Source organism: Bufo bufo, chromosome 3 (genome assembly GCF_905171765.1).
Source record: "Bufo bufo chromosome 3, aBufBuf1.1, whole genome shotgun sequence".
Lineage (NCBI taxonomy): Eukaryota > Metazoa > Chordata > Amphibia > Anura > Bufonidae > Bufo > Bufo bufo.
The window spans coordinates 680,200,761-680,261,708 of NC_053391.1; the positions used below are offsets into that span (position 1 = coordinate 680,200,761).

The 60,948-nt window shown below is 45.6% G+C and overlaps 2 protein-coding genes across 6 annotated transcripts; one reads left to right on the forward strand and one right to left on the reverse strand.

The window, feature by feature from the left end:
- Positions 1–7,002: 7,002 nt before the first annotated feature.
- USP35 (ubiquitin specific peptidase 35) lies at positions 7,003–26,527 on the reverse strand. Of its 2 annotated transcripts, none has more exons than XM_040422648.1 (12): positions 26,490–26,527; positions 25,623–25,687; positions 18,698–19,444; positions 17,474–17,609; positions 17,009–17,138; positions 15,356–15,457; positions 14,530–14,688; positions 13,336–13,529; positions 10,965–11,058; positions 9,409–9,515; positions 7,772–8,972; positions 7,003–7,517 (listed from the first exon to the last, which is right to left on the reverse strand). In XM_040422648.1, the coding sequence occupies exons 3-12, from the start codon at positions 19,377–19,379 to the stop codon at positions 7,350–7,352; spliced, it is 2,973 nt and encodes a 990-aa protein (XP_040278582.1). In that variant the 5' UTR covers positions 19,380–19,444; positions 25,623–25,687; positions 26,490–26,527; the 3' UTR covers positions 7,003–7,349. The 2 variants fall into 2 exon arrangements, with proteins under 2 accessions (XP_040278582.1, XP_040278584.1); XM_040422650.1 differs by lacking the exon at positions 26,490–26,527 and adding an exon at positions 26,420–26,452 and having other exon boundaries at positions 25,623–25,690.
- A 5,756-nt stretch (positions 26,528–32,283) lies between these two features.
- ALG8 (ALG8 alpha-1,3-glucosyltransferase) lies at positions 32,284–60,661 on the forward strand. 4 transcript variants are annotated; one of them, XM_040426406.1, is made up of 15 exons: positions 32,306–32,435; positions 36,612–36,772; positions 36,866–36,944; positions 37,336–37,471; positions 37,818–38,011; positions 40,037–40,146; positions 41,403–41,470; positions 44,065–44,191; positions 44,265–44,368; positions 47,384–47,504; positions 49,909–50,048; positions 50,796–50,935; positions 52,156–52,253; positions 56,589–56,661; positions 60,315–60,661. In XM_040426406.1, exons 3-15 carry the CDS (start codon positions 36,940–36,942, stop codon positions 60,544–60,546), a joined length of 1,548 nt encoding a protein of 515 aa, XP_040282340.1. In that variant the 5' UTR covers positions 32,306–32,435; positions 36,612–36,772; positions 36,866–36,939; the 3' UTR covers positions 60,547–60,661. The 4 variants fall into 4 exon arrangements, with proteins under 4 accessions (XP_040282339.1, XP_040282340.1, XP_040282342.1 ...); XM_040426408.1 differs by lacking the exon at positions 37,336–37,471; XM_040426407.1 differs by lacking the exon at positions 36,612–36,772 and having other exon boundaries at positions 32,373–32,435.
- Positions 60,662–60,948: the final 287 nt, after the last annotated feature.

A 60,948-nucleotide genomic window follows, 5' to 3' on the forward strand; every position in this document is an offset into this window, starting at 1 on the left:
CAAGCGAGTTTTCCGCGCGGGTGCAATGCGCGATGCGAACGCATTGCGCCCGCACAGAATCCGGACCCATTCATTTCAATGGGTCTTTGTACATGAGCGTTGTTTTTCACACATCGCTTGTGCGTTGCTTGAAAATCGTTTCACGCAACGCTGGCCCCATAGAAGTGAACGGGGCTGCGTGAAAAACGCATCGCATCCGCAAGCAAGTGCAGATGTGATGTGTTCTTCACTGATGGTTGCTAAGAGATGTTGTTTGTAAACAGTTTTTTATCACGCGCCTGAAAAACGCATCAATGCGCATTTCACCCACGCGCTAAAGACTGAACCACTGAACGCAGTCGCAGACAAAACTGACTGCAATTGCTTGCAAAATGGTGCGAGTTTTCCTGAACGCGTCCGGATCGTTCGTGTACAAGGGGCTTTAGAGTGCATTTTAGGTTCACCCTGAAATTTCACCCACAAGCCAAATATCCCGAACTTTTTGTGAGTAGCGTATTCCAGTGAGAAGTGCGACCATTTCTGGAGTCTGCTGAATGACGCCGATGGATTGGTGACTTGGCTCAGATACACGCTGTGGTTCGCTGGTACTTTACTAAAGCAAACTCCAGGTTAACTCAATAACAGGCAGCAACCGTCTCTCCGAAATAGCGGCCAATCTAGAAAAACCTGATACGGCATGTAACCCCGCTTACAGGGGCAGTTCTGCTGCTGATGGTGCACTCCTGCACACTGTCTGCACCTCTAATGGTTCCGGTATCTCTCGGGTTGACTTCTCCACTCATACATGCACTACTACATGCTGAACCTTTCACCAGGTCTACCATCCGCTCCTCAAGCTCCCGGGCATTCCATGTGGTCAAGGCCACACACTGGCACACTCCCCTTCCACAGCTCTTTTTATCATCATTGGTCCTACACTGACATCTGGTGGCCACAATTAAGACTGCAGGCGTACAATAGAATCAGTATAGAAGAACAGACCTAGAAAGGGAAGGAGTCCTATATGAGTGGAGTCATAAAATTCTTAAAGGGATAGAATCACCCCTTTAACACAGCCTACATAAAGGTACTAGGATGTACATAATACTTGACTCACCCCCGAGCCAAAACAACATGGAAAGGACAAAGACCATAACTTCCCTAATCAAAGTCAATCTTTTGCTTGGAGTCTACCTGGTTCCCTTCTCAAGCCTCCCCATAAAGCCTCATACACACAACCGTATCCGTTTTGCGGTCTGTTAATCGGAGAGCCGTAAAACACTGATACCAGCCGAGTGCATGCCGCCATTTCTTTCTTATCTTCTGTAGAAATGTCTAGGACAAGTATAGGACATGTTCGATCTCTTTTTGAGGGGCTGCGGAATGGACCTACAAATGCGAACTGTATAATGTGCGCTGTCTGCATCTTTTGAGGCCCCATTGAAATTAATGGATCTGCATCCGATGCGCAAAAAATGTGGCCCAAACATACGGTCATATTCAAACCTAGGACCCCGGTGCTGCCAAGCACCAGTGCTAACCACTGAGCCGCCATGTGCATGAGCCCTAACCCTTGAGAACTGTATAGCCCCAGCAGGAGGTACAGCAGGGCAGTAAGAACTAGATGGCCAAACCCCCCCAGGTCACCATAAGTACAATGCACTGACCAGACACACGTGATACAGTAACTATACTATAGGTGGCACTAGTGAGACTCACTGCAGTCTCGCTATCATTTGCTGGTTCTTCTTTTGGTTCCATTCACACAAGCAGTTTTTGATGCAGTTTATTTTTGAGGGGAGTTATGAACATATATGATTTAATATTGGGTTGGTCCATATCTAGCCGCAGGCTGTCAGCCAGATGTCCCCAATGCTAATGACACTACATGGTGCCCAGTGCTTATAGAACTGGTGCCGGGTGTGGCCCAGATGTACCGGGGGGAAAAAATCTGATAACCAGGGGCTATGGGTAGCTATAGGGAAAGCAGCTGCTTTGGGGCCCAACCTCAGAATGGGCCCACCCAGGAGGACGACTACAAGATTTTATTGTCAGGGCCCCCTCAACAGTATTATACAATGACATTATATACAGTGACTAGGGATTAGCGAATTTCATATTTTGAAGTTCGGGTTGTGGTATAATCTGAATTGCGTTATGGATTCCGTTATCACGGGCCATAACGCAATTCCATGACGGAATGCATATGGAATGCCTTTAGAGGCATTCCGTTATTTATTCCGTCATAATAGAAGTCTATGGCCTGCATAACGGATCTCTCCGGCTTCCGTTATGCAGTAGAGGACTCCAGCATAACGGAAACCGGACGGATCCGTTATGCAGGCCATAGACTTCTATTATGACGGAATAAATAACGGAATTCCTCTAAAGGCATTCCGTCATGGAATTGCGTTAAGGTCGGTGGTAACAGAATCCATAACGCAATTCAGTAAATACCACAACCCGAACCCGAACTTCAAAATATGAAATTCGCTCATCTCTAACAGTGACAGTTGTAAGAAGGTACCTGGAATCATCGTGGATGGAAGGTATGCGTCACCGAGGTTTCTGGCCTCGGTGAAGTAAGAGACTGTATTTTATGTGTCAGTAGCAGCTATTGCTAATTGACACCTAAAGATTTAGCATGGCTGTTATAGCTGATCTGGGACGGCTCTTACTGGGAGTAGTCAAAGTGCTGGGTGGGTGACTACTCCCCATGTTCCAGGCCGGGCTTTGCCAGGCATAAAAACCAGCCAGCACTGCCAGGTGTGGTGGATTTACCTCCCTCTGACAGTGGAGCTCAGGAGTCTGTGTGCTGTGTGCTGTGAACTGAGGGCTGTGCTGGGATTTGAGGTTTGAGCCGAGCTGGAGGACTCAGGCCCCTCTAAAGGCGAACAGGTCGCCTATGGACTTGATGAGGCTGAACGGCTAACAGGGTGTGAATTAACACCCAGGAGAAAAGGTGACTTTTATTGTTTATGGACTTTCCTTGTGTGTGAACAAACACCAAGCCGCCTGCGTTTTGTGATACACCAATGTGTGAATAAACACCGCTGTTTGATTCAAGAGCTGTGTACTTTGCCTCTATACTGCATCCGCTAGTCCTAACTACCAGAGCGAATCCCCACAATTGGTGGAGGATGCAGGCAAGCGCAGTGAGGCTGGCGTGAACGCCAATATATTTTTGGGTTTGCGTTTTTGGGCACAGTTTTATATCGTACATCAAACCAGCTGTATTTCAACCTGTGCCCCACGACAAAATGGAGGCCGTTGTGAAGGCCCTCATGGAGGCTAATTTGCAGCAGCGAGAGACCAACCTGCACCAAAGGGAGGCTAATAAGCAGCAGCAAGAGACCAACCAGTTGCTGCTACAACACGTGATGGCTTTGCAGACACCAGGAGCAACCCCAAGCGTCCACGATGCCCGGAAAGCTGACCGTGCCGCGATTCCTAAGATGACCCCCACAGACGACATCGAAACCTACCTGGCGATGTGCGAGAAAGTGGCCACCAGGGAAAAGCTGCCCCGAGACCAGTGGGCTGAGGTCGTCGCTCCTTTTTTTGCCTTAAGGTCCCAGGGGGTGTATTTCGACTTGCTGGACGATCAAGCGGCCGATTTGTTTGTCCGGGCCCAGCGGGTACATCAGTGAGGGTTTAAGCTGGCTGAGCCAGCGACACCCCAGTATTATGACTTACTCCCCCTTTTTCAAAAGTGGCTACAGACTGATGTGCTGACACCCCCTCTCCAGCACTGGATCAGCCAGGTATCTCCTGGAAATGGTGGACCTGGTGAAACGCTATGAGGCCACCAAGAATCTCAAGGGGTTTTTTTTTGGGAGGAGGGCAGGCAAACTCCAGAATTCCCCACCCCAGGTTCACCGGTATGAGCCAATGAGGTTCCCCCTATGGGCTGGACCCAGTTAATCTGCTGGCGGTGTCTGGCACCTGGCCACACCAGGGGTGAGTGTCCTCATTGGGTTGAGCCCATGGACACTAATTGTGGTTACCACAGGTACCCCAGAGGCTCTAGACCACTTGTGCCAGGTGGAAGTGGAATACACTCAAGCTGAGGCGCTGCTGGACTCAGGGAGCTTGGTGACCCTGGTAAGGACTACCCTGGTGCGGTCCGCTGAGTATACTGGCTGGAAAGTTGGGGTGATGTGCATTCATGGAGATTTGAAAGACTACCCCACCGCGCTGGTGTCTCTAACCACGGTGGCCGTCAGGTAGACCCACGAAGTGGCAGTCGCCACAAATCTCCACTATAAACTCCATAATAGGGAGAGACTTTCCAGGTTTACCTGCCCTATGGCCGGTTGTGAGAGTTAAGGTTACCCCTGAGACAGCAGAAAATCCACAGAAAAAACTAAGATAAAAACATCCTGCACCATATGATATACAAATGTGTGGATGTCCCTGGCCATATTATTGAAGAAAACCACAGAAATAAGATAATAATGCACTTAGTAAAGTAGATGCAAGCATTATATATGGACAAAGTCCTCACTCTGATATGATAATATCTGAGACACTTAGTCAATATATTTTGATCAAAACACATCTAAGCCCGCCTACCAAGCGCCAAGGTGGTCTCAGGTCAGGCGGGTCCTACGCTAAACCTACCTAAGCCATTGGGCTTCTATGTTCAGGAGCGCAGACGCCGCACATATGGTGTGCTGCTCCTAGTCACCTCCATGTGCATGGGTAGGTTTAGCGTAGGACCCGCCTGACCTGAGACCACCTTGGCGCTTGGTAGGCGGGCTTAGATGTGTTTTGATCAAAATATATTGACTAAGTGTCTCAGATATTATCATATCAGAGTAAGGACTTTGTCCATATATAAATGCTTGCATCTACTTTACTAAGTGCATTATTATCTTATTTCTGGTTTACCCCTGAGACAGGAATAAGCCCATGAGATTGGCCTTGTTCAGGGGGACGGCCAGAACCCTGGAAATCTGAGGCAGAAGGGCCAACAGTAGGGGTGACCGCCACTTTGGTGGAAGAGGGGGAGACAACCCCGCGTAGGGTAATGGTGGCAGACGTGCAGGAGTTGCCACCGGGTCCTGGGTTGGAGATACCCAAAGAGGTTCTGACTGACCAGGGGACCCCTTTTATGTCCAAGGTCATGGTCGAACTCTGTAAGTTGCTGAATATCAAACAGATACGGACATCAGTCTATCACCCGCAAACTGACGGCCTAGTAGAAAGGTTTAATCAAATGTTAAAAACTATTAAAACGAGTAGTAGCTAAGGATGGGAAGGACTGGGACCTCCTTCTGCCCTATCTTATGTTCGCAGTGCGAGAAGTGCCCCAGACCTCTACTGGGTTCTCGCCCCTTCGAACTTCTATATGGCAGACACCCTCGTGGTCTGTCCAAATCTGGACAACCTCCTTGTGAGGAGAGCAGCATCCACTGCTGGACACGTGGTGATACATGGTGCCCCTATGGAAAGATATGGAACATATGACTGTGCTGAGTCCTCCTGAGCAGCCAGTCAGTACTTGAAGTGGATATGCTGGATTGACAATGAGATCCAATGACCTGACGACCAAGGTTGGCACCTTGTGATTTGCAGGAGCGGGTACAGAGAGCAGAGGATCCTCGGCTCTCCAGCAGGATATCATGGGGCACCCCTCAATATATATACCCACCAGTAGTGGTCAGCCATGAATTAGCATATAATCTAATAGCTGACAGTCGGAAGGCGTCTTTGAGGTGGTATTGAGCCCCAGGATAGAAGGAACCTTCTTTAATTTGGCAGCATCCCTTATTTTAATAGCTGATGAGGACTGGGTCAGGGTTCCTCTCTTCTACAAAAAGGAGCATAGAAACAAGTGGCAAGTTTTTCTTTTCTGTGGATGTGTGTTGGTGTCCGCCTGCACCAGAAGGGGGTGCCATTTTAATCTTTGCTAGGGGGCCCCCTCACCTCAAACACATGAGCCAGAAGGAGCTGTCACATAACGACCTCCCGCAGACAGAGGCTCTGTTGTTAGCATGATGCAGCGTGAACTTTTTGTGCATTTAGCGAGCAGACGTTCATGAATGCAGAGTGCACCAGTATCATGTGATAGACTGACTGCCTGCAACCACCACTAGGGGGAGCTCCTTGCATTTTTTTTTTTTGGTCGCCCACCAATTAAGTTCATCTAATGTTCATTCTCTCGGTCGCCCTTCGCACCCCTGATAATCTGGGCTATTGTCGGTGTCCCATGACCCACTTCAAATTTTTTCTGCCTACAACTTCCAAACCCCTTGCATGCTCTCTGTGTGGAGATGATTTATCATGGTGCAAATTGCGCCAAATGTCTCAAAATTTGCACCATTTTTTTATTAATTTGGCGCATCTTTACGAATAACACTTTTGCCCTTTTTCGTCACCCTCCAAAACAAATTGAGATTGTGCAATTAAAAAAAAGCAAAAAAAAAGCCATGTTTGATAAATCTGGCGTGCACCTAGTCACCTGATAAACCACTCCCCCTTTCCAAAAGCGCCAAGATCATCATAAAGTCGCCACTTTTTGCACAAAAATAACATACGTCAAAATGTACGACTGATGCCGGTTTTCAGGTGCAAAACAAATGATAAGTTCTCCACCTATATGTCTTTGACTTCGCCAGCTCCACATTACCACCAGTCAGTCTCCCTCTCCCTCTGGCAGCTGAAAATATACTTCCCAGAAAGTTCTCTAGGCAGTCTCCCCTCTCCGTTTAGTAGCCCTACATATCGTCGTCCCCTGTAGTCGGTTCTCAGAAGCTCCAGATCTGCTGTATGCTGCCCGTCTCCTAAGCTTCTTAAGGTGCATCTTCTGTCTTCTACATCAGGTGTCAGCAACTCCAGCTGTGGTGAAACTACAACTCCCAGTATAAACACCTGCTCGGCTGCTCTAGGAACACCAATGGAAGTGAACAAAGGATACTGGGAGTTGTAGTTTCAGGTCAGCTGGACAGCTAGAGGTTGCTGTTCTGTGGCTATAAATAAGAAATGATTAAAGCGGTGGACTTGAAGTTTTTATTGCCGTTGGAGGCTTGTGGATGCGCAAATCATTTACTACCATTTTTTATTTTTATTTTTACAGTTTTTAAGCCACAAAGGGTCTCCCTCCCTCCATACTCGGCATCTAAACTCTGCTTAGATACGCTCAAAGAAAATGTATCTTGTAGACCTTAGATACACAGGCTTATATGGGATATCTGCGGACCATGTAGCTCTACACTTGGCCGATGGATCTGGGTTTGTGGCTGAATAAATCTGCAGAGTACGGTATGTGTTGGATACACTTTGCTGGGGGATCGGGGGGGGGGTCTAACTGCTGCTTTTTTTTTGCATCTCTACAATCAGAAGAGTATCACGTGCATCTGAAGCGTCTAAAACACGAGACCATGAAAGGAACCGGAGGAACCACCAGCGCCGGATCCCAGACCACCCGCAGAACTATCATCATCACTGTCCTTGTCAAAGTCCTGCCACCACAGAGGGGACTTCAGCAGTGGAGAGATATAAGCCGCCGTGTTCCTTGCTTCCTTTTCTTGCTCCTGTTGGAAAAAAGAAAACATATATAATCATAATAAGGCTGGGTGCAGGACAACCATCCTAAGGAGCCACCAGCCCATCATCCCCCACCACATCCTTTCTACTCCATATGTAATCCTTTCTTTTTGGACGCAAACGTGCTTCATTGCATTTACTGTAGGTAGCACTGTATGGCATTAAGGACTCAACACCCCCATCCCCCACCAAATATTCAATCCATTAAACCCACCTTCACATCAATCATTTCTAAACTGACCTGTAGATACTGGATGTTGTCCTTGGAGATGGCTTCCATGAGTTCCTTGCTGAGAGCAGAATCTCCGTGAGACTTCGATGACCATGAATCTAGATCAGAGCCCGTTTGGCCTTGAGTCCGATGTCTGTAGAACAAAACATAGGCCGTATCCTTGGGGAAGAAAGAAGTGATGTTGCTGACAGATTCAAAGGATGAGAAGGAGACTCTGGTGTCGTTAAACAGATACCACTGGATCTCCATGTCTAGATGTTTGTCGCTTGCAAACTTCTTCATCCCAGTAATGGGTGGCTTATGACCATCTCTGTCCATGCAGTCCCTGGAGTAGCAATAATAATGTCCACTTTCTGAGGACAGTCCAGAGTGCACGATGACTGTGCACAAGTCATAGGTGGAGGACTGGCAGACGTCAGCCGAGGTGGATCTACTACTACTACTACTTTCTATACAGCCGTTCTCCGACCGATAAGGATTGATTTGCACTGGTAATTTTAGCATCAAGGGAATGGACACGTTGTCTAAGATCTTCCTCCTTCTCATGGCCTTCAAGTCAAAAGAAAACCTTAGCAAAGTCAAGATCAGGTACTGTGGACCTGTGGTGAGCTCCACCACCTTTTCAGCATCTTGTAAGGAGGAACATGTTTCACATCGATACTGATTATCTTCAGTCAGCATCTCAGGGCATAAGAAATGGTTGATCAAGTCTGATAGGGTAAGGGAACATTTCTTCAACTCTGAAGAAGCGACTGAGTCGTGGCTTCCAGGCAAGGAACAATTGTTCTCATCTTTGTCTTGGGAATGTTCTTTGTCTGATAATTTGACGGGTATTACTTTCCCTTGGTCTTCATTGGCTTTTGGTTTCCATGTTCCATGTTGCGGAGAACTTGTTGGCTGCTGGTCTTGGCCTTCAAGATTTTTGGGCCCTGTATCTCTAAGTGACACACCAGAAGACATGGCAGACTTAGGAAGCTTTGTTTTTGAGTCATCTCGTGGTGGGAAAGCTAGAGATAAGTCAGTGAAAGCCTCCTCTCTGGCTGAGGTACTGTGACACTTCAGGCACCGAATTTTAGTGACTATTCGACCGCCAAACATCTTCTCCACCAACGTTCTGTTGCCCAAGATTGTTTTCTTCACTTGGAAACTGCAGTTGGTCTGGGCGAGAGCTTGGGATATTCTTTTGCCTGTTTTTTCCTCTTCATGAAGCCTTGGGGGAGAAAAATAAAGAAACATCACACCGGAAATTTTCAGAGCTTTAGACAGAGGTCAAAAGTATGTCCAGGCCATTATAACATACATGAGTATACTACAAAAAGAGAGAATGGAGTAATGTAGTAGTAGTAGTAGTAGGCTTGGCTATGTCATCCTCTATGGGCTATCATTACAGCAATCACTATAATTTATAGCTGCTCAGCTTCTGATTAGTGGTGGGGATCTGACACAGCTGGGACCCTCACTCCTCACGAGGGTGGGGGTCCCATTTCCTCCATTTATAAGTGACAGTGGTGGAGCATGCAATCTCTAACGAGAAGAAATAAAACAGCCGCCGAACTCATCTGTCACCACTTATCTTCATGGCAAAAGAAAGCATCAGCATCACAAAAACAGTGAACTACAAACTTGACTTTCAGCAGTTGACTTACCGATCTAGTAGATATTTCAGATACTCTGAGCAGTCCTGCTGCACACCAGGTGTAAACCAAGGAGGCCAAAATGATGCCAGGAAACTTTCAGGTGAGATAGCTGGGCGCTATATGAATAAAACATCAGCCACTTACAAATCACTGACTCTATAAACTTATTAACAATGCTTTAAATTATTTGTCCATGTGATCGTCAGAGTATATAGACATAATAGACAGAGATTCTCCGGCTAGGGACCCTTTTAGGTTAGCCAAAGTGAAGCACACAAGGATTTACTGAACTGATCCTGTATTATACTCCAGAGCTGCACTCACTATTCTGCTGGTGGAGTCACTGTGTACATACATTACATTACCTATCGTAAACTCATCCTGAGTTGCATCCTGTATTATACTCCAGAGCTGCGCTCACTATTCTGCTGGTGCAGTCGCTGTGTACATACATTACATTACTTATCCTGTACTGATCCTGAGTTGCATCCTTTATTATACTCCAGAGCTGCACTCACTATTCTGCTATTGGAGTCACTGTGTACATACATTACATTACTTATCCTGTACTGATCCTGAGTTACATCCTGTATTATACTCCAGAGCTGCACTCACTATTCTGCTGGTGCAGTCACTGTGTACATACATTACATTACTTATTCTGTACTGATCCTGAGTTGCATCCTGTATTATACTCCAGAGCTGCACTCACTATTCTGCTGGTGGAGTCACTGTGTACATACATTACATTACTTATCCTGTACTGATCCTGAGTTACATCCTGTATTATACTCCAGAGCTGCACTCACTATTCTGCTGGTGCAGTCACTGTGTACATACATTACATTACTTATTCTGTACTGATCCTGAGTTACATCCTGTATTATACTCCAGAGCTGCACTCACTATTCTGCTGGTGGAGTCACTGTGTACATACATTACATTACTTATCCTGTACTGATCCTGAGTTGCATCCTGTATTATACTCCAGAGCTGCACTCACTATTCTGCTGGTGGAGTCACTGTGTACATACATTACTTATCCTGTACTGATCCTGAGTTGCATCCTGTATTATACTCCAGAGCTGCACTCACTATTCTGCTGGTGAAGTCACTGTGTACATACATTACTTATCCTGTACTGATCCTGAGTTACATCCTGTATTATACTCTAGAGCTGCACTCACTATTCTGCTGGTGGAGTCACTGTGTACATACATTACTTATCCTGTACTGATCCTGAGTTACATCCTGTATTATACTCCAGAGCTGCACTCACTATTCTGCTGGTGGAGTCACTGTGTACATACATTACTTATCCTGTACTGATCCTGAGTTACATCCTGTATTATACTCCAGAGCTGCACTCACTATTCTGCTGGTGCAGTCACTGTGTACGTACATTACATTACTTATCCTGTACTGATCCTGAGTTACATCCTGTATTATACTCCAGAGCTGCACTCACTATTCTGCTGGTGCAGTCACTGTGTACATACATTACATTACTTATCCTGTTCTGATCCTGAGTTAGATCCTGTATTATACTCCAGAGCTGCACTCACCTGGCTGTGCTCTAGAAAAGCAAACACATGCTGCAGCTTCATCATCAGGGGTTGGTTGCTGCTGTCTCGTAAACAGAGGACCGAGTGCCTGAAACTGAGAAGAGATCCCACTGGAGTCAAACGGGTCTACTCATAAGGCCTCATGCACGCGACCGTGTCCGTTTGCCCTTTCTTCACTCTGTTAGGATAGGTTCAGTTCTGTTAAAACCGCATAATGTGGTTTACAATGCGGCTGCTGTGCAGTCAGTCATATGCGGTCATGATGCGGTTTTAGGCTACTTTCACACTGGCGTTAGCAGGGTCCGGCGGTTTTTATCTGGCCGCCTCTCAGCATGTTTGCCGTGCTGCGGCCGCATCTCCGACCCGTCCCCATTAAAGTGAATAGGGCCGGTGGGGACTTCTTGTGGGACTCGTGGGCTAGCGTTAGCACGGAACAGCCTGCCGGACCCTGCTAACTGCAGCCACTACATATGGACATACCCATGAACTGAACTTCAGATATCCTATTCCATGTAGGCCTTAGGGTCTGTTCACACAATGCGGTTTAGGTGCAGTTCTTATTGCATTTTTACGCAGCGGTTCTTGACCTCAGAGCACTGTGTGAACAGAGCACAATGCAACCTCTGCACCTCTATAGCGCTGGTTCCCAATCCCAATCTGTGCCTCTTCAGCAATCATTAGACTACAACTCCCATCATGTCCTGACAGCCTGTGGCAGTAATATAAGGCAGGGGTACACAGCGATAAGGGGGGCCCAATACCAAACTCCTAGATGTGCTGCATGGGGTGTCAGAAGCTCCAGCATATGACGTGCAAAAACTCTTGGTGCAGGACTTATTGGTAAATCTGCTACCCCTCACCCCGCCATTGACACCGGGAGGGTTAGAAATGGAGGCAAACGCCCAGTTGAAGTCTTTCTTCTAATATCAGGTCACATAACGCCACCATATGGTGCCACAAAAACTGGATTTTCTCTTTAAGACGTTCCCCTAGTCATCTGACTGGCTGTATCCATTGTTATTTTCTGCCACTATGTGGCAGTATTATATGGGCTGTGTAAGGCAGTATTGTAACGGCATTGTATGGAAGTATGATGTGTGCTATATATGGCACTATCATCTCGTCACTATATGACAGTATTATGGAGGCTGTATATTTCAGTATTGCCTTGGAATGATATTATGTGGACTATGTATGGCAATGTTACCTTAGCATCAGATGGCAGTATTACGTTTGTTATATATGGCAGTATATCCTGGTACTATATTGTGGTGTTGTATGTGCGGTATAAGTTAGTATTGTCTTGGTCTATGTAAGCATTACATGGGCTATGTATGGCAATATTATCTTGGCATTATATGGCAGTATATGTTACTATATTGTGGTATTATGTGTGCTGTATACGTTAGTATTGTCAGTATTATGTGGGCTATGTATGGCGGTATTATGAGGGCTGTATATGTCAATATATTACAGTATGTGGGCCATGTGTTGGTGAAAGTTCTCATTCGTCCAGGATTTGGTATATCAGTAATGATAAGGGTAAATTCAGATCTGCGGCAATGGACCTGGAACGCCTGTTGGATTTCGCCGGATCCGGCATTGCAGTATTCTACAGTTCACCGCTTTCCTGCATAAATGCAGACAAGAATCAGATCCAATGTTTTTTTGGCCAGGTGACAGCCAGCATTTGTACCGGATCAGGCATGCCACAGATGTGAACGCTGCATTTTGTCTTGAAGACGTTTCAGGAGTCATCCGAATGGCTTTAACAATTAGAATGATACCGCCATATACAGCCGATATAAGACCACCATACAGTACCTAGATAATATTGCCATATGCAGCCCACATAACACCATCGTCTAGCCCCCAATGATATGCAGTGTCCAGATAGAGCTTACATAATACTGCCATATAACTCCACATAATACTGCAATTCAGTTCCTAAATAATACCACCATATAGTGCTAAAAATACGGGAGGGGGGTAGCTCGCCCCTGGACTTCTTAGGGGCTCTGGGCATTGACCACCCACTAAAACTGGCGCTGATCGGATTCCATGATTATAACTAATTGACAGGAATCAATAATGCCAAGGGTAAGATCACCAATCCAGCTCTGCTACATCTGTAACATGCTGTTGACCTCTTCCCTTCAGGTGAATATCACAGCGCCCCCTCCATGGAAAGCATCAATAACAAGTAATGTGTAGCCTATGGGGGTACTTAAGAGAGGAGCCAGGGTGCCATAATGGGGCAATTGCATGCTGCCTATAGGGTGGAGTCCATCAGTATGGAGAGGAGGCCGTCAGCTGTGGACATCATGGACCTGCTCAGAGAGGAACCTTGTGCCATTGGGGCCACACTTACTCTGAAGCCATAAACAAGGCCTGCAGGATGCTGTTCATGTAGCAGGTGTTCCCCAGGTTCACCAGGCCGATCTTCCCAGTGTCTGACTTGGATACCAGTCTGGGGTAATATGGCGCCAGCTCGTTCTTCTGGGAGGTCCACGCGTTCTGCCCCAGAAGCTGTTTTATTCGATCTTCATTGGGGACTGGTAACTTCTGCCAGAGAGAAGAACATGCAGTCAGAGACCCCCATTACTAGACTGAGACCACCACCCGCAACGTAGAAGCCATTGTAGTAATACTTCCCATGTTGTAAATGCCCCCACCTTCAAGAGATTCAGGGGCATCGCCACCTTCATTTAACCGCTAATGACCGGGCTTCTTGGGGGCATAGGGACAAAATGTACATAACGCATTCCCTAGGACTCGCTGTACGGGGGTTGCCAAGTCCTGAAGGGGAAGGCTCCTTTGATTATGTCATGGTCATTCTTGGATAGGACAATCAAAGGGTTAAACTATCAGGATCAGAGGTTCTAAGGATGTCCTTAGAAACCCGACCACTGCTTTTAGCGGCACAGGACGCAGGGCTTATTCTACAGCGTCATAAAAAGACGTCATTAACGGGGTTGTCCCAAGATATAAATGTAACCTCTCTCCATAGGGGATAAGTGCCTGATCAATGGGGGTCTGACTGCTGGGACCCCCAATGATCATATGAACAGGGGCGTCCTGTGTCCCCTCCTTTAAATGGAGCAGCAGTCTCTATGGGAAGCGCTGTACTCAACCCACTGATATGGAGTGGACATGGGACCCCATTCTATTATCGGTGGGGGTCTCATACCACCGATTTAAACCTTTGATATATCTCTATGACGTATCAAAGGGTTTATTTTAATTACAGGGACTTCTTATTCACGAAAAAAATTTGAATATCCTTTTGTATTCCAATTCCTCACCATTTTCTAGATCACTGCCTGCTGTCAGCCAGTGGAAACTTACTGTCCTGACCACGTCCTACATGCACTGAACAAGCCTGAGCAGGATGATGTGTGTCTATTCACTGACAGAAAGCGGTGAAGAACTGGACCATGAAGTCTATTAGAAAGTTGACATTGATACAAAGCATGAACTAAAAAAAAACGGCGGAAACTTTTTGAACTCCTGGTTCAGGAGGACATGGGCATATCTGCTGCGTGGCATATTTCCCGTCGCCCACCTTTATCGCTTCCATGACTGGTTCATACAGATCTGGATACCCGGAGAAGCGGAAGACCATGCAGTGGACGAGCTCCGCCAACTGCTCCAGGCAGCTGGAGGCCGAATTCGTACCCTCGTTGGAGAGGCAGGAAACCATCTGCGGGATGTGAGGAACGATCTGCAAGACAAGAGGGGTTATTCTAGATCTGTACATCTCTCGCATAGGGGTCTTCTCTTTTTTTTATATTAAATACACTGTATACTTCAATTCTTCACCATTTTCAAGATCTCTGCTTGCTGTCAGTAAATGAGAACATCCTTGTTTCCATTCAGAGGTAGTCAACCTGCACGTAGCTAGTGCTGCTCTTAGCTGTATCCAAACTAGACAATGCTCTGTGAGCCGGACTACAGACTGATACATTGTAACAAACTACCAGAGAGATTTGTGCTGATGTGTTGTCTAGACTGGATACAATTGTATCCACTGAGAGCAGCACTCGCTGTATACAGGGTTACTAACAAGGGTGCTCTCTTTAACTGACAGCAAGCAGGTATCATGAAAATGGTGAAGAACTGAAACATAAAGTCTATTAGAAACTCTAACTGTTCAATTTTAAGGTTACCCACGTGGCATTTAGGTAGGGGAGGTGCCATCAGGACGACCACTCACCATCAGCCCCTATGGTCATCACAGAGGGGCACGCCCTCTATTAGCCCAGGCTTGTTTCAGGACACAGCACGACCATGGAAGCCTGATGGGACCGTCCCTTTAACTAAGGGGGCTAATACTTTTGCACGCGATCAGGAAACTGTGTACGTATTGGCGAAAAGAATCTGACTCTTACCAAATGAAACGCATCGGGCGAGTGCTGAAAACTCAGCAGCATGTACCTGAGGACGGACAGCGCCGCCTCTCGCACCACCGGGTAAAGCAGCTTTGAGAACACCTGAAACGAGAGCCAAATGTTACCTGGATCGGGGGCGTGGAAATCACAGGAAACCTAAAAGCTGCGGACAGGAGCCGCTTCATTCCACGCCAAATATTTTACATATATATTCAGAGGCTGGTAACCCATCTTGACCTAGTCCTGCTCACACAGCCGTACAGCTTGGTGCAGTGCAATCGGTTGGACTTTGACTTAGCTACCACTAGGTGGCACTACAGAGCTCATTTGCATACTTTTTCCCAGGGAGCCTATACTAGCTGAATACTGGGAATGTTTTATTGGAATTTTCTGTGCCACAAAAATGAACACGAAATGGTAACATGAGACACCTACCACACGATCCCCTTAATAATGGCAGCCACAGGGCCCCTAAGATATAGACCTTGAGTACCCCCATAAAAGTGGTTGCCACAGGACTCTCGTAACAGTGGGGGGGACCCATAGAAACTCCCTATGTTGGAACCCCTATAACAATGACACATGACCCCCCCCCCCCCCACATTACAGGACCCCGCCATCTTAGTCATAATAAAAATAAAAAAATTCCTTGATGAATGCTGACCCAGGGTGGGAGAAAATATTCATTGTGCCCAGGGGTGCCCCTAGCCTTTCTGCTGCCTGAAACACGGCCCCCCGCCAATGCCAGTTTTTTAACCTAACCCCTCTGCCACAATGAAAGCGCTCATTGCCTGTGGCCCTTCCGCTGCCCCCTTCTTGCCCCTACCTGGTGCTGCCTGAGGCGATCGCCTCACCTGGCCTCATTGGTGGTGCGCCCCTGTGGTCCTTGCAGTTGCTCTCTTGATGTGCAGTACCACAGAGGGTTAATTTGATGTCACCAAATTGAACCAAATTGTTCAGAGCCACAATCCAGGGTCACAGTGAGACTCCATGTTTTCTGTGACCGCAATACGCGGTGCAAGTCATGCTGCGACCCCATTCATTCTTATGGCTGCCACACTGCGATACTTGGGCGTGACAAGGGCGTGCAACATGTCGTGCCCAAAACCGCTGTGTAGCCCTACCCTAACCAGGGTATGCCCTGAGAGAAGAAAGGGAGAGCCCTCCAGTTACTGCACAGTCCTAGGGAGCGCCAGGGTGGAGCAAGAGAACGTGAACCGTGAGTACTACTATCACCATCTTAGCCACTACCACTCCTCCCATCCTTGCCCCCCCCCCAAGGTCACTGCAGATGTTGCTCACAGCCTCCTATCCGCACCACCCTCCAGTCACCCCATGATGTGGCACATGCCAAAACATGATCACATTTAACACTCCTGGCACACGCAGCGCACCACGGGTTAACACCCCCCCCCCCCCCCCCCGAGACCTAAAACTGGAATTTCCCATTCAAATTTTTGGAAAACGTGTAAATTTGTAAAACAAAAGATCTGCAAAGTGAGCGATATAGAAATGGGGAATTATGCACCTAGTGTCACGTCAGGGGGGGCTCTCTAACCCCCACTAAGACAAACCCCATCATAATAACAACTATGCATGACGAAAACCGCCAGAACCCCCCGAAGATTCACAATATCTGCTGTAGGTTTGGACCTTTTGAATCTTTGACAGGGAAACCTCCGTCAGAATGCTGAACTTCTTCACAGCGGCGAGCCCCTTTAACAAAGCGATAATCCACTTGTCTATGTCCTTGCCAAGCGGCCATGACACCCAGTCGATCATCCTGCAAAGAGAAGATACTGGAAATCTCAAAACTGTAGCGTAACCATCAGATTTTTTACGCCTTTGTCTTCCCTCTGCCTCACCTTTTTCTCCCTCTGAGCCTGCTGAGTGGGTGGAGCCTTCATGGTGGGTGGAGCCTTCCCTCCTTCACTCTCGGGGGGGGGGGGGGGGGGGGGGGGGCCCTTCTGGGACCCGCATCTATCTGACATAGTGATATGCCGCTAATAACTCCGATGAGAATACCCCTTTAAGGAATCTACCTCTGAACCAAAAAATTATGGGTCTCATTCATTCAGCCCTGTGACACGTCTACGCCTCTGGGTGCGTAAATTCTACCTGTTAATGGCGGTCATCATCTGGGCATCGGTCACGCTGTCTGAATTGGCCAAATTTCGTACGATGCCTTCCATGAGCTGCAGGGGGATATACTGCACCACACTGGCCAGGGCACTGGAGGGCGTCTCCATCTCATCTAGAAAACCAAAGAACAGAAATCGAACCATGAGATACAATTGTGTGATTATTTTCCTGGTTCATAGATCACAGTGATCGGTCGCCCACTAAAACCCCTTTTCATACATCCCGAGTTAATATTAGGGGGTCCAATGTTCAGGATCCTCATCTCTTGGCCTGAGTGGAGAGTTACAAAGAGTGTCTCTTGCTCTGGAGGACCCGACCTGTCCTTCATTACTAATTGATATGAATGGAGGCTGTGTAATACTTAACTTCTCCTGCGGTGGCGCTGCAGGGAAACTGAACACTGCTCACAGATTACAGCTGATCACCGGAGGTGCCAGCAGAAGGACCACTTTGTGATCTGATTATTTTAAAGGGACGCCACAAGTAGGCAGTGTCCAAAGCGGAGAACCCTTTTAAGTATCTGCCCGACTGCTGTCTCTCATTAACAACAAGAAATATATGGTCCAATACTTGACATTTTATGCAACTTGCCTTCTAATTTGAGCCCACACCACCACTACAGTTGCTAAGACAAAACTGCCATATACTTTCTGCATAATACCGCTATAGAGTGCCAAGATAATATAGCTACAGCATAAACAGCCCATGTAATACCACCAAATAATGCCAAGATAATATTGCCATATACAGTCCACATAACACCAGCACAAAGTGGCAAGATAATTTTACAAAAAAAATGCCAAATAATGGTGCCATACAGCGCCAAGATAATATTACTATATACAGCGCACATAATACCACCATCTAGCGCCAAATGTTATGCAGCATCTCACCAAAAAAAACACGTAATATTGCAATTCCATTCCTAAACCTTACACCACTATATGTACTGCAGCAGTATTATCTTTGCACTATATGGTGGTACTTATGTTGGCTGTAAATACTATGGCAATATTATCTTGGCACTATATGGCAGCATTAAACAGGCTGTATGTACCGTAGCAATGTTATCTTGGCACTGCATGGCGGCATTACGTCGGCTGTATATACTGTAGCAATATTATCTTGGCACTATATGGCGGCATTATGCCTCGTTGTCGGCATTATTCCTTATATCATGCGGCAGTTTCATGTTCTTACCTGTTAGAGATATAATAGCGAATAGCTCCTTAAGGGATGGAAGGACCAGTGAAGACTGAAGCCTCCAGATACTCTGCAGAAGAGCACTGACTCTGTTCACCTGGTCCAGAAACTGTATGATCCCTTCCTCTCCTTCGGAATGACAGTGGAACTGCCCGATGCACCTCATCATCTGTTGGCAGAACAGGAGCCGGTGGTTTCCTTCCGGGACACATTGAGGGTAGCAGCTCAAGAGTTTGCTGACCCTCACGCAGATTGAAAGACTCGGCCTCTCGCAGACGATGCGGAGAACTTCTATCCTCAACAGCCGGAAGATCTCCTCCGCGGAAGGTTTGTCCGACACAAACTGTAGGCCATGATGGATGTAGTCCAAGATGTAGGCATGTCTCTTCCCGAGAGACCCGTATCCTTCCTGAAGAAGACTCATTATGAACATCTCATTGAAAAATTCCTCAAATTCATCTGGGTGGTACCTGCCGTAGACTTCCAGGACTTCTCTGGCCGTTTCCCTGGCAAAACGGGATTCGCCCAGGAAGAAGAGCTTGGTGGAAAGTTCTAACATGGACCAACATTGCTCAGTGTCAATAGGCTGCTTGGAAGCTTCAATGACACGTCGTGCTAAGCTCTGCTTGACGTACATGGGGTAAGAAGACTGCATGACGGCTTCTAATATCTTATCCATGGCTTCTTCTTCTATCGGGGGGTTTGTAATGTTCCACTTTTATGGAGGGACCATCAACAGAAGAGCTGGAAAGTAAGTAGAGAAAGGTTACATGGACAGAAACACCAAACTTACACTAGTCATGTGCTCACCTCACTGTGGCAGAGCTTTACAGGAGGATGGGGTCACTGATACACGATATTCCATATACACTCATCGACAAGAAAGAAAGATGAGATACAGCCTCTAGCCTGGATACAAGATGAGATACGGCCTCTAGCCTGGATTCAAGTTGAGATACTGCCTCTAGCCTGGATACAAGATGAGATACAGCCTCTAACCTGGATCCAAGATGATATACGGCCTCTAGCCTGGATCCAAGATGAGATACGGCCTCTAGCCTGGATCCAAGATGACATACAGCCTCTAGCCTGGATCCAAGATGATATACGGCCTCTAGCCTGGATCCAAGATGAGATACGGCCTCTAGCCTGGATCCAAGATGAGATACGGCCTCTAGCCTGGTTACAAGATGAGATACGGCCTCTAGCCTGGATCCAAGATGAGATACGGCCTCTAGCCTGGATCCAAGATGAGATACGGCCTCTAGCCTGGATCCAAGATGAGATACGGCCTCTAGCCTGGATCCAAGATGAGATACGGCCTCTAGCCTGGTTACAAGATGAGATACGGCCTCTAGCCTGGATACAAGATGAGATACGGCCTCTAGCCTGGATATAAGATGAGATACGGCCTCTAGCCTGGATACAAGATGAGATACGGCCTCTAGCCTGGATACAAGATGAGATACAGCCTTTAGCCTGCATATAAGATGAGATACGGCCTCTAGCCTGGATACAAGATGAGATACGGCCTCTAGCCTGGATTCAAGATGAGATACGGCCTCTAGCCTGGATACAAGATGAGATACAGCCTTTAGCCTGCATATAAGATGAGATACGGCCTCTAGCCTGGATACAAGATGAGATACGGCCTCTAGCCTGGATACAAGATGAGATACAGCCTCTAGCCTGCATATAAGATGAGATACGGCCTCTAGCCTGGATACAAGATGAGATACGGCCTCTAGCCTGGATACAAGATGAGATACGGCCTCTAGCCTGGATACAAGATGAGATACGGCCTCTAGTCTGGATACAAGATGAGATACGGCCTCTAGTCTGGATACAAGATGAGATACGGCCTCTAGCCTGGATACAAGATGAGATACGGCCTCTAGCCTGGATACAAGATGAGATACGGCCTCTAGCCTGGATAAAAGATGAGATACGGCCTCTAGCCTGGATAAAAGATGAGATACGGCCTCTAGCCTGCATACAAGATGAGATACGGCCTCTAGCCTGCATACAAGATGAGATACGGCCTCTAGCCTGCATACAAGATGAGATACGGCCTCTAGCCTGCATACAAGATGAGATACGGCCTCTAGCCTGGATACAAGATGAGATACGGCCTCTAGCCTGGATACAAGGAGAGATACGGCATCTAGCCTGGATACAAGGAGAGATATGGCCTCTAGCCTGCATGCAAGATGAGATACGGTCTCTAGCCTGGATACAAGATGAGATACGGCCTCTAGCCTGGATACAAGATGAGATATGGCCTCTAGCCTGGATACAAGATGAGATACAGCCTCTAGCCTGGATAAAAGATGAGATACGGCCTCTAGCCTGCATACAAGATGGGATACGGCCTCTAGCCTGGATACAAGATGGGATACGGCCTCTAGCCTGGATACAAGGAGAGATATGGCATCTAGCCTGGATACAAGGAGAGATATGGCCTCTAGCCTGCATGCAAGATGAGATACGGCCTCTAGCCTGGATGCAAGATGAGATACGGCCTCTAGCCTGGATGCAAGATGAGATACGGCCTCTAGCCTGGATGCAAGATGAGATACGGCCTCTAGCCTGGATACAAGATGAGATACGGCCTCTAGCCTGGATACAAGATGAGATACGGCCTCTAGCCTGGATACAAGATGAGATACGGCCTCTAGCCTGGATACAAGATTAAATACATGCTCTAGCCTGGATACATGAGACACAGCCTCTAATCTGCACAAGATGAGATATGGTCTCTAGTCTAGATACAGGATGAGATACGGCCTCTAGCCTGGATACAGGATGAGATACGGCCTCTAGCCTGGATACAAGATGTGATACAGTTGTACATGGAGGCTTATAGGTTCTGTATGGTATCCTGGTTAACATTTGCCCACAGATGCTGAACACTTGTAGGTTGGTGAAGCTGGTGTCCCCGCTGGTCCCATAAATGCTCGATTGGCGATAAATCTGGGGATCGGGCAGCCAAGACAGTGTTGTAATCTGGAGGAGACATTCCTGAGAAACCCTTGCTGTGTGGGGGCGAGCATTATCCTGCTGAAAAACGCCAGTTGGAAGCCCTGCCATGGGAGGACACATTTGGTGGCCTTTTTATGGGGCAGAGAGGGGAGCACTTTTACGCCCTCTTGTGGCAACACCCAGTGTCTAATCAGACCACACCTGTAATCATTTACATATCTGCCTGAGACATAACTACAGGTCGAGTTCTGCAGCAATCTGGGTGCTGTATTTTTTTTTTGCCAACGATTGGGTGTCCCACCTATGAGACTCCCACCTATTGGAAGAACAGAAAGCCCCTGTCTATGGGAGTTACAACAGCCATGCAAGGTGACCCCGATTCTTCTGAAAGGTGGGAGTCTCAGACGTGGGACCTATCTGAAATTCATTTCCACATCATATGCTAGCTGTGTGTTATATTTGGCTGACCGTGTGGTTGACATGTCATTTAATCTCCCACAATGCACAGCAGAATTTTGAATGCAGCTCTGGAGGCGACTAAAGAAATAAAATCAGTAAGTATAGAAAAATCAAAGCATTCTACCCTCATCATGTTATTTCACCTGCCCAGTATTAACATGGACCCCGTGGTCAACAGATACCATATCTGGTCAGTGTAAGTAGTTTGTTGTGCTACATATTTAACAAGTTGCTGTTGACGGATCTGTTATGCTTATCAGGTACTTCTGTTTGTTACTTTCGATGGAGTCTTGCTGTGAATGGGTTGCAGGTTTGATTGGACCAGAGCTGTATTATCTGAAAACCGCTACAAGAGATTAAACAAACCAGCAATTCAAACTATATATATGTGCACGGCTGGACTGACCGTCTGCCAAGACGAGCAAATTACAGACGGTTGGTGCTCGGTTGGTTGGCTGCCAACACAGGCCACATTCAGATGTTGTGGTCAAATTGCGGTTCATTTCTGAGGTTAAAACGCGTCGGTATTTGTTAGATTTGATTTACACAGTAGTACAGACAACTCCCATCATCACTTACCTCTTGATCTCTGAGCGCCACCACACCTGGTCTGGATGCTTTCCACCACTGCATATCAAGACTTGATGCTAGGAGGCATCAAGACCTAGTGGATTGGTGCCTGGAGGTGAAGAGAATGCAACTGGGGACTAGACTGGGGTCTGAATTAATTTCGTGTCTGGTCTGCAGGGTAATTTTGAGGTTTGCTCTAGGGTCTGGATTAATTTTTGTTCTGGTTGGGGGGTTAGTTGAGGTCTCACTTCTGGATTAATTTTAGGGTCTGATCTGCAGATTAATTTTGAGGTTTGGTCTAGGGTCTGGTCAATTTTTTATTTTTTTTTATCTAATCTGGGAGTTAGTTTTGAGGTCTGGTCTGGATTCATTTTCATGTCTGGTCTGGATTAATTTTAGAGTGTGATCTGCAATTAAATTTTGAAGTCTGGTCTGGATTAATTTTATGGTCTAGTTTGGGGGTTAGTTTTGAAGGTTGGTCTGGATTCTGGATTAATTTTAGAGTCTGATCTGGGGTTTAGTTTTGAGGTCTTTTCTGGGGTCTGGATTAATTTTAGGGTCTTATCTGCAGTTGAATTTTGAGGTCTGGTCTGGATTAATTTTAGGGTCTGGTCTGGGGGTTAGTTTTGAGCGTGGGTCTGAATTCTGGATTAATTATAGGGTCTGGTCTGGAGGTTAGTTTTGATGGTTGGTCTGGATTAATTTTAGGGTCTGCTTTGGGATCTGGATTAACTTTAGGGTCTAGTTGGGGGATTAGTTTTGAGATCTGGATTAATTTTAGGGTCTGGTGGTTAGATTTGAGGTCTGGTCTGGATTCATTTTCTTGTTTGGTCTGGGGTCTGGATTAATTTTAGGTTCTGATCTGCAATTTGAAGTCTGGTCTGGATTAATTTTAGGGTCTAGTTTGGGGGCTAGTTTTGAAGGTTGGTCTGGGGTCTGGATTTATTGTAGAGTCTGGTTTGCGGGTTAGTTTTGAGGTCCCTTCTGGGGTCCGGATTTATTCTATGGTCCTCCTGCCTGGATTTAAATTGAAATGTGAAGCCTTTAAGGTAAGAAAACATTTCAAAATAGAATCCAGTCATTCCAGACCACAGGTCCTGTCTGCGTTGAGATTCTTCGCCACGGAGCTCAGTAATTACGATGAATAATAAAGCAGATTCTACGAGGGATCAGATTTCACCTTGATGCATATTTTATCTCTTTATTGCTCTGGATCCCAAAGGATCTGATTTTGCGATTTTGCTGCTATATTCTTAGAGACTCAATACTAAATATTAGGTAATTGCCCCTTCAGCAGTTCTCTAGTATATTCCTAGCTGCCGACTCATCCCCATTAGGCTTCCTTTAGCGCAGGGGTGCACAACGTTTCCTGGTTGGGGGCCACATTGCCAGACTAAACCCATGACGAGGGCCGAAATAAAAATTTAAAGGTGTATTAACAACTGAAATATTGTACTTATGGCATATTGAACACACATTATATACCATTAATGTCTAGTTACACTTCCAGGACTCCCATCTAATGGGAGAAATACATAAAAAATACATGTGAGCAGCCACAAGACATAGGCATACATGTCTGTTACCAGATGGTTGGGGGCCGCACAGAATGGTATCAAGGGCCGCATGTGGCCCCCGGGCCGCAGGTTGTGCACCCCTGCTTTAGCGTGATGTTGCAGATGTTTTGGGGGGTAATCCCTTGTGTTGTTTGCAATATAATTTTATGCAGCCGGATGTTACTTTACTGTCTAAAGTGTATTATAAAATGCAGAACATTTTTGCTTTACGCGTTTACTGTTCTTAGTCTTTTTTTATCCCTTTAAATGCAGCCTGCTCAGGGTATGCATGTTTGTATGCATTTTCTTTCCCATAGGCTTCTCTATTGGACTTGGAAAAAGTACATTAGAAGAAAAAAAAAAGAAAATGAAGGGCAAAAATGCAAAAATCCACAATAAAAAAATAATATGCAAAAAATACAAAGCACGAAAAAAAACTAAAACTGAGCTCCTTCGCAGTTTTGTCCCTGTTAAAAAACAGACCTAAAAAAAGTTCAACAAATCAACAGTCTTTTTTGTAACATTTTTTTAGGCATTTGGCCCATACAGTGTGTTTTAGCACCTGGTATTTTTAGAGGTGTTTTATGTATTCCTGGCATTTTTTAGAGTAAAGCCTGTGCCGCTCTGTTATGTTACTTCCTCTGTAGAGCTGTATGCTAAAAGAGCATCAGTAAAAAACAAACACCATAAAAAAAAAACATCAAGACACACTGCATGTGTTTTTGAAGCAGCCAGAAAAATAAAATGAAAAAAGGCAGCCGCTGACTAGAAAAACCTCAAGAGTGAAAAAAAAACACCGCTACAAAGAGAGTCCTTGCGTCATGCATTTAATATTTCCGATAAACTTACATGCAACATCAAAATATGTCACAAAAACATAAAAAACCCTATGTGTGACATCGGCCTAAAGTTAAAAAAAAAAAAAGAGGCAAGAGTAAAAATTAAAAAAAAAAATCCAGCTGGAGTATGTTTTACATAAAAACATAGCAAAAATGCCAACAAAAACAAAACAAAAACACAATGTCACAAAAACATTAAAAAAAATAAAGTTAGAAAAATTTAAATAAAATCGAAAAACAAATACAAGGGTAAAAAAAAAAAATACATCTGCCTTTTTTTGCCTTAAAACATGGTAAAAACAGCAACAAATAAAGCCACAAAAACATAAAAGTAAAGCCTAAAGTAAAAAATATCTAAATAAAATCTAATAAAAACAACATAAGGGTAAAAAAAAAAAAAAAGAGTCCAAAATGAAAAATATACAAAACTTAAAAAAGGCAAAAATAAATAAATCAAAAATAAAGATTTTTTTTAAAAAACATGCAGGCTTTTTGTGTGTGTGTGCAGTCGCTTACCTCTTTTCTATGTTTACCAGCGGCAGCAACAATTGACTGGTTCCAGAATCGTCCGTGTCACGTTCCTGCTTTAATAACAACCGGACTTGGTGACAACATGAACAAGAAATTCCCAAAATCGCCATGCATGTTCTAAATACGGATGTAGCAGAGCTGAAACTGTCAATAAGTTCACACAGACCACATTGTTTTTCCATTGACATGAGCAGGACCCCGGTGTTGCACACGCACTGGGGATTTTCAGCTACACCATGTGCTATTTGCAGCGCTTTTGGGTTACGACTGCAGCTAAGTGACAAACTCAGCTCTACTACATCAGTACACAGTTAACTAATTCAAAGACAAATTAGAAAACAAGAGGAAATGGACTTGCAACATCTTTGCGGAACTACTGCTCCCAGCACAAAACTTTGGGCAGGATTATACTTCCTTCTAAGCTTCCAAGCAATGTGAATAGTGAATATCTAACAGATATAGCAGAGTCGAATCTGTAATTTCTTTGTAGCTTGTCAATGGATAACAGTGAAAATAATGCAGCCGGTTTACCTGCAGCCCTGTGCAAAATCCCCAATGTCACATGCAGAGCTGTGCCAAATAACAAACTTAGCCCAACTACACCGGTATACTGAACCGAATGGCAAACTCTATGCAAAAGGTTGTCATGCAAATCTGTTTGGAAACTATAATCCCCAGGATTTCTGCTCCCCTGCAGGTTGATGCCATGGGACGTAGCAGAGCTGGAATTGTTTATTTCACTACTAATAAGTCAAAGGGTTAAGATAATGCAGTAGGTTTACCTGCAGCTGATGATAAATTCAGCTCTGCTACATCTTGAGGTTGCATACATGACTGAATGATGTTACTCACCGCTGGATTATGCAAACTGGGATGTTAATGGTCCTGTGCAGAGACGAGTTTGTGGGAGAGCGAGGGAGGTGGTGCTGGTTCCAGGCAGGGGATGGATGCTGGTGCTGGGAGGGGCGCTGCGTCTCATCTATCTGCAGGACAGCTCAGGCTTTTCCAGTGCCCAAACTTCACTCATGTCCCCGCTGGTTGGCAGAGTCCCTGGCACGCTGGCCACACCCTCTGCTATACCGTGCCAAACACACACACCTTGTCACTACACGACCCCCTATAAAACCGTATCCTTCCCATAGGAGTCAATGGAGATCTGTAATACACATTTAGTCATATACTTGTACCTGGAAAAGCTGGGTGACAACCAATATGGCTGCAGGAAAGATTCAACTTTCCAGAATCCTGCATGGTGAATCAGCCTAGTTTGGGTGGATTTGACATTCAGGATCCTAGGAAAGCTGGGTGACAACTAATAAGGGTGCCATGACAGGGGTTGTAACTCTGCTTTCCCAGACGTTGTCATGGAGCAAAGTGTCTGGGTGTACGACTACAGAGACTTAACATTCAGAATCCTAGGAAAGCTGGGTGATCACCCAAGGGAGAAGGAGCCGCGGCTACATGGCGCCATCACCCAGCTTTGCTACCAGCCTGATTGATGGCCGTATTGAAGCAGAGACTCTCATGGAGTAACCAGGCTGGGCTGCCATTCAGGATTCTAGGAAAGCTGAGTCCCCGTGGGAGATGTAACCGTCTCCTTATTGGTTTGCGATCCAGCTTTCCCAGAATCCTGAATGATAAAGCCAAGCCGTCATACAGCATTTCAGACACAGGGATCTATAACTGCATGGGCTGCCATTCAGGATTCTGGGAAAGCTGAGTCACGCCCCTATCGTGGCAGCCATACTGGGTGATCACCCAGCTTTCCCAGAATCCTGAATGATAAAGCCAAGCCGTTATACAGAATTTCAGACATAGGGATCTATAACTGCATGGGCTGCCATTCAGGATTCTGGGAAAGCTGAGTCACTCCCCTATCGTGGCAGCCATACTGGGTGATCACCCAGCTTTCCTAGAATTCTGAATCTTAACGGTCGTACAGAAGCAGGGACCTTTTACTCCATAATGAGGCCAGGCTGTCGTTCAGGATTCTGGGAAAGCTGAGTAACACTCTCTGTCACAGCAGCCATATTAGTTGTCATCCAGCTTTTCTAGGATCCTGAATGATGCATCCACCCAGTTATACAACTGTGCAGAAACAGGGACCGTAACACGGCCGCTATGCCATTCAGGATTCTGGGAAAGCTGAATCACCCGCTGTCGTGGCAGCCATATTGGGTGACCACCCAGCTTTCCTAGCATTCTTAGTGTTAAGTCCGTCTAGTTATACAGTCGTACAGAGGCAGGGACCTTTTAGGCCATGACTAGGCCAGGTTGACATTCAGGATTCTGGGACAGCTGAATTACAAGGTCTGTCATAGCAGTCATATTAGGTGTCACCCAGCTTTCCTAGGATCCCAGACGATAGGTGTCAGCCATAAGGAAACAAAGACCTTTCGTGGCTTAAATATGCTGGACTGCCATTCAGGATTCAGGAAAAGCTGAATCACACCCCCTCGTAGCAGCCATGTTAGTTGTCACCCAGCTTTCCTAGGATCCTGAATCATAAAGCCACGAAGTTATGCCGCCATGTAGACGTAGTTATCTATCACTGCATGGGCTGCCATTCAGGATTCTGGAAAAGCTGAATCATAACCCCACGCAGCAGCCATATTGGGGGTTGTCACTCAGCTTTCCCAGGTGATGAAGAGCGGCCGCTCTTACCTGGATGTCTCCGGCCGTGCGGACGCTGTGGCAGTTTTTCCACAACTGTAATAGGTGGTCCGTTGGAAACTTCAATGTGGCATGCGCTGCAGTTCAGGTGGACTACATGTCCCATCATACCTTTGCTTTCAGTAGCCCCGCCTCCCCCTTTACAAGGAGGCAGCGCGAACTGATATCGCTATTTATTTTTAAAAAAATGTTTTACTCCTGACTAAATATAATCCTGTCCTTATAAATCATTGGTTGTCATTGGCAAACATTAAAGATGGCCGCCATTAAAATTTGAAAAAAAATGGCGCCACTAATTACTTGCCTTTCAGGAATCTAGAAAATCTGTGTGACAACCTCCCGGGGGCAGCCATCTTGATTGTCAAAATTTTGTTGTATGTACAAAATATATTAAGAGTCACGAGGGCCGAGCAGGACAAGCCGCCTATAAATAGATCTATAATTTATATATTAATAAACTACACCGCCATATACCACAAGAGAAAACAGCAGAGGACGTCCATGAAGGTCACTGCACGCCAGGACTGGAGAGGAGACAATCACCTCACCCACAGGAAGAGAATCAATTATTACTGCTCCCGGAAACCTCAGTAATGGCTGCTGGAGCCCACAGCTACACACCGCCATCTCTGCTGAGCACAGCACTACAGACGTGGGGTGTGGAAAGGAGATGCTGCACTGTCCTGCATTATCTGTACACAGAGGGGCGGTATTATAGTAGTTATATTCTTGTACATAGGAGCAGTATTATAGTAGTTATATTATTGTACATAGGAGGCAGTATTATAGTAGTTATATACTTGTACATAGGAACAGTATTATAGTAGTTATATCCTTGTACATAGGAGCAGTATTATAGTAGTTATATCCTTGTACATAGGAGCAGTATTATAGTAGTTATATTCTTGTACATAGGAGGCAGTATTATAGTAGTTATATTCTTGTATATAGGAGGCAGTATTATAGTAGTTATATACTTGTACATAGGAACAGTATTATAGTAGTTATATCCTTGTACATAGGAGCAGTATTATAGTAGTTATATTCTTGTACATAGGAGCAGTATTATAGTAGTTATATTCTTGTACATAGGAGCAGTATTATAGTAGTTATATTCCTGTACATAGGAGGCAGTATTATAGTAGTTATATTCTTGTACATAGGAGCAGTATTATAGTAGTTATATTCTTGTACATAGGAGCAGTATTATAGTAGTTATATTCTTGTACATAGGAGCAGTATTATAGTAGTTATATTCTTGTACATAGGAGCAGTATTATAGTAGTTATATTCTTGTACATAGGAGGCAGTATTATAGTAGTTATATTCTTGTACATAGGAGCAGTATTATAGTAGTTATATTCTAGTACATAGCAGGCAGTATTATAGTAGTTATATTCTTGTACATAGGAGGCAGTATTATAGTAGTTATATTCTTGTACATAGGAGCAGTATTATAGTAGTTATATTCTTGTACATAGGAGGCAGTATTATAGTAGTTATATTCTTGTACATAGGAGGCAGTATTATAGTAGTTATATTCTTGTACATAGGAGGCAGTATTATAGTAGTTATATTCTTGTACATAGGAGGCAGTATTATAGTAGTTATATTCTTGTACATAGGAGCAGTATTATAGTAGTTATATTCTTGTACATAGGAGCAGTATTATAGTAGTTATATTCTTGTACATAGGAGGCAGTATTATAGTAGTTATATTCTTGTACATAGGAGCAGTATTATAGTAGTTATATTCTTGTACATAGGAGGCAGTATTATAGTAGTTATATTCTTGTACATAGGAGCGGTATTATAGTAGTTATATTCTTGTACATAGGAGCGGTATTATAGTAGTTATATTCTTGTACATAGGAGGCAGTATTATAGTAGTTATATTCTTGTACATAGGAGGCAGTATTATAGTAGTTATATTCTTGTACATAGGAGCAGTATTATAGTAGTTATATTCTTGTACATAGGAGCGGTATTATAGTAGTTATATTCTTGTACATAGGAGGCAGTATTATAGTAGTAATATTCTTGTACATAGGAGCAGTAATATAGTAGTTGTATTCTTGTACATAGGAGCAGTATTATAGTAGTTATATTCTTGTACATAGGAGCAGTATTATAGTAGTTCTATTCTTGTACATAGGAGCAGTATTATAGTAGTTATATTCTTGTACATAGGAGCAGTATTATAGTAGTTATATTCTTGTACATAGGAGCAGTATTATAGTAGTTATATTCTTGTACATAGGAGGCAGTATTATAGTAGTTATATTCTTGTACATAGGAGCAGTATTATAGTAGTTATATTCCTGTACATAGGAGGCAGTATTATAGTAGTTATATTCTTGTACATAGGAGCAGTATTATAGTAGTTATATTCTTGTACATAGGAGGCAGTATTATAGAAATATTAGATATTGGTAGGAGCATCAGGTACTCATGCACTTGGCCAGCAGCCGCCCTCCTAAATTCAACTGTATCATATTGAGGACGATATGGTGATATGGCAGTATTTTGTGCTGTATATAATACAGGTAGAGGAAGAAACAAAGTTCGCGGCACTCACCGAAGCTGTGATAATGTTGCGGCTTTATTAGTACTTCAGAGAAGAAAGCGTTACATCGGGTCCAGGGGCAGACACACTGTGGCAGGTAGTAGCGGCTACGGCCGTTTCGCGCGGCAGGCGCGCTTCTTCTGGCCGCTGTCAACGTCATGGCGCAAACTTGCGCTTTATAAAGGGTGGGCTGAATGTGGCCTGTACTATTAGCCACAGCTGTGCGCCGCTGATTAGTGACATTCTAAAAACAAGTGAAGCAGGAGAATGGTTGCTCAAATTACACATCAAGTAAAAAAGGAAAAAAGAAGAAAAAGTTACAATGCAATTATTATAAAGTCAAACATGAAGAGTACTGGAATCATAATAGAGCCCAAAATATGCATATATAGTGTTTAAGCAGTATACATTAGGGGCTAGGTTGAATCAAGTACACAGAAGAATAGCTCAAATGAACACTGACATATCGTTCCTCTCGTTTAACCCTGCAGCTCCCATGGCCTCAGTGAGCATGATCCACCTTGCCTCCCTCTGCAGGAGCAGGCGATGTCGGTCCCCACCCCTTGGGATAGGTCAGACATGTTCTACTCCTGCAAAGGAGAGGCACCGTGGATGGGCATCATGGGCAGTGCGGATATGCTCAATTAAGCGTGGGCAACCTCTGCCTGATCGTATGGAACCCACATGTTCGTTTTGTGCTGTACTACTGTATTGCTGACCCCGCGTCCTTCTGTTGCTCCTTCTCTGTCAACTTGGATTCGTAGGACTTGGGGCCGCTTTAAGTTCTGCCTTTGGCTCAGGGATACCAGGGAGTTCATGGCACACAGCTGGTTTTCCAGAGAAAGGACACACGTGGTACCCGGTCTTACGTGGCCATGAGGGATTACGCTCTACTGGGTCAACAACACATGGACCATAACCCACATATATCACTGTGAGTGACACTATCCCATGGGGTACCAGGTATCCCACTCTAGGAGACGGAGCAGATACAATATCACAGGTTCTCCAGGAGGTGAACTCAATCCTAAGTACGACGTTCCATTGCTCCACCATTCCTGGTGTCACTACAGAGGGATTCGCCTTGTGTTCTCCAGGAAGCGGCCACCCCATGTAGTCACATGCAGCTATCAAACAGGTTTGAAAAGGAATAAAGGCCAAGACTAGCATTCTTGGGAGTTCTGATCAGTAATTTCAAGGGGGTTGTCACAGTGCAGATAACATTAATTTCTTAACTATATAATATCCCACCCCAACCTCCTATCAGCAATATGAGCCTCGGCAGCAAAGAACCGCCACAATATATCCCATTCCCGACTACAGAGCCCGACTACTGGGCCGCGACTGTCCCTGCCTCCTAGACCACGCCCCCGAGACGCATCACAGTGACGTCACCGGCGCAGCAGCTCGTCAGCGTTGTCCGGGTGTACCAAGATGGCGGCCTCCAGAGGAGGGAACGTGGACGGCGGCGGCCGGAGCCGGGAGGCCGGGGACGAGGGATGGTTTGTGACGCTGGCCTTCGGGGTGTCCCTGCTGAAATGTCTCCTCATACCGACCTAGTAAGGAGCGAGCCGGATGACGTCACCTTATGGTGGAGGGGACTACAAATCCCAGCATGCTTTGCTATGAGGGAGGAGGCAGGGATTGGGTTGTGTATTGAGGCCTGATACTGCTCCTGTCATCCGTGTATATAGTGCACCCCCATAGGGATCAGTGCAGATCCTTCTGTGGTGTGTGTATATGTATAGTACCGCCATATAGTGCCCACATATTACTGTCTGAAGGTACGGCCGCGTAATTTATCACAAAGGGTTAAATTTAAGCATAAATTGACACGCGCAGGATTTAAAATCCGTATGAATTGTCACAACTTGCAGATTTTTTGCGGACGTTTTCAGCAGGGGAGAGGTGCATTTTAGTTTTTTTTATTTTTATTTCCGCCTGCATCTCCAGCTCTTGCGCTGTGTGTGGCTGTGCCCATATTATACTGCCATATACTGCTGTAGTCCTACATAAAGGGGTATTCCCGGGGGCAGATCGCTAGGATGTGCTCCCAATGTCAGATAGACCCAGGTCCCACCTCCGGGACCCGCACCTATCTCTAGAACGGAGCCCACATGGTGAAGAAGACCGCACTGCCCATGCGCGGTCTACCTCCATTCATTTCTGTGAGAGATGAAGATAAGCGGGCGCTGGCTCTGCCTCCTGGAAGGGAATGGAGCGGTGGCTGCGCTTGTGCGGTGCACTTCCCATTCATTTCTATGGGACAGCCGAACATAGCAGACAAGGTCTGTAGGGCGGCCGTGCATGCGCTGTGCGCTCTCCTTTCTAGTGATTGGGACCGCACCTATCAGATATTGGGGGCCTGTCCTAACCATATGCCTCCATTGTACAAGATGAGAATACCCCTATAACTCTGCCAAACAGCTTACATAATAGTGGCTTATACGGCTGGAATAATACTTCTCATATAATTCACAAATAATACTACTGTATAGAGACAACATACTTCCTCTATATAATGCCCAAGTAATGTTGCCATGTAGCTCACATTAAAGTACTATATGCAGCCCAGGTTATACTGCCATATAGTGCCCAAGTAATACTTCCTCGCAGCTCATAATACTGCCATATGAAACCCAAATAATACTATTCACATAATACTACCATATAATAGTGCCTTATACAGCCCTAATAAGACTTCTGTATTGTGCCCAATCAATACTGCCATATTCAGCCCAAATAATACTCCCTCGTAACACCATATAGTGTCCAAATAGCACTGCCACATACAGGCCAATTAATAAATATAGTGCTACTGTTCAACTCATATTTTAGTGCCTTATACCACTCGCATAATACTGCTATGTAGTACCCATTTAGTGCCCAAATGATACTCCCATACAACCCACATAAGTCTACCATATAGTGGCCATATAATTTTGCCATACAGCTCACATAATAGTGCCATATACAGTAATAATAGCCACATTATACTGCCAAATAGCGCCTAATGCTGATATACACTGCTCAAAAAAATAAAGGGAACACAAAAAGAACACATCCTAGATCTGAATTAATTAAAGGGATTCTATCACTATGTTGACTAAAGTACCTTATTTTCAGGACTCTTCTTTTTACTTATTTTCGTTTGGTAGTTTTGCATGCGCCGAGCCCAGTGATGTGACCTGAGCGCTGTTGCCCTCAGGACGTTGATGATCGCGCAGGCCGCAGGCGATACTGCGCCTGCGTGAGTTTTCTGGCCGCAAACAGGAAGGAGGACGGGGCATTTCTATAAGGTAGACTATGACGTACGGAGGGGGCGGAACCGTTTGCCGTGCTGTGGGAGGTGTTTTGATGATCAGGAGGCGTCACTGGGCACTGCAGGGGGGCGTCACTGGGCACTGCAGGGGGGCGTCACTGGGCACTGCAGGGGGGCGTCACTGGGCACTGCAGGGGGGCGTCACTGGGCACTGCAGGGGGGCGTCACTGGGCACCGCAGGGGGGCGTCACTGGGCACCGGAGAGGGAAAAAAACGCCCCTCTGGGCACCTTGGACCCTAATTAGCATAACATAAAAATCGCTTTTATAACAAAACTACCAAACGAAAATAAGTAAAAAGAAGACTGCTGGAAATAAGGTACTTTAGTCGACATAGTGATGGTGCCAGCTTAAAATGCTAAAAGGAGGTGACAGAATCCCTTTAAATATTCTTCTGAAATACTTTACATAGTTGAATGTGCTGACAACAAAATCACACAAAAATAAAAAAATGGAAATCAAATTTTTTAACCCATGGAGGTCTGGATTTGGAGTCACACTCAAAATTAAAGTGGAAAAACACACTACAGGCTGATCCAACTTTGATGTAATGTCCTTAAAACAAGTCAAAATGAGGCTCAGTAGTGTGTGTGGCCTCCACGTGCCTGTATGACCTCCCTACAACACCTGTGCATGCTCCTGATGAGGTGGCGGACGGTCTACTGAGGGATCTCCTCCCAGACCTGGACTAAAGCATCTGCCAACTCCTGGACAGTCTGTGGTGCAACGTGACGTTGGTGGATAGAGCGAGACATGATGTCCCAGATGTGCTCAATTGGATTCAGGTCTGGGGAAAGGGCGGGCCAGTCCATAGCATCAATGCCTTCGTCTTGCAGGAACTGCTGACACACTCCAGCCACATGAGGTCTAGCATTGTCTTGCATTAGGAGGAACCCAGGGCCAACCGCACCAGCATATGGTCTCACAAGGGTCTGAGGATCTCATCTCGGTACCTAATGGCAGTCAGGCTACCTCTGGCGAGCACATGGAGGGCTGTGCGGCCCTCCAAAGAAATGCCACCCCACACCATTACTGACCCAATGCCAAACCGGTCATGCTGGAGGATGTTGCAGGCAGCAGAACGTTCTCCACGGCGTCTCCAGACTCTGTCACGTCTGTCACATGTGCTCAGTGTGAACCTGCTTTCATCTGTGAAGAGCACAGGGCGCCAGTGGTGAATTTGCCAATCTTGGTGTTCTCTGGCAAATGCCAAACGTCCTGCACGGTGTTGGGCTGTAAGCACAACCCCCACCTGTGGACGTCGGGCCCTCATATCACCCTCATGGAGTCTGTTTCTGACCGTTTGAGCAGACACATGCACATTTGTGGCCTGCTGGAGGTCATTTTGCAGGGCTCTGGCAGTGCTCCTCCTGTTCCTCCTTGCACAAAGGCGGAGGTAGCGGTCCTGCTGCTGGGTTGTTGCCCTCCTACGGTCTCCTCCACGTCTCCTGATGTACTGGCCTGTCTCCTGGTAGCGCCTCCATGCTCTGGACACTACGCTGACAGACCAGCAAACCTTCTTGCCACAGCTCGCATTGATGTGCCATCCTGGATAAGCTGCACTACCTGAGCCACTTGTGTGGGTTGTAGACTCCGTCTCATGCTACCACTAGAGTGAAAGCACCGCCAGCATTCAAAAGTGACCAAAACATCAGCCAGGAAGCATAGGAACTGAGAAGTGGTCTGTGGTTACCACCTGCAGAACCACTCCTTTATTGGGGGTGTCTTGCTAATTGCCTATAATTTCCACCTGTTGTCTATCCCATTTGCACAACAGCATGTGAAATTGATTGTCACTCAGTGTTGCTTCCTAAGTGGACAGTTTGATTTCACAGAAGTGCGATTGACTTGGAGTTACATTGTGTTGTTTAAGTGTTCCCTTTATTTTTTTGAGCAGTGTATAAAGCCCACATAATACCTCCATATAGTGCTCAAGTAATAGTTCCATACAGCTCCTGTTATGGTGGGATATACAATCCAAATAATGCTGCCATACAGCTCGCATAATACTGTCATGTACCTAAATAATGCTCCCATATAGTGCCCAAGTATTTCTACCATATAGCTCACATAGTATTACCATATTCCTAAATAGTGCCCAGGTGGTATTGCCATACAGCTGACACTATTCTGCTATATACCCTTAGTTCTGTGCTGGGTCTGGTTGTACCCCGCAGATTGCGTCTTTTGTCTGCATTAATGGGACTCCTGGGACCGGCAGAAAAAATCCTCGTCTGTCTCTGGATGCTCTTTCCGTGTCAGTGTTGCCCATAGCAACCACTCAGGTTCTACCTTTCTCGTTTGAATCTGATTGGTTGCTATGGGCAACAATGACATTTCTCATAAGACCCGGATTCCCCCTGTCTTTCAAGTGGACCGCTCCTACATCACCATAGCATCCTATCTTGATCTAGGTTCAGCAACTTGAACTGCGGTTGCGGGGGGGGGGATTTAGGTCTTGTGGCTGTAATACTCATACAGTGCTCATTTCAATCAACTTTATGTATAAAAAAGAAATATGGACAAACCCTTAAAAAAAAAAAAAAAAAAACAACTCTGTTTTAGTTTCTGTGAGGTAAGTGCATGTACGTACGCCTCGCGATGTATGCATACTCAGGCTTGTGCGTATTATATGACTGAGGCGCTATTCAATACTTTTACTCCACAGTCACTCCACAGATTTCGAGGTCCACAGAAACTGGCTGGCGATCACCCACAGTTTGCCCGTATCTCGGTGGTACTATGAGGTAGGTATACGGTTACCGTGGAGAGGGGTAACGCAGGAAAAAGTCCCCCCTAAGAGTGCATCTATTTATGTAAATTAGCACAAGCTCCACCCCTTGTGATTGCTAGAAGTTACAGGCCCCAAGCATGAGGCTGCACTACTGAGAGATTCTAATAACGGCGTGCCCGCTCGCATCTGAGTGTTGTCATGGAGACTGCGTGGATCCAAATCGCCGTCCACGTCAATGTTCACACGTATAGGGTTCCCTCCACAAAACTGCACTTAAACGTAAGTCAGTAGTGCAGCCTCAGGCTTTGGGCCTATAACTTCAATTGATGATATCTCCGCATTTTAAAAAAACAGTTTTCACATTTTTAATCTACACTAATGAGCATTTCTTAATTTGATTCTAGGACTTCCCCTTTAAGACCCTGGACGGTTGCTGCCCTCGTGCTTTTGGCCTTTAATTTCTGTCCGCCAGGGTTTCAGCTCCGGTCCTCGGGACCCACCTACCGGTCATGTTTTCAGCATTTCCTTAGTATTGAGCAGGTGATATAATTATTGTCCATCCATCGGGACTTACCAGGACTTACTACCATTCTGTGGGATATTCTCAAATCCTGACCGGCAGGTGGGTCCTGAGGACCGGAAAGTTGAGAAGCCCTGCCGTACGCCATCAGCTGTATGTCCCATTTCTGTTTATTTTATGCACTTATATAGCGCTACTATATTCCGCAGCGCTTTACAGACATTATGTTCCCAATGGGGCTCACCATCTAAGGTCCCTATCGGTATGTCTTTGGAGTGTGGGAGGAAACCCACGCAAACACGGGGACCCCAGTGCTAACCACTGAGCCACCGTGCTGCCCCCATTAACCCTGTTGTTGACCTCTAGGCGACTTCGGAGTGGACGTTGGATTACCCCCCATTTTTTGCGTGGTTTGAATATGCCCTGTCCTACGTGGCTCGGTACTTTGATCCGGAAATGCTGAATGTGGAGAACCTCAGCTACGCCAGCCAGAATACCATCCTTTTCCAGAGGTTCTCAGTCATCCTCACCGATGTCCTCTTCATCTATGCCGCCAAACAGTAAGGTCTATGTAAAAATATGTACATAACCAAGTCAAATGTGTATGTAAAATTATGCACTGGCTCCTCCCACTTATTGTGGCCCCTCCCCACGTGTTCTGTCTACGCTTAGCGCTCTTTTTCTTACTGGTTATTTAGGTTCTTGTAGTTGACAATCATTTGGTCATTGCTGTAATAGAATTCAGCTAGCTTTAGGCCTCTTTCACACTTGCGTTGTCCGGATCCGGCGTGTACTCCACTTGCCGGAATTACACGCCGGATCCGGAAAAACGCAAGTGTACTGAAAGCATTTGAAGACGGAGCCGTCTTCAAAATGCGTTCAGTGTTACTATGGCACCCAGGACGCTATTAAAGTCCTGGTTGCCATAGTAGGAGCGGGGAGCGGTATACTTACAGTCCTGCGGCTCCCGGGGCGCTCCAGAATGACTTTAGAGCGCCCCATGCGCATGGATGACGTGATCCATGTGATCACGTGATCCATGCGCTTGGGGCGCCCTGACGTCACTCTGGAGCGCCCCGGGAGCCGCACGGACGGTAAGTATGCTGCTCCTCGCTACACTTTACCATGGCTGCCAGGACTTTAGCGTCCCGGCAGCCATGGTAACCACTCTGAAAAAGCTAAACGTCGGGTCCGGCAATGCGCCGAAACGACGTTTAGCTTAAGGCCGGATCCGGATCAATGCCTTTCAATGGGCATTAATTCCAGATCCGGCCTTGCGGCAAGTCTTCAGCATGCTGCGGTATTTTCTCCGGCCAAAAAAACGTTCCGTTCCGGAACTGAAGACATCCTGATGCATCCTGAACGGATTTCACTCCATTCAGAATGCATTAGGATAAAACTGATCAGGATTCTTCCGGCATAGAGCCCCGACGACGGAACTCTATGCCGGAAGAAAAGAACGCAAGTGTGAAAGAGCCCTTAAGCCTGGTATTATACACTCAAAGTACAGCTGCAGTGTAAAGCATGGTGGCAGAACAGTTCTATCCTCCGTTCCGGTTTCTCGCCTGGTCCTTTTCCACCCGCTTAGAGATGAGCAAATCGATGCTACAGTCCTGATCAAAAGTTTAAGACTACTTGAAAAATGGCAAAAAATCATATTTTGCATGGCTGGATCTTAACAAGGTTCCAAGTAGAGACCATGTTCAACATGCAACAAGAAGAAATGGGAGTGAGACATTTTTTGAGCATTCAATTAATTGAAAATAACGATTAAACTGAAACAGGCTGTTTTTCAGCTGATCCAAAGTTTAGGACCACATGCCTTTAAAAGGCCAAATCTGTGCAAAGATGTGGATTCATTGTCATTTTCTGTCAGGTAGTCACACGTTGTGATTAGTGTTGAGCGAACTTCTGTTTTAAGTTCGGCGTCTAAAGTTCGGCTTCCGGTTAGCGGAGAATCCCGATATGGATTCCGAATTCCGTTGTGGTCCGTGGTAGCGGAATCAATAATTGGCCATTATTGATTCCGCTACCACGGACCACAACGGAATTCGGAATCCATATCGGGATTCTCCGCTAACCAGACGCCGAACTTAAAACAGAAGTTCGCTCAACACTAGTTGTGATGGCAAAGGCAAAAAACTCTCCCTTGTTGAACGTGGTCGGGTTGTTGAACTGCATAGGCAGGGTCTCTCACAGCGCGCCATCGCTGCTGAGGTGGGACGCAGTAAGACAGTCATTTGGAATTTCTTAAATGATCCTGAGGGTTATGGAACAAAAAAGTCAAGTGGAAGACCCAAAAAAATTTCATCAGCACTGAGCCGGAGGATCCTTCCCTCCAGTGTCCAAACCTTGGCTGGTCCTTCCCTCCAGTGTCCAAACCTTGGCTGGTCCTTCCCTCCAGTGTCCAAACCTTGGCTGGTCCTTCCCTCCAGTGTCCAAACCTTGGCTGGTCCTTCCCTCCATATTCTACCAGTTTCCTTCCTTCAGTTTGATTTCAATCCCCTCCTCTCGCCTGATTCCTGTTCTGTCCTTTCCTTTGTCTGTTACCTTTTTCTGTTTTAAACCTTGTGATTTTGATGCAGGTGCTGCCAGTGCCTCAGTGACAAAAAAGATCGGAGGGATTTGCTGGAGAGACCGTCGTTCATCCTCGCCGTCCTTCTCCTCTGGAACTTCGGCCTGCTGATTGTAGATCGTATCCTTCTGCTCGCAGTCAGTGTCTGTGCATAAATGCTGATATAATCTAGGTATGAGCATGTTACCAGTTTTCACACTATAGACATTTGGGGCTAGGAGGTTTAATGAGGTTCTCTGGGAATTAAGAAAATGTAAATATTACTTCATTGTAAATATAGTCCCAAATACCGTTCATTAGTTATAATGGTTCGTTTTGTCTGGGGAGCGATCATTAGGAGAATTAAAATGGCCGGCGTCCTATTAGCACACACAAAACCTGTCCTAATCACACAGGAGGACAAGTTACTTCATAACATCGAGGTAATGAGCCTCCTCCTCCTCTCTGCTTGTCAGGGATTATGATCCTGAATTCAGATAAGATCTTCAGCTGAATCTCTGTAGGAATTGAGTTCATGAGCAGATGTGGCTAATGAGCAGCAGCCCTTGTATGCAGTCTCCATTACCACAGTCTGTCCTGTCCGTCCTTTCTGTACTTCATGTCTCCTCATGAACTCCATTCCCACAAATATTCAGCTAAATATCATATTAAACTGTATTCAGTATCATAATCCCTGACAAGAAGGAGAGGAGGATGAGGCAGCTCTTTACCTCAGTGTTGTGAAGTAACTTGTCCTGCTGTGTGATTAGGTCAGGTTAAGTGTGTGCTTATAGGACGGCAGCCATTTTATTTCTCCTAATCATTGCTCCCTAGACAAAACTAGCTATTATAACTAATGAAAGGTATTTGGGAATATTTTTATAATAAAGTAAGTAATATTTACGTATTTTCATTTTCTTAATTCCAGGAGAACCCCTTTAAGTTTAGTGGCCAAGCTTTTCGTTATTTAACAAGCTGTAAAATAAATTCTTAAAAGGAATGTCCTCTTCTGAACACCATTTTACAGGGCTTTACACTTCAGGACTTTCAGTTTCCATGTACTTTGCTTTGCTTGTCTGGTACTGATGTGACATTTTCCTCTCCAGTCACATATCAAGCTGCATTCAGGATTGTGAATTGTGGGAGCTCAGATAACAGCAGTCAGCAGGTCAGATGTCTGACAGCGGTGCCGCCCGTTTCCAAGGGCAAGCAGCAGAAGTTACGTAAAGTGACCCCTTTTTTGGGTCCATTTACAAAGTGAAATTTTGGTACGTGCAGAATCGTTCTTTCTTTTTGTTTCTCAGTCTTGTTCTGTTGGACACTGATATGGAGGAAACCATTTCTGGTTCTGACTCTATATTGTCTTCTGGTTATTCATGTCCTGAATATGTTTGTAGATATCCACTTTCAGTATAATGGCTTCCTCTCCGGGATCATGCTTCTGTCCATTGCCCGCATGTTTCAGGTAAACTTAATGGCTTCTGTGTTCTCATAGTTTGACATGTCTTTTTGCAGGTTATTATGTTGTAGTGAATGGGATTTTAAAACCATCTTACACTCGTCACTTCTTTACCTGATCCTTCATGTCTTCAGGCTCACTCAGTCCCATCCATCGAGAAGTTGTAGTGGACACAATGCTGCTGCCATCCATTGTGTAGTTCCAGCAGCATCTTCTAAACCTTCTTTTTCTTAAATGGGTTTCCTACCTTTTAGATATTGATCACCTAATATCAGAACTTTTTGAGGCCGACACCCTGCACCTCCATTCATTAGCATCTTATGGCAAGCCCCAGACGGAGCTGGAAGCAGAAGGCTATGTCCTCTGTGTAGAGACCATGATTCCAGCTCCTATTTAAGTGAATGGATCTCTGCGCAGCCACTACATCGTGGATGGAGCTTTCTGCTTCCGGCTCCGCCGCCTATTGTTATGTTTCCGGTGCCAACAGCAGATTGGTGGGGTGCCAAGTGTAGGACTCCCCCGATCAGTGACGTATCCTGACGATAGGTCATCCGTATCTAAAAGGTGGAAATCTCCTTTAAGGCCAAAAGTATATATATCCTTGACCTTATTTTATTTTGTAATAACCCCCCCTCCCCAAGTGGTATCTGTGAAGAAGTAGAAATCTATACTTAGACCTCCTCCATGTCCCTCCGTTTTGGCTCTGTGGCTCCTGGGCCATCTTGACCGGGCTACTGGTCTCTGTCTGTCAGCCTCCTGGATGGTCAGCATCACGTGCACTGCTGCAGCCAATGACTGGCTTCAACAGGGACATGTCCCTCCTGAGTCACCTGCAACTTACGTTACTTTCACACTTACGTTGTTAATTCCGGTACTGAGATCCGGCAGAGGATCTCGATACCGGAATTAAACAGATCCGTTTCGATTTTGCACATCAGGATGTATCCATTCCGTTAGGATGCGGTTGCGTGAAATCAAAACGTATCCGTTACTAAATACATTAAAAGTCAATGGCTGACGGATCAGTTTTTTTTAAGCTCCTAAAAAAACTGATCTGTCACCATTGACTTACATTGATATCGTTGCTGCATCCGTTTTTTTCCATTTTTGTGACCAGAAACAAAACCGCAGCTTGCAGCATTTTTGTGTGCGGTCACAAAAACAGAATGCTAACGAAACGGAAGACATCCTGATTAGGGATGAGCGAATCGACTTCGGATGAAATATCCGAAGTCGATTTGCATAAAACTTTGTTCTAATACTGTACGGAGCAGGAGCTCCATACAGTATTAGAATGTATTGGCTCCGATGAGCCGAAGTTATTGCTTTGCGAAGTCTCATGAGACTTGCGTAATAACTTCATAAATTAATTTGTACTGTAAAAAACCATTTCCCGAACTCGGGTTCACTTCCAAGGTACCACTTGAAACCGAACCCGAGTTCGGGAAATGGTTTTTCACCGTAGAAATAGATTTATGAAGTTGTTATGTGAAGTCTCGCGAGAATTTGCGAAGCAATAACTTCGGCTCATTGGAGCCAATACATTCTAATACTGTACGGAGCTCCTGCTCCCATATTTTTCCCATATTGAGCTCCTCAATACCGGAAAACAACAGCACAAGAGTGAAAGTAGCCTTAGAGAAGCATCACCGCAGAGGTCAGTCGTTGGCTACAGCAGTGCACATGACCCCATTTGTGAAAGAAATTGACAGATGTGGACCCAAAATCCAGTAAAGACAGCCCAATACTGCACAACCCCTTTTAAATGGACTAAGTGGTTTAGGAAATCCATCTTGCAATACCACTTTGGGCAGTCCCTACTTCTTAAAGCAGGCATGCTCAACCTGCGGCCCTCCAGCTGTTGCAAAACTACAATTCCCAGCATGCCCTAATAGCTGTAGGCTGTCCAGGCATGCTGGGAGTTGTAGTTTTGCAACAGCTGGAGGGCCGCAGGTTGAGCATCCCTGTCTTAAAGGGTCCTCCTGCTGGGAACCCCAGAGATCAGTGCTTAGTTTCCCTGCAGCGCCACCACAGGGGAAATGTAGCATTACACAGTGTCCATTCGCTTTGACGGGTTGTCTGTGTAATCGAGGACAGGAGAGGTCCTCTGGAGTGAGAGACGCTCTCTGTAACCACTCTCTGCTCTGAACAAGAAATGAAGATCTTGAACAGAGGACACCCCAATATTACCTAAGAACTCCCTAAAAGGGTGTGTGTGTGTGTGTATATATATATATATAAATTTTATAAACTGGGCAACCCCTCTGAGGGCTTTATGAGTTATTAAAGGGTGGGGGTCCTCATTAGTGTTCATCTTCTCTCTCTGGAGGACCAAACATGTCCATATGTTACATGGACAGCCAACTGATGAGGATTGTGTAATGCTTCATTTCCCCTGTGGCGGCGCTGCAGGGGAATTGAACACTTACTGTCGGGTTACAGTTGATCATGGGTGGTCTCGGCACTGGAATATCATGTGACCAGCTTATTATTGGGAAGGGGGGCAGTGCTATCACTAAAGGATGTTCCAAGGTGGTGAACCCCCTTTAAGAGGTTAGAAATGATGATATGAAGTGAGATTTTCTTTTTACCTCTGGCAGAGGAGACACCTGGAGAGCGCCCTCCTCTTCGCTGTCCTCCTGAACTTCAAACACATCTACCTGTACATCGCCCCGGCGTACGGCATCTACCTATTGCGGTCTTACTGCTTCACGGCAAATAATCCAGGTCAGTAAATGTGTGACTGCCGCTATATCAGATCCCCGATTATGGCTCAGGCTCCTGATGTCTTCTTCCACAGATGGATCGATACGCTGGAGAAGCTTCAGTCTCCTGCGCTTCCTCGCTTTGGTCATCATAGTTGTCTTTGTTTTAGCTGTTTCTTTTGGACCCTTTATATACTTGGTATGTATCATCTGCCAATGCACGCTCACATTCTATGATTTGCAACGGAACGTTATACTAATTCTGATAATCCGGAGTATTTGATCATCTGGCACCTGCCAGGTCTAGACTTTGCCAGATCAAAATAATTTTACTGTATCTTAACCCCTTAGACCTTTTTATGGCGGTCAGGCTAGGCTGCCTAGTCTAAATGGTGAGAGCCTGGCTCCATGCTCGAATGGCTGATTCCAGCAGAAGTGCCGATCCGGGCCATTTGACCTCTTAGATGCTTCAGTCAATACCAGGATATTTAAGTGTTTGCATGGCAGTGTGGGGCAGGCTGTGACTCTCTGGCACAGCCTGCTGGTGATTATCAATATAGCGCTGACAGTATAATACACTGTACTGCATAATCAGTACAGAGTATTATAGAAGAGATCAAAAGATCGCCTGTTAAAGTTCCTGACTTGTTTAACCAGTAAATGGTTAAAGAAGTCTGTTTTATTAAATAAAAAAATAAAAATCCAAATTAAAGAATACACATTTTTTTTCATTGAAAAAAACCTTTTCAATGGAAAAAAATACAAAAATAAAATCCCTTTTAACACATATGGTATCGCCACACTACACAAATATATGGGGTTTAGTGTACGTTAGTATAATTGCCAATTCGACCTGGGATCGCTGAAGTATTTAATGTCCATTAACCCCTTCAGGACCTCCGCTGTTCATGTACGGCGGAAGTCCAGCCTCTAAACATGGCGCCTGCTCGCACGTGCAGCGGGCACCATGGCCGCCGGGTTTCTGCTATTTTAAATCGCATACATGTGCCGCGGGTGTCTGCTATCAGCCATAAGGCTGAGTGCATACATTTTTCCTTTCAGATCGGGGAACCTGTTACATTGATCTAATAGACAGAAGCCTCAAGCAGGCTTCAGAGTCTATTAGATGAATATACCAATGCAGGCCACTAGGTGGCAGCACTGTATTGTTGTATTGAAAATAAAAGTGTAACCGTCATGTTTTCATTAAAAAAAAAATTTTGGCCATATGTTACTGCTGCAGCAGCATTATGCATAAAGCAATTTTTAGTTTCTTCACATACCGCTGTTTTCCTTGAGTTTTTCCCTTAGTTACGGCTGTTTAAACATTTACAATATTGGGACCTTCTGAAGATGGCTCCTCTGCCAGTTCTCTGAGGCCAAAACTGCTTTCCCTCACTTCCCATACGCACTTGCTGTAGCCAGCAGCTCCCTGCCAGCCAATCAGATTGGATTACTCAGAGACACGCCTCCTCACTCTGAAGCCTCATGCAGTGTGAAGGTCCGCCCCTCTGTCTTACTGTCTTTTATTTAGCCGGAGACACACAAGCCATAGCAACGGTCTTTTAAGGGAGCAGTGGAAAGGGACAGAGGACATTATTGAAAGCTGTTATTATAAGGTAATTACAGATCTTTTGACAATCATTGACAGACTCAGGTATACATGACTAGCTCTAATAAACTAGCAAATAAAAAATATATATCACAGTTACACTTTAAGTGCTCAATGGTGTCTATAAAGCCATCAATGAACACAATGGGCAATCTAATGATTGCCAGTTATAGTCACCCAGAGTCACTTTGAAAAAAAAAGTAAAGAAAAAAAGGTTTTATAAAAAAAAAAATGCCCATACAATTAAAATATAATAATAATAATGGCATACGGCAAATAGCGTAACAGGAAAAAAAATAAAAAACTGCCAATTTGCCATTTTTTGTCACTTCAACTCCCCAATAATTTTTTATAAAAAGTGATCAAAAAGTCACAAACACTTAAAATTGGTATCACTGAAAAGTAAATATTGCCCCGCCAAAAATGAGCCCTCACACAGCCCTGTACACATAACTACAAAAAAGTTATAGGGGTCAGAATATGGTGATAAAATTATTATTATTATATATATATTTTTTTTTTCAGTATTAAAATGCAAGAAAAACTATATAAAAGTGTGGTATGGCTGTAACCGTACTGACCTGAAGAATGAAGATAACAGGTCAATTTTACCACATAGTGTACAGTGTAAAAAATAAAAATAAAAACCTTTGTCAGAATTGCGTTTTTTCCCCCCCCAATTCTACCCATTTGGAGAGAGAAAATTCCGCTTCCCACTGCATGGTATGCAACCGTAAATTGTGCCATTAGAAAGTACAACTTGTCCCTCAAAAAATAAGTCCTCATAAGGCTATGTGAATGGAAACATTTTTAAAAAAAAAGTTAGGACTATGGGAAGGCGTGGAGTGAAAAACGAAAACGCAAAAATGGAAAATCTCAAGGTCCTCTAAGGGTTAAAGGGGCTGTGGGTTGTTTATTTTGTGAATGAGGATCCCCAATTTTCAGTTTTTCTGTGGTGCCCATTCTATGTAATGCTGCACAGTGATGAGCATCTGATCTGGGACCAACAGATTGACCCCCCCCCCCCCATATGGGCAACTTCAGCTCTACCAGGAGGTATATGGGCTCAGTATCTGGCAGTGTTGCCTTGGGGGCACCGTGACCCACAATTTGGATTTGACCAGGGGAACTTGTGCATGGAGAGTAAATGCAACGTGCTTAGGTTGACCGTAGTGTTAAAGGGGTTTTCTGTCCATTTTTATTGCTGGTCTATCCTCCAGTATCTGATCAGTGGTGGTCTGACACCCCAGATTCCCGTCAGTCACCTTTCCTGCAGTAGAGCTACAGTAGTGTAGTGGACGGAGCCGGCTCCTGCAGGGCTGCTTCCATTCACTTTAGTGGGATCAGTCCTCCCAGCGCTGATGTCCGGCAATGGAGCTACTGCAGAACAGCTGGTTGGCGCCGGGGTGCTGGACCGCCGGCAATCAGATATTGATGGCCCATCCTGAGTACAGACCATCAATATATAAGGATCGAAAATCCCCTTTACTGTGAAAATTAGATTGTAAGCTCCTGTGGACTGGGGTTGATGTAAGTGATTATATGATCTCTGATTATTATATTAGTGAAGGTCACGAGAGTGAAGTCTGTGTCTTTTTATAGGGTCAAATTCCTCAGGTCCTTTCCCGGCTTTTCCCCTTTAAGAGAGGCCTCTGCCACGCGTACTGGGCTCCGAACTTCTGGGCATTGTACAACGGCGCCGACAAAGCCCTGTCTGCTATCGGTAATTATTATAAGCTGCACTCCACTCACCTTGTCCTCGAGTCTTCCTCCTATTAATACTTCATTTAGAATGTTTTCTAGTTATGTATGTGTCTGGGAAAGCTGGGTGACGATCAATACAGCTCTCACACAGTGATCGCCATTGCAGAGCAGCCAATAGAATTGGCTATGCAGAGAGCTGGCTTTGACTGAGCATGTGTGACCACCATCGCTGAGCTCAGTAGATGGACGCTTGCATTGCTATACCCTGTAAACACCAGGGGGCGCCATACTATGTACGTAAATGTAATATCTCACTGGATCTTTTTTAATGGCATGTAAATTGCAGATATGCTCCATATTCTATGTTGTATGCAATTAATATGACATGTAACGGTGGAACAACCTCTGTAAGGACCTGACGTCACAAATTATATACAAACCGGATTCCAAAAAAGTTGGGACACTATACAAATGGGAATAAAAACTGAATGCAATGATGTGGAGGTGCCAACTTCTAATATTTTATTCAGAATAGAACATAAATCACGGAACAAAAGTTTAAACTGAGAAAATGTACCATTTTAAGGGAAAAATATGTTGAATCAGAATTTCATGGTGTCAACAAATCCCCAAAAAGTTGGGACAAGGCCATTTTCACCACTGTGTGGCATCTCCCCTTCTTCTTACAACACTCAACAGACGTCTGGGGACCGAGGAGACCAGTTTCTCAAGTTTAGAAATAGGAATGCTCTCCCATTCGTGTCTAATACAGGCCTCTAACTGTTCAATCGTCTTGGGCCTTCTTTGTTGCACCTTCCTCTTTATGATGCGCCAAATGTTCTCTATAGGTGAAAGATCTGGACTGCAGACTGGCCATTTCAGTACCCGGATCCTTCTCCTGCGCAGCCATGATGTTGTGATTGATGCAGAATGTGGTCTGGCATTATCTTGTTGAAAGATGCAGGGTCTTCCCTGAAAGAGATGACGTCTGGATGGGAGCATATGTTGTTCTAGAACCTGAATATATTTTTCTGCATTGATGGTGCCTTTCCAGACATGCAAGCTGCCCATGCCACACGCACTCATGCAACCCCATACCATCAGAGATGCAGGCTTCTGAACTGAGCGTTGATAACAACTTGGGTTGTCCTTGTCCTCTTTGGTCCGGATGACATGGCGTCCCAGATTTCCAAAAAGAACTTTGAATCGTGACTCGTCTGACCACAGAACAGTCTTCCATTTTGCCACACTCCATTTTAATTGATCCCTGGCCCAGTGAAAACGCCTGAGCTTGTGGATCTTGCTTAGAAATGGCTTCTTCTTTGCACTGTAGAGTTTCAGCTGGCAGCGGCGGATGGCACGGTGGATTGTGTTCACTGACAATGGTTTCTGGAAGTATTCCTGAGCCCATTCTGTGATTTCCTTTACAGTAGCATTCCTGTTTGTGGTGCAGTGTCGTTTAAGGGCCCGGAGATCACGGGCATCCAGTATGGTTTTACGGCCTTGACCCTTACGCACAGAGATTGTTCCAGATTCTCTGAATCTTCGGATGATGTTATGCACAGTTGATGATGATAGATGCAAAGTCTTTGCAATTTTTCGCTGGGTAACACCTTTCTGATATTGCTCCACTATCTTTCTGCGCAACATTGTGGGAATTGGTGATCCTCTACCCATCTTGGCTTCTGAGAGACACTGCCACTCTGAGAAGCTCTTTTTATACCCAATCATGTTGCCAATTGACCTAATTAGTGTTAATTGGTCTTCCAGCTCTTCGTTATGCTCAAATTTACTTTTTCCAGCCTCTTATTGCTACTTGTCCCAACTTTTTGGGGATTTGTTGACACCGTGAAAATTGGAATCAACGTATTTTTCCTTTAAAATGATACATTTACTCGGATTAAACGTTTGATCTGTCATCTACGTTCTATTACAAATAACATATTGACATTTGCCATCTCCACATCATTGCATTCAGTTATTATTCACAATTTGTTTAGTGTCCCAACTTTTTTGGAATCCGGTTTGTATATATACACACACCCATACTAGTTCTATTAAAAGGTTCACCAGGGATCTGAAAAACATGGCTGCCTTCTTCCAAAAACTGCGGCTTGCCTGTCCACAGTTTGTGGCTGGTAAAGGTGGCTGAGCTGCAATACCACACACAACCTGTGGACCGGTGTGGTGCTGTTTTTGGAAGAAAGCGTCCATGTTTTTTTTTTAGATCTTGGACAATCCTACAACAAAAAAAAATAGAGCATGTCCTATTCTTGTCTGCAATTGCGGACAAGAATAGGCATTTCTATGGGGGTGCTGCAATACACTACGGACGTGTGAATGGAGCCTTATGGCGGTTTTATCGGTTTCCATCCAAATACCTAAGGCATTGCATCTTTCTTCTCCTTCTCTTTGTATGACAGCCGTTAAGATGCAGCTGCTGAATCCTGCTTCGGTCCGCACAGGCTCCATGACCGGGGGTTTGGTCCAGGAGTTTGAGCACAGCGTCCTGCCGTCCGTCACGCCCATGGCGACTTTAATCTGCACCGTCCTGTCTATACTGGTGAGGAACGGGCATTTACAAACTGAGCCACGGACGCCTTGTGTGACTTGGCTTTGCGTAGGAAGCTTCTTAAAGGGCTACTGCAGTAAGGATATTTATATTTAAAGGGGTTTTATATTTAAAGGGGTTTTATGTTATTTAAAAATTTTTACTGGGATTTTTCACTGTTTTGTTCCAGTTTTATAGAGTAAAAAGAGCGCAGACACGGCACATGCTGTATTTGCACACAAACTTGTGACTTTTCTATCTCAGTCGGGATTTATTCGCAGCAGAGACGGAAATGCGCCAAATGTATTAATAAGCTTGGCCTCTGACTGGCATTTGAAAAATGTGGTGCCTTTGAGGTTTCGTTCCTCACCGTTGTCAAGATCCATGCTTGCTGTCAGTGAATGGAAATATTCAGGTTTACACCCATGTGGCTGTTTTTTAGTGGAATCCGTCAGCAGCACAAATCTCTCTCTTGTCCTGTTTGTTACAGTGTGTCAGTGCAGGTAAAAGACCTAGGTCAATGCTGACGTCAGAGTGGAGGAGCTCTCCCCCGTTCCCCGTGTAACGTGCACAGCACCCGTGCTGCAAAATATTATTCTCCACTGTAGGTCTGGACAGTTTGTCCCCCATTCACTGAGGTCAAGCAGGGATCTTGAAAAATGCTGAGGAAGCGAAAAATAGGTTTCATTAAGCAGCGATTAAGCATCGTGTACATTAAAGCTTTTGGATCCAACTGTTCTTACTTTTTTATGTTTCCAGCCCTCGGTTGTGTGTTTGTGGTTTAGACCCCAAGGACCCCGAGGCTTCTTACGCTGCCTGATCCTCTGCGCCCTCAGCTCCTTCATGTTTGGCTGGCATGTACACGAGAAGGCGATCCTCCTGGCGATTTTACCCCTAAGGTGAGAGGGGAGCACAGATAAGACCCTACAGTATGTGTGAGTGTATGTATGTATATATATATATATATATACACTCACCTAAAGAATTATTAGGAACACCTGTTCTATTTCTCATTAATGCAATTATCTAGTCAACCAATCACATGGCAGTTGCTTCAATGCATTTAGGGGGGTGATCCTGGTCAAGACAATCTCCTGAACTCCAAACTGAATGTCAGAATGGGAAAGAAAGGTGATTTAAGCAATTTTGAGCGTGGCATGGTTGTTGGTGCCAGACGGGCCGGTCTGAGTATTTCCCAATCTGCTCAGTTACTGGGATTTTCACGCACAACCATTTCTAGGGTTTACAAAGAATGGTGTGAAAAGGGAAAAACATCCAGTATGCGGCAGTCCTGTGGGCGAAAATGCCTTGTGGATGCTAGAGGTCAGAGGAGAATGGGCCGACTGATTCAAGCTGATAGAAGAGCAACGTTGGCTGAAATAACCACTCGTTACAACCGAGGTCTGCAGCAAAGCATTTGTGAAGCCACAACACGCACAACCTTGAGGCGGATGGGCTACAACAGCAGAAGACCCCACCGGGTACCACTCATCTCCACTACAAATAGGAAAAAGAGGCTACAATTTGCACGAGCTCACCAAAATTGGACTGTTGAAGACTGGAAAAATGTTGCCTGGTCTGATGAGTCTCGATTTCTGTTGAGACATTCAAATGGTAGAGTCCGAATTTGGCGTAAACAGAATAAGAACATGTATCCATCCTCTGATGGCTACTTCCAGCAGGATAATGCACCATGTCACAAAGCTCAAATCATTTCAAATTGGTTTCTTGAACATGACAATGAGTTCACTGTACTAAAATGGCCCCACAGTCACCAGATCTCAACCCAAAAGAGCATCTTTGGGATGTGGTGGAACGGGAGCTTCGTGCCCTGGATGTGCATCCCTCAAATCTCCATCAACTGCAAGATGCTATCCTATCAATATGGGCCAACATTTCTAAAGAATGCTATCAGCACCTTGTGGAATCAATGCCACGTAGAATTAAGGAAGTTCTGAAGGCAAAAGGGGGTCCAACACCGTATTAGTATGGGGGCACTAATAATTCTTTAGATGAGTGTATGTATATATATATATATATCTTTATTACTGCTTTTTGTGTTTTTACAATGTAGCGGTGAGGTTTTTCCTATATTTTTTTTTTTATTATTTTTTTTTAGTTTGCTGGCAGTCAGCAGTGCAAAGGATGCTGGGATATATCTGATTCTGACGACTGTGGGTCATTTCTCATTATTTCCTCTTCTCTTCACTCCTCAAGGTAAGGTTATCGGCACATGGTCCATGTTGGGGTAAGGCAGGACGCGGTATGAACACTGGGAATTCTGCGCAGCCAAATTGCTCGTGGAAAATCTGCAAGTTCCCAGTAGTAGCAAAAACTCGACAGGCGGTGTGTCTGCTCCATGGCCGATTTATATTTGTCATGCAGAGGGTGAAATCTGCGGCAAACCCACAGCATGTCAACAAAATTTTAGGAAGATGATGTCCTCTTCTCCTGTGGTGCATATACTGATGGTGTTATCACACTGTGTCAGTAGTGCAGCCTCAGGCTTTGCGCCTGTAGCTTCATTTGATCTCAGCACAGATGTATTCCTAATGGCAGTAACCGTGCGCACTCGGCTAAGATTAAAAGAAGCTCTCATTTTACTATTTAACACTTTGAATGCCGCAGTTAGGGCTGATAACAGCATTAAAGGGACAGACTAAGGAGAGAATCTCCTGTGATCGCATTAAATGGGCTTTCCAGAAGTTTTATACTAATGACCTATCCTTTGGACCCCGGTGATCAGCTGTTTGAGAAGGCATCGACGCTTGCACTAGTGCCGCGGCCTTCTCTCAGCAAACCAGGCACCGCACCGTACATTGTATAGTGGCTGCACATGGTATTGAAACGCAGCCCCATTCACTTGAATGGGGCTGAACTGTGTCTAGGCCACATGACCTATGTACGTGACATCACAGGCCTAGGAAGAGGCCTGAGCACTCAGTGTGCTAGGGCCTGTTTATATAATTGATCGGCAGGGATTCCGGGAGTCTGACCCCCACCAATGTGATACTGATGACCTATGCTTAGGATAGGTCATCAATTTGAAAATCCCAGAGAACCCCTTTAAGTCATCTCCTACCCACATGCTCGGGGACAACTATTAGGCTACTTTCACACTTGCGTTTGGAGTTCCGCTTGTGAGATCCGTTTGAGGGCTCTCACAAGCGGCCCCGAACGGATCCGTTCATCCCCGATGCATTCTAAATGGATAAGGATCCGTTCAGAATGCATCAGTTTGGCTCCGTTCAGCCTCCATTCCGCTCTGGAGGCGGACACCAAAATGCTGCTTGCAGCGTTTTGGTATCCGCCTGGCCGTGCGGAGCCAAACGGATCCGTCCTGACTTACAATGCAAGTCAATGGGGACGGATCCGTTTGACGTTGACACAATATGGTGCAATTGTAAACGGATCCATCCCCCATTGACTTTCAATGTAAAGTCAGGAGTCCCTATTAATATACCATCGGATCGGAGTTTTCTCCAATCCGATGGTATATTTTAACTTGAAGCGTCCCCATCACCATGGGAACGCCTCAATGTTAGAATATACCATCGGATTGGAGTTAGATCGTGAAAACTCAGATTCGACAGTATATTCTAACACAGAGGCGTTCCCATGATGATGGGGATGCTTCAAGTTAGAATATACTAAGAACTGTGTACATGACTGCCCCCTGCTGCCTGGCAGCACCCGATCTCTTACAGGGGGCTGTGATCCGCACAATTAACCCCTCAGGTGCCGCACCTGAGGGGTTAATTGTGCGGATCTCAGCCCCCTGATCGGGTGCTGCCAGGCAGCAGGGGCCAGACCCCCCTCCCTCCCCAGTATTAAAAGCATTGGTGGCCAGTGCGGCCCCCCCCCCCCTCCCTCCCCACTATTAAAAGCATTGGTGGACAGTGCGGCCCCCCCCCTCCCTCCCTCCCCAGTATTAAAAGCATTGGTGGCCAGTGCGGCCCCCCCCCCCCCTTCCCAGTATTAAAAGCATTGGTGGCAGTGGCCACAGGCTAACAACCCCCCTCCCCCCATCATTTGCGGCAGCGGAGGGGGGGGCCGCACTGGCCACCAATGCTTTTAATACTGGGGAGGGAGGGGCCGCGCCGCACTGGCCCTGATCGGGTGCTGCCAGGCAGCAGGGGCCAGACCCCCCTCCCTCCCCAGTATTAAAAGCATTGGTGGCCAGTGCGGCGCGGCCCCTCCCTCCCCAGTATTAAAAGCATTGGTGGCCAGTGCGGCCCCCCCCTCCGCTGCCGCAAATGATGGGGGGAGGGGGGTTGTTAGCCTGTGGCCACTGCCACCAATGCTTTTAATACTGGGAAGGGGGGGGGGGGGGCCGCACTGGCCACCAATGCTTTTAATACTGGGAGGGAGGGAGGGGGGGGCCGCACTGTCCACCAATGCTTTTAATAGTGGGGAGGGAGGGGGGGGGGGGCCGCACTGGCCACCAATGCTTTTAATACTGGGGAGGGAGGGGGGTCTGGCCCCTGCTGCCTGGCAGCACCCGATCAGGGGGCTGAGATCCGCACAATTAACCCCTCAGGTGCGGCACCTGAGGGGTTAATTGTGCGGATCACAGCCCCCTGTAAGAGATCGGGTGCTGCCAGGCAGCAGGGGGCAGTTATGTACACAGTTCTTAGTATATTCTAACTTGAAGCGTCCCCATCACCATGGGAACGCCTCTGTGTTAGAATATACTTGTCGGATCTGAGTTTTCACGATTGTGAAAACTCAGATTTGAAAAAGCTGTTATGCAGACGGATCCGCACTGAACGGATACCATTGTTTGCATTTATAGGTGCGGATCCGTCTGTGCAGATACCAGACGGATCCGCTCCTAACGCAAGTGTGAAAGTAGCCTTAGATTAGTGGGGATCTGACCGCAGAGACCCTCACTCATCACTAGAACGGGGGCCCCCCCAAACTGAATGGAGGGGCAGGTTGTTCATGCACTGCTACGCCGTTCATCTCAGTGGGACTGCTGGAAATAGCAAGCATTTGTATTTACAGAGATCAATGGAGAGGCAGTGCGCATACTCAACCTGCCCCTACATTCACTACAGGGGTCCCTGTTGAGCTGCGATAGACTGGGAACTTAGTGTGGCCCTGGAAAAAATCCTAAAAGTGGCCCCATGTTGTAGTTGGGTCTAAATTGACGGAAGGTGGTTCAACACAATTAAGCTAGGTCAGTAAGGTAGTACAAAACAAAATACTGCTATAGCAGAACCGGATACCGCAGTGCAGCAAAATATACTGCCCCAGCAGAACCAAATACCACAGAGCAGCACAATATACTGCCCCAGCAGAACCAGATACCACAGTGCAGCACAATATACTGCCCAGCAGAACCGGATACCACAGTGCAGCACAATATACCGTCCCAGCAGAAACAGATACCACAGTGCAGTACAATATACTGCCTCAGCAGAACCAGATACCACCGTGCAGCACAATATACTGCCCAGCAGAACCGGATACCACAGTGCAGCACAATATACTGCCCCAGCAGAACCAGATACCACCGTGCAGCACAATATACTGCCCAGCAGAACCGGATACCACAGTGCAGCACAATATACTGCCCCAGCAGAACCAGATACCACCGTGCAGCACAATATACTGCCCCAGCAGAACCAGATACCACAGTGCAGCACAATATACTGCCCCAGCAGAACCAGACACCACAGTGCAGCACAATATACTTCCCCAGCAGAACCTGATACCACAGTGCAGCACAATATACTGCCCCAGCAGAACCAGATACCACCGTGCAGCACAATATACTGCCCCAGCAGAACCAGATACCACAGTGCAGCACAATATACTGCCCCAGCAGAACCAGACACCACAGTGCAGCACAATATACTTCCCCAGCAGAACCGGATACCACAGTGCAGCACAATATACTGCCCCAGCAGAACCTGATACCACAGTGCAGCACAATATACTGCCCCAGCAGAACCAAATACCACAGTGCAGCACAATATACTGTCGCCTTTGCCGCTGTATTCAATTAATGCTGAGAGTATCAGATCCTTATGGACCCAGCCAGCGACCATGAGGATGGCTTGTGTGGCCCTTTGGGCATTGGCCCACTGCGAAACTTCCCTCTAGGGTCTATGACCAGTCCACACCTACTCTGGAGTGCTGGCCCCCTGTTCTTGGGCTCCTTCGTTGGGAGTCAAAGCAGTTTGGTCCCACTGATCCAGTAGTCATTGCTTATCCTGTGGATAGGGGAATATTTGATGTAACTGGAATATCCCTTTAAGAACGAATGGGAAAATGTCTGTATACGCCATGTACTAGTTGGGTGCAGGGCTCAATAATCCAGGCCAGGCGACTCGACTTTGCGTCTCCAAAATGGTTTTCTAGTTGCTTTGTCCTGCTGTGAAGACTAAAATACCAGGAACGTCCTGAGTGCAGGGGTGTTTTATTATTTGGGTGAAGACGATCCGTCTTTTGCATAAGATAAGTAAATGGCTGTGGAGAGCGGTGAACCTCAAAACTTGATTAATGGGGTGCAGACCATTAACCCAATGTTTTTGATCTTTTCAGAGCTGCCTCTTAAGATTCTGCTGATGGCGATCTTCACCGTGTTCAGCTTCAGCTCCCTGAAGGCTCTGTTCAGGTAACCGCGATTCACACATAGCCGTCCATTACGCTGGTCACCCTCAGTGTGGCGCCCAGTGTGACACAAGGTACAGCATCTCCCCGGCAAAAGGTAGTGCCCCCTTCGGATCTGTAAACGGGTAAGGGTGTCAGCGGTGTGGTAAAATCCTGTCTCTGGTGGGATAATGGACAGGAATACATTTTCGCCTTATCAAAAATAAAAACAACCGCCAGCCAAGTGTCATTTCAAATGGACCGTGTCACATGGAGCCACAGTCCAGCATCCGATGTCATGGCTACATTGCATGCAAAGGTTAGCTCCTTCTGCCTCTCCCCTACATGTTGATGGTTTCCACTTTAAGCTGGCCTAACACCTGCCTGTTCAGCCGCCACATAGTCTTCCTGACTTCCCCCCCATGCATATGCACGCTCAGTTTGACTGAACATGTACGTGAGGGGGAATAGAGGAGAAAGCCGCTGCCAAACATCACTGGAAGCTGTCTGCCTAAAAACAGCAATCCTTCCCCCGATATCATCTGTGGGGATAGTCCTCATACCCCACAGAGTTCTATCATCTCATCTTCTCAAGTGCTGTGCTGGCACTGTTTTTAGAGGGCACGCTGGAGACGCGCCAGAAAATTCAGCTTGTACTGTCATTCTATAGGAATACAATATAAGCTGCGATAAATCTGAGTACTGCATATTGTAGCCTCCTAGAGGGGCTATAAAAAAGTAAAAAAAACAAATATACATAATTTCTTTTATTTTTAAATCGCCCCCCCCCTTTCCCTAGAATAATTAAATAAATACATAAACAATAAAAAATATAACAAACATGAGCATCGCTGTGTCCGAAAATGCCTGTACTATTAAAATATAAAAAGTTATACCATACGCTGAATGGTATAACAGAAAAGAGTGTCAAAATGACCTTTTCGCCATTTCTTCCATCGCTTCCTTTACCCCCAAAAAATTCAATAAAATGTGATCGAAAAGTCACACACACTTCAAAATGGTATCAATAAAAACTACAGATTGTCCCGCAAAAAATTAGCCTTCACACAGCTCAGTAGACATAACTATAAAAAAAGTTCTAGGGGTCAGAATATGGCGATGTAGAAAAGTTTTTTTTTTACGTTTTTATTATTTTTTTCAGTAACATAGTATATAAAGCCGAAAAAAGATATCTGTCCATCCAGTTCGGCCTGTTATCCTGCACGTTGATCCCAGAGGAAGGAAAAAAACAAACTGAGGTAGAAGCCAATTTTCCTCACTTTAGGGGAAAAAATTCCTTCCCGACTCCAATCAGGCATCAGAATAACTCCCTGGATCAACGACCCCTCTCTAGTAGCTATAGCCTGTAATATTATTACGCTCCAGAAATACATCCAGGCCCCTCTCTAGTAGCTATAGCCTGTAATATTATTACACTCCAGAAATACATCCAGGCCCCTCCTGAACTCCTTTATTGTACTCACCATCACCACCTCCTCAGGCAGAGAGCTCCATAGTCTCACTGCTCTTACCGTAAAGAATCCTCTTCTATGTTTGTGTACAAAGCTTCTTTCCTCCAGACGCAGAGGATGTCCCCTCGTCACAGTCCTGGGGATAAATAGCTGATGGGATAGATCTCTGTACTGACCCCTGATATATTTATACATAGTAATTAGATCTCCCCTCAGACATTTTCTCCCAGTCCGAGCATTCTCATTTTCTGTGGTACAGTGTCAAATGCTTTGGAGAAGTCCAGATATACGACATCCATTGATTCGCCGCTGTCTAGTCTAGAACTTACCTCCTCATAGAAACTGATTCAATTAGTTTGACATGACCGATCCCTCACGAAGCCATGCTGATATGGCGTTATTTGCCTATTTTCATTGAGGTACTCCAAGATAGCATCTCTTAGAAAACCTTCAAACAGTTTACCCACAACAGATGTTAAACTTACCGGCCTATAGTTTCCAGGCTCTGTTTTTGGACCCTTTTTGAATATTGGCACCACATTTGCTATGCGCCAATCCTGTGGGACATTTCCTGTCAGTATAGAGTCCGCAAATATCAGAAATAAGGGTCTGGCTATGACATTACTTAATTCCCTTAGGATTCGGGGGTGTATGCCATCTGGTCCTGGCGATTTGTCTATTTTAATCTTTTTAAGACACCGCTGTACTTCTTCCTGGGTCAGACAGGACATATTTAATGGGGAATTAACTTTTACATTCAGCATTTCATCTGACAGTTTATATTCCTCAGTGAATACATTGGAGAACAAAATATTTAACAGCTTTGCTTTCTCCTTGTCGCTCTCTGCGACTCCCCCCTCCTTACTCTGTAAAGGGCCGACACCTTCAGATTTATACTTTTTAACATTTATATAATTGAAGAACATTTTAGGGTTAGTTTTACTCTCTTTGGCAATTAATCTCTCGGTCTCTAGTTTGGCCGCTTTTATTTGTTTTTTACATGTTCTATTTTTTTCCTTATAGTTTTTCAGTGCTTCCGTGCTACCCTCCTGTTTTAGTGATTTATATGCTTTCTTTTTGTCATTTATTGCTTTCTTTACAGTTCTGTTTATCCACATTGGTTTCTTTTTGTTCCTTAACCTTTTATTCCCATACGGTATGTACCTCTCACAATGAGATTTTAGGATGTTTTTAAAGATATCCCATTTTGTGGCTGTATCTTTATTTTGAGGACTTTGTCCCAGTTAGTTAGGCCTATGGCCTCTCTTAGTTGGCTAAATTTTAGCTTTTTTGAAGTTTGGTATTTTTGTTCCTCCCTGTAGAAACGCTCTTTTGAATGATAATTGGAAGGTTATTACTTTATGGTCACTATTTCCCAGGTGTCCCCCGACCTGCACGTCTGTTGTTCTGTCAGGTCTATTGGTTAATACTAAGTCCAGTATGGCCGTCCCTCTAGTCGGGTCTTGAACCAGTTGGGAGAGGTAATTTTCTTTGGTTATTGCCAGTATTAAAACAAAAACAAAAAAACTACACATATATGGTACAGCTGTAATCGTACTGACCCAGAGAATGAAGGGCACGGGTCAGTTTTTCGGCATAGGGAACGCTGTAGGGACCAAAACCCCCAAACTTGTGATGGAATTGCGTGTTTTTTTGTTTTATCAATTCCACCCCATTTTAGAATTTTTTTTTTCGCTTCCGACTACATTGTATGCCATATTAAATGGTGGCATAAAAAAGTACAACTTGTCCCTCATACGGCTACATGAACGGAAAAGTAAAAAAGTTATGGCTCCAGGAAAACGGGGAAGAACAAAACGAAAAGGAAAAAACCTTCGGTATTCAAGGACTTGATATTGATGACCTATTCTCAAGAAAGGTCATCAATATCAGACTGTCGGGGATCTGACTTGTGGCACCCCCGACAATCAGCTGTTTGAAGGGGCTGCAGTGCTCCGGTGAGCGCCAGGGTCTTTTGCTAGGCCAGTGTCGTCACGTTCATCGGTCACCTGGCGCATTTCGATCCCATTTAAGTGAACGTGGCTGACCTGCAATACAGAGCAGTGGACAACGCTGTTCTTGGAAAGCTGCAAGGAGGCCGCGTCCTTCTCAAACAGCTGTTTCGTAGGTCATCAATATCAAAATCTCGGAAGACCCCTTTAATAATAGCACAGGTTATGTCAGTGACGTTCTCATGTTATTGCAGGAAAGAAGGGAGGCTCCTGACCTGCCTGGAATCATTCTACGTCTATGGCCTCATCCCCCTGGAGTTACTGTGTGAGATCGTTTACCCGCTGACCGCCTGGCAGCAGCGCCTGCCCTTCGTCCCCCTGCTGCTGACCTCGGTGTACTGCGCCCTGGGCATCGCCTACTCCTGGATCAGACTTTATATTTCCACGGTCAGAGGACCAACAGTGACTCTCAAGAAACGCCAGTGACTACCCGTCCAGATCCGCCGGGGACCAAGATGGAAGAGAAACCTATTTTTTTAAGGTGTCGAATGTAAAATCAAAGCTTGTTTCCTTTTTGTATAATAAAATTAAAAAAACTTTATTTGGTGCTAGATGTCGTCACAGATGTTATTACGCCTGAACCTGGTAGGCCTGGCTGTCTTGAAGTTGGTGGGGCACGGGGTACCTGCTCACCTGCCATCAAAGCGGTGTGTCTATCTCTGTCAGGAGTGTAGATCAGGGAGACCACTGCTGCCATTTACCCCATTGTAAAAACTGAGGGAAGGGCATGAGCCTTACTAATGGCCGCAAAGGAGACCGAATTCCTTGTAGGATATGGTCCTATAGGAAACGGGGCCACATCACAAACACTCCAGTCCTCCAACAGCA

Coding starts and splice junctions, on each gene's coding strand:
- USP35 (XM_040422648.1), bottom strand. CDS start 19,379: ATGGATAAGATATTAGAAGCCGTCATGCAGTCTTCTTACCCCATGTAC. Junction 15,458..17,008: donor CCCTGTCAAAGATTCAAAAG/GTCCAAACCTAC, acceptor CTCTCGTTTCAG/GTGTTCTCAAAGCTGCTTTA. Junction 8,973..9,408: donor CTGAAATATCTACTAGATCG/GTAAGTCAACTG, acceptor TTCTCCCCCAAG/GCTTCATGAAGAGGAAAAAA.
- ALG8 (XM_040426405.1), top strand. CDS start 32,311: ATGGCGGCCTCCAGAGGAGGGAACGTGGACGGCGGCGGCCGGAGCCGG. Junction 47,505..49,908: donor CAAAGCCCTGTCTGCTATCG/GTAATTATTATA, acceptor TTTGTATGACAG/CCGTTAAGATGCAGCTGCTG. Junction 50,936..52,155: donor CTGGCGATTTTACCCCTAAG/GTGAGAGGGGAG, acceptor ATTTTTTTTTAG/TTTGCTGGCAGTCAGCAGTG.